Source organism: Heptranchias perlo, chromosome 14 (genome assembly GCF_035084215.1).
Source record: "Heptranchias perlo isolate sHepPer1 chromosome 14, sHepPer1.hap1, whole genome shotgun sequence".
Taxonomy (NCBI): domain Eukaryota; kingdom Metazoa; phylum Chordata; class Chondrichthyes; order Hexanchiformes; family Hexanchidae; genus Heptranchias; species Heptranchias perlo.
In genome coordinates, this window is record NC_090338.1 from 64,236,501 (window position 1) to 64,308,589 (window position 72,089).

The 72,089-nt window shown below is 46.1% G+C and overlaps 1 protein-coding gene across 3 annotated transcripts; it reads right to left on the reverse strand.

The window, feature by feature from the left end:
- Nucleotides 1–5,549: 5,549 nt before the first annotated feature.
- Nucleotides 5,550–59,610, reverse strand: LOC137332585 (sialic acid-binding Ig-like lectin 14). Of its 3 annotated transcripts, none has more exons than XM_067996516.1 (10): nt 59,515–59,610; nt 56,867–56,985; nt 45,793–46,149; nt 45,363–45,656; nt 29,945–30,226; nt 20,792–21,031; nt 18,642–18,743; nt 11,632–11,693; nt 9,765–9,965; nt 5,550–5,832 (listed from the first exon to the last, which is right to left on the reverse strand). In XM_067996516.1, exons 2-10 carry the CDS (start codon nt 56,916–56,918, stop codon nt 5,623–5,625), a joined length of 1,800 nt encoding a protein of 599 aa, XP_067852617.1. In that variant the 5' UTR covers nt 56,919–56,985; nt 59,515–59,610; the 3' UTR covers nt 5,550–5,622. The 3 variants fall into 3 exon arrangements, with proteins under 3 accessions (XP_067852617.1, XP_067852618.1, XP_067852619.1); XM_067996517.1 differs by having other exon boundaries at nt 56,867–56,959; nt 59,515–59,605; XM_067996518.1 differs by lacking the exon at nt 45,793–46,149.
- Nucleotides 59,611–72,089: the final 12,479 nt, after the last annotated feature.

Genomic DNA, 72,089 nt, shown 5'->3' on the forward strand with positions numbered 1-72,089 from the left:
CTGCATGTTCCCCTCCAAGTCACACACCATCCTGATTTGGAAATATATCGCCGTTCCTTCATCGTCACTGGGTCAAAATCCTGGAACTCCCTTCCTAACAGCGCTGTGGGAGAACCTTCACCACAAGGATTGCAGCGGTTCAAGATCGCGGCTCACCACCACCTTCTCAAGGGCAATTGGGGATGGGCAATAAATGCCGGCCTCGCCAGCGATGCCCACGTCCCATGAATGAATAAAAAAAAACAGGGATTGAGTGTTCTGGCTCAGTTCCATGCATTTAATGGGACTGGGTTGGGTTGCCAACTCTAGCTGGATGTATTCCTGGAGGTTTGATCACATGATCTCCTCCCTCCAACTGCCCCATGCTCCACACTCCCCCCATTGGTCATCCAACACGTCCATCGTCGCGGTGCGCCGCCTTCCTGTGCCAATTGGAAAGCAAGCAGACCCTTCATTACCCAATCGGATCATTCTTGACCATCAGTCAAACATCCTTTTTGTTTCCCAACTCCAATATTTCCATAACTAGTAAATAGAAGTGTTGAAAGGATTTTTAAAAAAAATGTCCCTGTGATTTTTCTCCTGGTTTGATCTCAGCAGTGTCCCGGAAATTAATCTTCAATTCCTGGAGACTCCAGGACAATCCTGGAGGGTTGGCAATCCTAAGGCTGGGAGGGTATCTTTATTCAGTTGTAGGCCAAATTTAGAGGAGAACCATCCTTATATGGAAACATTATAATACATGTGCCAGAATTCTAGTTAGATTGCTGACATCTAGGAGTGATTTAAAGGGTACCTAACATTCCTGGGATAGCGCCAGCTAAAAGTTCAAAGAGGATGAGTTATTGGGATTCGGAGAATTTCAGGAATTCCTCCACTTGTACGAAACAATGCCGTTAGCCATTTAAATCAACACTGCCCTTTCACATTCATGGAAGGAGCGTCAGTAATGGGAAACCACTGGGAAAATCACCTCCATTGGTACCCAGGAGGCAGTCCTGACAAAACACCCAAGATGTTAATTCATCTGCTCTCTCCACAGACGCTGAGTGATTCCTAACATTTTCCAGTTTCTGCTTCAGATTTCCAGCAGTTTTTTAGATTTTAGTTTAAGGCATCAGAACTCCTCTGCCCTATTACCAAAACACATTCAAGGATGTACCGACTGAGAGCGGCCCAGCTTTTTGCCTTCGTAGCTCATAGGTGTGTACCGTGGAGTCTTTACAGAGAATAACATAGAATTTTACAGCATAGAAAAAGGCCATTCAGCCCAACTGGTCGATGCCGGTGTTCATGCTCCACACAAGCCTCCTCCCAACTTACTTTATCTAACTCTATCAACATATCCTTCTATTCCTTTCTCCCTCATGTGCTTATCTAGCTTCCCCTTAAATGCATCCATACTATTTGCCTCACCCATTCCATGTAGTAGCGAGTTCCACATTCTAACCATTCTCTGGGTAAAGAAATTTCTCCTGGATTCCTTATTGGATTTATTAGTGACGATCTTGCATTTATGGCCCCTAATTTTGGTCTCCCCCACAAGTGGAAACATTTTCTCTACATCTACCCTACCGAACCCCTTCATAATCTTAAAGATCTCGATCAGGTCACCTCTCAGTCTTGCCTGTTCAGTCTTTCCTGCTAGCCCACGTGTGAAGTTTAAAGCTCTGATTCTAACTCGGGTGGGCAGCGCCTGCGTTAGGTCCGTTTCGGAGGTTGGACTCCCACCCGAACCCGATGGGAATTGCTACCAGGCCGGTGGGCAAGAGCAGAATTTCAGGCGGCAGGATGGCACCGAAAGTTGACATAAGGAAACTAAGGTAAGTGGTCGGGAGGGGGAGGGGGACTGGGGGGTTGGTAGTGAGGGGTAGTCTGGACATGATCGCGGTTGGTGGGGGAAGGGAAGCTTAGGGAATGGGAGGTCCAAGATTTACATGTGGGGTTCGGAGGAGTTCCTCCCAGCCCACAAGGAAACATTCAAGTAATTAAATGTTTAAACTTAACTTCGGCCCCCTTCGGTTCCGATCCTGCCTGCTGGCAGATTTCATTAGATGCTCCAGCTCTCTGCACGACCCTAAGTCAAAATTGTATTGGGGTCCGAATGACGTCATCTGACACTGACTTTTAAATATTAACGAGACCCCTGCCCACTGGCAACACTGCCGAGAACCCGGAGGTTAAAATGGTGGATGGCCCCCAAGTAACGATGAACGAGCAGCGATATATATATATATATATAAATATATCCAATTCAGGATTGATGTGGGACTTGGAGGAGAACTTGGAGGTGATGCTGTTCCCATGACATTGCTGCGTTTGCGTAGCAGGCTGGTGCTGTCTTTCTGAGATGCTGCAGTGCATCCTGTAGACAGTGGGTACGGCAGAAAATGCTTTGCTTGTGATGGAGGGGATGGCAGGGGTGTAAATCGGGCAAACTACTCTTTCTTGGATGGGAGTGTTGATTGTGCAATTAATTGCATAACTAATCCTCGCTCAGGAGTTCAGAGATAATTTTTGTTTCTTGATTTTAACTCCCCCCTGCCTGGCAGAAACTAGGCAGGGGCGAGTGGAGGGGTGGGGTTGGGGGTCAGTTAAAATGGAGCGGGGGGACTTACCCATCCCCTTTCCTGCCCTGATCTGAACGACTGCAATTTTAAATTGCCCATCCACTTACTCTAGTGGTGGGGACTGTCCCCTCCAGTCGGCGGCTGCCTTCAACCGACACGTTTTTGATTGCCCGGCAGCTGCTTCCCGCCAGAGTCAAGCTAATGAGGCCCGGGGGTTAAAATCGGGCCGAGCCTGCCTGCTGCCTCGCCCGGACGTTAGGGCCGTCAACCTGCCAGGGTTGTCCAGGAGTCTCCATAAATTAAAGATTAATCTCCAGGACACTGCGTCCAGCAACCCCGGGGGGAAAATCATTGGTGCATTAAAATATTATTTTTGTTTTTCATTTTCTTTGAACACTTTCATTTATTAGTTATAAAAAAACAGAGTGAATATTGACATCGCCGCCAGGCCAATGACATGGCTCAGGCCTGGCCCGAGTGTTAGTGCTGCGTTAGAGTTGTGCTGTGTTGAAGCGTTATATATTGTTCAGTTCTGCACTTAGCCATGTAGACAGCTTCAATGCAGTCTTGTCAGTCTACAGCCTGACTGCATCAAATGACACTTTATACTTCTTAATTAATTGTACTGGCGATGTAACCAAATGTAGCCTTTATTTTATTCTCACCATCTCTCCTGAAGAACGAAAGAACTTATATTTATATAACGCCTTTCATGACCTCAGGACGTCCTAAAGCGCTTTACAGCTAATGAAGTACATTTTGAAGTGTAGTCACAGTTGTAATGTAGGAAAGTTGGAAGCCAATCTGCACACAGCAAGGTCCCACAGACAGCAATGTGATAATGACCAGATCATCTGTTTTAGTGATGTTGGTTGAGGGATAAATATTGGCCAGGACACCAGGGAGAACCCCCTTGCTCTTCTTCGAATAGTGCCATGGGATCTTTTACGTCCACCTGAGAGGGCAGACGGGGCCTCGGTTTAACGTCTCATCCGAAAGACGGCACCTCTAACAGTGGAGCACTCCCTCAGTACTGCACTGAAAGTATCAATCTAGATTATGTGCTCAAATGTCTGGAGTGGAATTTGAATCCACGACCTTCTGACTGATAGGTGAGAGTCCTATCAACTGAGCCATGGCTGACACCTGCAGGGAGTTGTAAGTACCAGGGTTACAATTAATATCCCACAAGATTGTAATGGAAGAGCCCCAGATTTGGGCCCCTTGTACAGTCCCATTCAACAGTGCTGACTGCATCAAATTACACATTCCAGGCAAAGTGTTGGGGGATTACTGTCTTCCCACTTTGTGGCGGTGTCACTAAACGTAGCCATAAAAATACTGGAGATGGGGGCCAATTGTTTGACTGTCAAGAAGCATCCACTCGGGTAACGATTTCTGCAGGGTTCCTTTCCCAATCGGCTCGGAAAGGCGGTGCCCCACCAGGATGGGCGTATTGGGCGGCCATTGGCGGGAGTGTGGGGGCAGGGCGGTTGGAGGTGAGAGGGTCATGTGATGATTCCTTCAGGAATATGTCCAACCAGAGTTGGTGACATTACTGGACGGGCATGCCGCTTGCTTCGCTGCGTTCCCACCCCGGGGGAGTTAAAAGCGAGGCCTACACGTGTCTCTTGACACTGGCCTTCAACGAGGCCTGCACTGTTGTTAACAAGCCCTTCACAAGCAGGGATTTCTTTTTGCAATTCTCATTACCCACATTTCAGGCAGTCAGCAAAATGGATAAGAGAAGCAAAATCCAAACGCACGTGCATTGACCGGTTTAGTGACAGCTTTTGTTTCATTTCAATACGACTCAGGGCAAAGTCATTCAGTCCTTGAAATAAACAAATGACGTGGCTGTGATTTATTATTTTTTCAAATTCTACCCAATCTTTAACAGGAATCTCAAACATTTTTCCCTTGCCATCATTCTTGTTGCTGTGCTGGAATATTTCAGTGATGAAATGAATGGTGGCCTGTTGTCCTTAGAGTGGGTGAGTGGTTGGACTTGGCAGGGGCATCGTGACCTTCAAAGTGGCCTGATTATATATGGCAATTAGGCCCAGACTGCCGCCACCCACTGTCATGTGACCTTATCCCAGGAGCCTGAGATGTGTTTTCTGTGTGTACTAAGGAGGGACAGCTCCAAGAATACCTTCCTCCCCATCTTTCTTTCTCTGACTCTTTCTTTTTCCCTCTGTCTCTCCCTGTCGCTCTCTCTTCTGTCTCTCTCTCCCCACCTCCGCTTGCCTCTCTGTGTGTGCCTGCCTCTCTGCGTCTCTCACTGTCTCTCTTTGTCTGTTACTATCTCTCTCCCTTCCTGTCTCTCTCTCTCTCTCGGTCTGTGTCTCACTCTCTCTCTTACAGGAACCTGAGATGTGTTTTCTGTGCGTGTGAAGGGACAGCTCCAAGAACACCTTTCTCCCCACCTTGTTCAATTTTTCTCCCCAAGTTTCCTGAAGGCACTGACCATTGCAGGTTGCCAACCACTTCAATACCTCCTCCAGCTACCCATTCCTTCGCACGGATGCCCAGACAGTGAGTGCCAGCAGGCTGGTTGCCAGCGGAGCCGAGGCCCTAGCCTCCACTCACCTGACATTTACTTTCCAGCAGGGGTCGCTGGAGAGCCTTCGGGAGCAAGAACCCTGGCTGACTTCTTGCCCTTGTAACACTCAGCTGAATTGTAGTACCCTTGCAGCTGTCATTTTATGAGCAGTAATGTCACCTCCAAGGCCCCTCCAGGGGACACAACATCCTGACGTGGACATACATCGTTGTTCCTTCACCATCGCTGGGCCAGTATCCTGGGACTCCCTACTAAGCACCAATCTTGGGAGTGCCATCACCGCAAGGACTGCAGAGGTTCAAGGAGAAGGCCTACCTTGGGGAACTGGGGATGGGCAATAAAAGCAACCTGGCCAGCGATGCCCATATCCCGAGTTGGAATTTTAAAAAAGAGAATGTACAGAACACCTGAGAAATATTTTAGAGAGTATAATGTGGATGAAAATCCAATTATTCTAAACAAAATAAATCTGTTTTGTTTCTTAACCTATTTTCCCCGTATGACGCCATAAACAGTTTGTTGTGCTTTGTGCTTTGCCGGTTTTGGATCCTTCTGATTGTCCGTAAACTTTGTGTTGGCATATAGTATGGTCTCTTCCGAATCCTTTTTGGTAGGCCCTGCTTCCTTACTGATGTTCTTATACTTCTCCAAGTTCTCATACTCAGCACTGTCGGTGAGTGTAGTCGCTTGATTGCCCTGCCAACAGGATGATAAAATTCTTTAGGTCTGTGGAATTAAAAGGGCTACTCAATAAAATGAAAGCTCACCCCCTCCAGCCGGGCCTTTGTCAAAGAGCAGGCAACTTAAAAGGAGAAGAACTCGTTCTACCTCCTGGGCCTGGGGTTTGGATTGTGGAATTAAGGAAGGGTTACGATAGCGTAGTGGTTATAAGAACATAAGAAATAGGAGCAGGAGTAGGCCATTCAGCCCCGAGAGCCTGCTCCACCATTCAATAAGATCATGGCTGATCTTTGACCTCAACTCCACTTTCCCGCCCGATCCCCATATCTCTTGATTCCCTTAGTGTCCAAATATCCATCGAACTCAGTCTTGAATATACTCAACGACTGAGCATCCACAGCCCTCTGGGGTAGAGAATTCCAAATATTCACAAACCTCTGAGTGAAGAATTTTTTCCTCACCTTGGTCCTAAATGGCCGACCTCTTATCTTCAGACTATGACCCCTAGTTCTAAACTCTCCAGCCAGAGGAAACAGCCTCTCAGCATCTAACCTGTCAAGCCCTCTAAGAATTTTACACGTTTCAATTCTTCTAAACTCCAGAGAGTATAGGCCCATTCTACTCAATCTCTCCTCATAGGACAACCCTTTCATCCCAGTAATCAATCTAGTGAACCATTGTTGCATCCCCTCTAAGATAAGTATATCCTTTCTTAGGTAAGGAGACCAAAACTGTACACAGTACTCCAGGTGTGGCCTCACCAGAACCCTATATAACTGAAGCAAGATTTCCTTGCTCTTACATTCCAACCCCCTTGCAATAAAGGTTAACATATCATTTGCCTTCCTAATTGCATGTTAACTTTCTGTGATTCGTGTACAAGGACATCCAAATCCCTCTGAATATCATCACTTACTAGTCTCTCACCTTTTAAATATATTGTGCTTTTCTATTCTTCCTACCTAAGTGGATAATTTCACATTTCCCACATTATACTCCATCTGCCACCTTCTTGCCCATTCACTTAACCTGTCTATATCCTCTTGCAGCCTCTTTGCATCCTCCTTACAGCTTACTTTCCCAACTAGCTTGGTATCGTCAGCAAACTTGGATACATTACACTCGGCCCCTTCATCTAGGTCATTGCTATATATTGTAAACAGCTGAGGCCCAAGCACTGATCCTTGCGGCACCCCACTAGTTACAGCCTGCCAACCCAAAAATGACCCGCTTATTCCTACTTTCTGTTTTCTGTCCGTTAACCAATCCTCAATCCATGCTAATATATTACCCCCAATTACGTTACTGGACTAGTAATCCAGAGACTTGGACTAATAATCCAGTAGAAGGTGAGTTCAAATCCCAGTTTGAGAATTTAAATTCAGTTTAAAAATGTTTGGAAATGGTATCAGTAAAAGTGACTGTGAAGCTGTCGGATTGTCGTAAAAACCAAACTGGTTCACTCATCTCCTTTAGGGAAGGAAACCTGCCAGCCTTACCCAGTCTGGCCTATATGTGACCCAAGTCCCACACCAATGTGGTTGACCTTTAATTGCTCTCTGAAGTGGCCTAGCAAGGAGGCCTACCACCTCAGGTCAACTAGGGACAGGCAATAAATATTGGCCTTGCCAGTGATGACCACATCCCGAAAATGAATTTAAAAAAAAGAAATTCCTGAAAATGGGGCCAACCATTTACACAGGGCTCCTGATAACTTCCCAGCAATGACGGGCCCCATTTAGCAGCCAACTGCTTTGAAGCCAACTTTAAGGTGAGCCCTTTGCCCAGTGGGATGACTTAATGTGGAAACCTTTTTGTGAGCGGGGGAATTGGGAGCAGATCCCTCAATTGGAAAACCCATCACTTAAGCACTGGAAACACACAAGCCCACCTGTAAAATTGGCTCCACGGGCATCGACTGCCCTCCGGTTTTTCGCCCAGTGTAACCTTAGAGAGTGTCTGCTGGTAGGTTGTTCAAATATCAAAGCCGAGCCTCAACCTGTTCCTACTCTTTGCCCACACAGATACACGTTCCAAAGGAGGTCACTGGGACAGCAATCAGGAGGCTAAAGAGGTGCTGATTTTTTTCCCCTCTGCCTTGCTCAGTGGAACTTTGGCAACAAGGGCTGGTTGGCTGAGGTCAACAATCTCATCACAGACTGGGAATTGAATCTGAAACCTTCTGGCTTGTACGACTGTTACACGCACGCACGGACACACACACACACACACACACGCACACACGCACACATTCAGAGGCTGTAGACACACATAGACAATAAAGGAGAGGATGATGAGAGGGAATACAAAGAGGTTAGGAAAGAAGTAAAAAAACAATTAGACAGACAAATTAAACTATCAAAGAATATAAAAAGAAATAGTAAAATATTTTAGACTCATAAATGACAAAAGAAAAATCAGGATAGGGATAGGTCCACTAAGGGATAGGCACGTTAAACTCACAGGTAATGACAGCAAAATGGCAGAAATATTGAATAGTTACTTTGCCTCACTATTTACCAGGGAGACCAACAAGGTGGGCATGACATTGGAAGAAGAGATCAAAAAAGATATCAAGATATTTAAGATAGAAAGGGGGAGATAATTGATGAACTAATCAAACATAGAGAGGATAAAACCCCTGGTACTGATGGATTGCATCCACGCATATTAAAAAAAAAGCTAAGGAAGAGATCTCAAAGGCACTATTACATATATATATATAAATCCAAAGAGAAGGGAATAGTGCCAGAGGATTGGCGGACAGCTAATGTTATTCCTATATTTATAAAAGGAGATAGAACAAATCCAGGGAACTATAGACCAATTGGCTTAACGTCGGTGGTAGGAAAGTATTGAAATCTTTACTCAAAGGTGTAATAAAAAACATCTGGAAACCAAAAATGTAATGAAGAATATTCAGCACAGATATCAAAAGAGAAGTTCATGCCTGACCAAACTTGTTTAATTCTTTGAAGAAGTAACAGAAAGAGTAGACAAGGGTAATGCAGTGGATGTGATATACATGGACTTTCAAAAGACCTTCGATAAGGTACCATATAATAGACTCATGAATAAGGTCAGATTATGTGGAGTTGGGGGCCAAGTAGCAGAATGGATATCAAACTGGTTACAAAACAGAAAAGAGAGAGTAGAGGTTAAAAGTAGTTACTCAGACCGGCAGAAGGTGGGAAGTGGTGTTCCACGGGGATTGGTTCTGGTGCCACTGTTGTTCACCATTTATATAAATGATTTAGACTCGGGAATCGGCCGGAAGTTACATATCAAAATTTGCGGATGACACCAAGTTGGGGGGTATAGTTAATATTGAGGAAGAGTGTGTCAAAATACAAGAAGATGTTAATAAATTTGCAGAATGGGTGTGTAAATGGCAAATAAATTTCAATATAGATAAGTGTGAGGTGGTGCATTTTGGTAGGAGGAATAAGGAGGTCATCTTCTCCTTGGAAAATAAGAGTCTAAATGGAGTGAGGAGCAAAGGGATCTAGGGGTACACATTCACAAATCACTAAAAGTAGCGACACAGGTTAACAAAACCATAAAAAATGCAAACAAAGCACTGGTGTTCATTTCTAGAGGAATGGAATTCAAAAGCAGAGAAGTTATGTTGAACTTATATAGAACCTTGGTTAGACCACCCGCAGTTTTGGTCTCCATACTACAAAAAGGATATCCAAGCACTGGAGAAAGTCCAAAAGAAGATTTACAAGGATGATACCAGAACTGAGAGGTTATATCTATCAGGAAAGAATGAACAGGCTGGGACTCTTTTCTCTAGAAAAGAGAAGACTGAGGGGTGACTGAATAGAGGTCTTTACAATTATGAAGGTGTTCGATGGGTTGAGGCTTATGTGGAGCATAAACACTGGCATAGACCTATTAGGCTGAAAAGCCTGATTCTGTGCTGTAAAATTCTATATAATTACCTGTGTGTTGTTATATATGGTTTGTTCTGAGTTGTATCTTGCTGGTTTCAGGTCCTTAGGTTTGTTGTCAAACTGTATGGAAGCATACACTATGGCACCTTCAGAATCCTTTCTGGGAGCATCCAATTTCTCACCAGGGCTCATGTGCATGCACACATTATCATATGTGTTGTCAGCGATGGAAGTGCTTGTCCGGTTGTCCTGCCAATGAGACCACGGTTACAACTCTTGTCCGTGCCAGATTTTTTAAAAAGATCTTTTTAAAGCACTCGCTCAGTTGGAAAGATAATCGTTCGATTAGCCTGACTGTAGATTTTTCCAATCGGGTTCAGACAATTTAAGGGGTGTACAGCAGATAAACCCAATCGGAAAATTGGGTGAGAGTCTCTGACTCTGGACCTCTGCCCACTTTACACCATGTGTACATTTCTAGGCGCAGAAAAATGGGGGCTGGTAGCTGATTATAATATGGAAATTTATCAGGGGGGTGTGGAGATTATATAATTTCATCCTGCACACTATTTCCCAGCATTTGAGCATGCGGGACCCTGAGCACCTGTTGCACTCACGTGTAACATTCAGCTAGGATTGATGGAGATCACTGTATATGCAAATCCATTTATAGGGCGTGGTCTTAATTTTGGGGTTTTTACGCCAGATATTTGCATGCTTTTTGAGAAAACTGTCATTTCTGTGAGTAGACCTTGCGTCCCCTATAATCCGGAGTACACCTTTCTCTGCCCATTATCGAGTTAAATGATAATACAACCCAAGTTGTCTTAACAGAGAACACTCATTCTATATAAGGTGTACGGGTATTGGAATCCTCCTCTCTAGGGAAGGTGGACTGGATACACACTCTACCAACTGGAACATAAAACAGTACACAGTTTTCACAGTGACAACATATATTTCCCTACAGTCCTCAGTTTATGAAAACAATCAAGATACAACTTGTTTTCTCTCTGAAGATGGGCCCTAAGACAGAAGGCCACTAACAATTAATATTTTAAAGAAAATATTGACGTAAAGATCCTAACATCCGTGCAGTACAGATGAACTATTAAACCGAGGCCCCTTCTGCCCTCTCAGGTAGATGTAAAAGATCCCATGGCACTGTTTGAAGAGGAGCAGCGGAGTTCTCTCTGGTGTCCTGGCCAATATTTATCTCTCAACCACCATCACCATAAACAGATTATCTGGTCATTTATCTCATTGCTGTTTACGGGATCTTGCTGTGTGCAATTTGGCTGTTGCATTTCCCTACATTACAACAGTGACTACATTAATTAGTTGGCTGTAAAGCGATTCTGGAAATCCCGAGGACATGAAAGGCGCTATATAAATGCAAGTCTGTGGTGATTAAATGCCATTTATATAAAACATAAATGGCCCAATCTTTCATAACCAGGAGATGTGTAAATTGAATATAGCGCTGGATATGAGTGAGCCCAAAGCTGACAGTTGTTAATTTTGGCTCAAACTGCTGCGGGGCCAAATAAAAGTCAATGGGTTGCAAACATGATGAGGGAATGGTCACATGGTGTAAATTGAGCGCAAGAGGAATGGATACACTTGGAGTACAGTGATAACTTTCTATTCATGGGTCGTTGGACAGCAACAGGAGGATAGGAAGCAGTACTAAAAAGCCAGCTCTGGTAACACCATGAGGCAGGGTGGAAGCCAAGACACAGATGAATTAGTAGGACTGCTGAGGTCCACAGTGGAGCAGGAGTGAGCTACACGTAACTGCTTCCATACCAAGCGTACAGCTGATATACAGTTTATCCTCTCGCCAAGTTGACTCCAAGAAGCAAACTAAGTTATCGGGGGAGCATGCACCCAGTTTAAAGGCATCTTCACAAACCTCTTGTGGGTCCTGCACCTCATTGTGGAAGACTGGTTGGGAATCACTTTCAGAATTTTTTCCTGAAAAAAAAAACAGGATGAATCAGTTGGTAGTGCTCTTATCTCCGTCAGAAGGTTGTGGGTTCAAGTCCCACTCCAGGGACTTGAACACATAATCTATGCTGACTCTTCAGTGCAATACTGAGGGAGGTGTTGCACTGTCAGAGGTGCCGTCTTTCAGATGAGAAGTTAAACCAAGGCCCCATCTGCTCTCTCAGGTGAGTGTAAAAGATTCCATGGCAGGGGAGTTCTCCCTGGAGTCCTGACCAATATTTATCCATCAACCAACATCACTAAAACAGATTACCTGGTCATTATCACGTTGCTGTTTGTGGGACCTTACTGTGTGCAAATTGGCTGCTGCGTTTCCTACATTACAACAGTGGCAACATTTTAAAAGTACTTAATTGACGAAAAAGACCCAAAACAGACTAAAAAGTAATTATCTATAAATAAATAGATAATTTAGTCGAGAGAAGTGGTGCTGAGCACCGGGGGAGGAGCCCCAGGTATCAGTACAAGAGCGGGAATGGAGTGGAGTCGAGGGAAGTGGTGCTGAGCACCAGGGGAGGAGCCCCAGGTATCAGTACAAGAGTGGGAATGGAGTGGAGTCGAGGGAAGTGGTGCTGAGCAACAGGGGAGGAGTCCCAGGTATCAGTACAAGAGCGGGAATGGAGTGGAGTCGAGGGAAGTGGTGCTGAGCACCAGGGGAGGAGTCCCAGGTATCAGTACAAGAGCGGGAATGGAGTGGAGTTGAGGGAAGTGGTGCTGAGCACCGGGGGAGGAGTCCCAGGTATCAGTACAAGAGTGGGAATGGAGCGGAGTCGAGGGAAGTGGTGCTGAGCACCGGGGGAGGAGTCCCAGGTATCAGTACAAGAGCGGGAATGGAGTGGAGTTGAGGGAAGTGGTGCTGAGCACTGGGGGAGGAGCCCCAGGTATCAGTACAAGAGCGGGAATGGAGCGGAGTCGAGGGAAGTGGTGCTGAGCACCGGGGGAGGAGTCCCAGGTATCAGTACAAGAGCGGGAGTGGAGCGGAGTCGAGGGAAGTGGTGCTGAGCACCGGGGGGAGGCGCCCCAGGTATCAGTACAAGAGCGGGAGTGGAGTGGAGTCGAGGGAAGTGGTGCTGAGCACCGGGGGAGGAGTCCCAGGTATCAGTACAAGAGCGGGAATGGAGCGGAGTCGAGGGAAGTGGTGCTGAGCACCGGGGGAGGAGTCCCAGGTATCAGTACAAGAGCGGGAATGGAGCGGAGTCGAGGGAAGTGGTGCTGAGCACCGGGGGAGGAGTCCCAGGTATCAGTACAAGAGCGGGAATGGAGCGGAGTCGAGGGAAGTGGTGCTGAGCACTGGGGGGAGGAGCCCATTCCCCATTCACTAAAAACAAAGAGAGTGGCATCACAGTGAACAGAGAGGAGGAGCTCTGAGAGTCCTGGAATAAAAGGGGAGGTTAATCGGGGTAAGTAAATTAATAATAATCGAGTATGTAAAGGAGTTTAGAAAAAAAAGGTTTCTAAATATAATGGACGGGCAGCTGAGACCCATTGCCCACAACTCCTGCGTCATGTGGGAACTTCAGGACGCTTCATGTGTCCTGAAGGGCCACATGTGCAGGAAGTGCCTCCAGTTGCTCGAGCCCAGGCTGAGGGTCTCTGAGCTTAAGGGGCGGCTGGAGTCACTGCAGAGCGTAAGGGAGGCTGAAGGTTTCCTGGCTCGTACGTTCCAGGAGGTGGTCACCCCGCAGTCACAGAGGGTTCAGGATAGCAAGTGGGTGGCCATCTGAAAGGGTAGGAAGAGGCAGGCAGTGCAGGGATCTTCTGGGTGTGTGGCACTCTCAAACCAGTATTCAGCATTGAACACCAGTGAGGATGACGACACCTCGAAGGAGTGCAGTCCTGAGCATGGCACCATGGGGCAAAGGACTGTACAGTGAAGTGTAGAAATGCAGTTGTCATAGAGGATTCGATAGTCAGGGGGAAAGGTGGGCGATTCTATGACCGCCGATGTGAGTCCCACATGGTGTGTTGCCTCCCTGGTGCCAGGGTAAAGGCCATCACGGAGAGGGTGCAGAACATTCTGTGGGGGGAAGGGGAACAGCCAGAAGTCGTGGTCCATGTGGGTACCAATGACATAGGAAAGAAAAGGGAAGAGTTCCTGTGGACAGAGTTTCAGGAGCTAGGGAGGAAGTTAAAAAGCAGGACCTCAAAGGTAGTAATCTCTGGGTTACTCCCAGTGCCAGGCGCTAGTGAGTACAGAAATAGGCAGATAAGGCAGGTTAATGCGTGGCTAGAGACATGGTGCAAGAGGGAGGACTTCAGATTCTTGGGGCATTGAGTCCAGCTCTGGGGCAGGAGGGACCTGTTCAAGACGGCCGGGTTGCACCTCAACAGAGCTGGGACCAGTGACCTCACGGGGAGGTTCACTAGTGCTGTGGGGGAGGGTTTAAACTAATGTGGCAGGGGATGGGCACCGGGATGTAGCATTAGAGAGGAGAAACAAGGTGCACAAAGGATTGGGAGAGACAGATAGCGCTGGAGTAAGAAATAGTAGAGCATTAGGTGGGGTCAGACTAAGGGAGAATAGGAGAAAGTCTCAGATAGATTTAGAGTGCGTGTGTGTAAACGCACAAAGTGTGGTAAATAAGGTCGGTGAGCTGCAGGCGCAAATAGCCACATGGGAATACGATGTTGTGTCAATAATGGAGACCTGGCTCAAAAAAGGGCAGGATTGGGTACTAAATATTCCTGGATACAAGATGTTCAGGAAAGATGGGGAAGGGAGAAAAGGAGAGGGGGGTGACAGTATGGATTAAGGAGAATATTGCAGTGCTGGAGAGGGAGGATGTCCTGGAGGGGTCAAAGACAGAATCTATTTGATTAGATTAAGAAATAATAGAGGCCCCATTACACCACTGAGGGTGTATTCTATAGGCCACCAACTAGTGGGAAGGATATAGAGGAGCAAATGTGCAAGGAAATTACAAAGAGGAGCAAGAACTATAGAGTAGTGATAATGAGGGACTTCAACTATCCTAATATAGACTGGGATAGTAATAGTGCAAAGGACAAAGAGGGGGAGGAATTTCTGAAGTGTGTTCAGGAGAACTTTCTTGCTCAGTATGTTTCCGGCCCAATGAGGAAGGAGGAATTGCTGGATCTAGTCCTGGGGAATGAAGTGGGTCAAGTGGAGCAAGTGTCAGTGGGGGAACATTTAGGGAGCAGTGATCATAGTATCATAAGGTTTAGATTAGTTATGGAAAAGGACAAGGAGCAATCTAGAGTAAAAAATACTCAATCGGAGGAGGGCCAATTTCAATGGGTTGAGAACGGATCTGGCCCGGGTAAATTGGAATCAAAGATTGGCAGGAAAAACTGTAATCGAACAATGGGTGGCCTTTAAAGAGGAGATGGTTCGGGTACAGTCTAGGCACATTCCCACGAGGGGGAAAGGTAGGGCAACTAAAGCCAGAGCTCCCTGGATGATGAAAGAGATAGAGAGTAAGATGAAATAGAAAAAAAATGACATATGACAGATGTCAGGTTGATAATACAAGTGAAAACCAGGCTGAATATAAAAAGTTCAAAGGAGAAGTGAAAAAGGAAATAAGAGGGGCAAAGAGAGATTATGAGAATAGACTGGCGGTGAACATAAAAAGACATTCAAAAGTCTTCTATAGGCATATAAATAGTAAACGGGTAGTAAGAGGAGGGTGGGGCTGATAGGGACCAAAAAAGAGATCTATGCATGGAGGCAGAGGGCATGGCTGAGGTACTAAATAAGTACTCTGCATCTGTCTCAACCAAGGAGAAGATGCTGCCAAAGTTACAGTAAAAGAGGAGGTAGTTGAGATACTGGGTGGGCTAAAAATTAATAAAGAGGAGGTACTAGAAAGGCTGGCTGTACTTAAAGTAGATAAGTCACCTGGTCCAGTTGGGATGCATCCTAGATTGCTGAGGGAAGTAAGGGTGGAAATTGCAGAGATGCTGGCCATAATCTTCCAATCCTCCTTAGATATGGGGGTGGTGCCAGAGGACTGGAGAATTGCAAATGTTACACCCTTGTTCAAAAAAGGGTGAAAGGATAAACCCAGCAACTACAGGACAGTCAGTTTAACCTCAGTGATGGGGGTGCTTTTAGAAACGATAATCCGGGACAAAATTAATAGTCAGTTGGACAAGTGTGGATTAATAAAGGAAAGCCAGCACGGATTTGTTAAAAGCAAATTGTGTTTAACTAATTTGATTGAGTTTTTTGATGATGTAACAGAGAGGGTTGATGAGGGCAATGCGGTTGATGTTATGTATATGGACTTTCAAAAGGTGTTTGATAAAGTGCCACATAATAGGCTTGTCAGCAAAATTGAAGCCCATGGAATAAAAGGGGCAGTGACAGCATGGATACGAAATTGGCTAAGTGGCAGGAAACAGAGTAGTGATGAATGGTTGTTTTTCGGACTGGAGGAAGGTGTACAGTGGTGTTCCCCAGGGATCGGTACTAGGACCACTGCTTTTTTTGATATATATTAATGACTTGGACTTGGGTGTACATGGCACAATTTCAAAATTTGCAGGTGACACAAAACTTGGAAGTGTAGTAAACAGTGAGGAGGATAGTGATCAACTTCAAGAGGACATAGACAAGCTGGTGGAATGGGCGGACACATGGCAGATGAAATTTAACACAGAGAAGTGCAAAGTGATACATTTTGGCAGGAAGAATGAGGAGAGGCATTATAAACTAAATGGTACAATTCTAAAGGGTGTGCAGGAACAGAGAGACTTGGCGGTATATGTGCACAAATCTTTGAAGGTGGCAGGACAGGTTGAGAAAGTGGTTCAAAAAGCATACGGGATCCTGGGCTTTATAAATAGAGGCATAGAGTACAAAAGCAAGAAAGTTATGTTGAACCTTTATAAAACACTGGTTCACCACCACTGGAGTATTGTGTCCAATTTTGGCACCGCACTTTAGGAAGGATGTGAAGGCCTTAGAGAGGGTGCAGAAAAGATTTACTAGAATGGTTCAAGGGATGAGGGACTTTAGTTACGTGGATAGACTGAAGAAGCTGGGGTTGTTCTCCTTAGAGCAGTTAACGTTAAGAGGAGATTTGATAGATGTGTTCAAAATCATGAAAGTTTTAGATAAAGTAAATAAAGAGAAATTGTTCCCATTGGTGGAAGGTTTGAGAACGAGAGGACACAGATTTAAGGTGATTGGCAAAAGAACTAAAGGCGACATGAGGAAAAACATTTTTACACAGCGAGTAGTTATGATCTGAAATGCTATTGTCTGAAAGGGTGGTGGAAGCAGATTCAGTTGTGGCTTTGAAAAAGGAATTGGTCAAATACTTGAAGGGAAAAAATTTGCAGGGCTACGGGGAAAGAGCTGGGGAATGGGGCTAACTGGATTGCCCTCACGAAAAGCCAGCATGGGCTTGATGGGCTGAATGGGCTCCTTCTGTGCTGTAACCATTCTAGGATTCTATAAAGTGTTTTGGGATGCCCTGAGGTCATGAAAGGTGTTATATAAATGTACGTCTTTCTTTCTTAATAACTTGTGTGTAATTCGCTGAGAAAGCCATTGGCCATTGGTATTTGGACACTGGACTTTAGGCCTCTAATGTAAATGATTACCTGTGAAGTGAAATCCAGCAGATATACCATGGTGGGCCAAGAAAGTGGTACAAAGGCACTTTGGAAACCAACCTCAAGGTGTGTAATGTTCCTACTCAGGACTGAGAAGATATGACACTGGATAGGTTTGATGGTGCACTGCTCTATGTGCTTGTGACTGTCACTTTAGAAGCTAACTTCTGTTGAGATGAGCCAAAAGCTTTTTTTTTAATCATTCTGTGGGATGTGGGTGTCGCTCGCAGTTATTGCCCATTCCTACTTGCCCTTGAGAAGGTGGTAGTGAGCCTTATTCTTGAACCACTGCAGTCCATGCGGTGAAGGTGCTCCAGGATTTTGTCTCAGCGACAATGAAGTAATGGTGATATATGTTCAAGTCAGGACGGTGTGAGACTTGGAGGGGAACTTGGAGGTGATGGTAGTCCCATGCATCTGCTGTCTTTGTCCTTCTAGGTGGTAGAGGTCGCAGGTTTGGGGAGGTGCTGTCGAAGAAGCCTTGGCGGGTTGCTGCAGTGCATCCTGTAGATAGCATACGCTGTAGCCATGGTACACCGTTGGTGGTGGGAGTGATGTTTAAGGTGGTGGAGGGGCTGCCGATCAAGCGGACTGCTTTGTCCTCTATGATATATGTCCAAGTCGGGATAGTGTGTGATTTGGAAGGGAATGTGCAGGTGGTGTTGTTCCCACGCACCCGCTGCCCTTGTCCTTCTGGGTGGTGGAGGTTGCGGGTTTGGGAGGTGCTATCGAAGAAATGATGCAGCAACTGACTGACTCCAGCTTACTCTGACACCAGTAGAAGACCTGTGATTAGCAGCAGACCCATCAGTTGCCAGAGGATGCACTGGTGGATCTGATAAAATTCTGTAGATCCATCCATATGAGGTATAATATATATATATATAATATATATATAGACAGAGAGAGAGAGAGAGAGAGAGAAGCTGCTACAGAGGAGGATAAATAGTAAGGGAGGATGGAATGAACTAGCCGGCAGAAAAGATCAGCCAAACAAGAATTAAATGAGGAAGTACACCAAAGGACTGAGGAGAGAGAAGAACTGGAGGGTGAATGGACCGTTGTAACAGCAAAGTTGTCCTTCAAGAAATCCATCCAAATGGTGCCAGGGGTGACACTTTCAAAAGCAGTGGTCAATGTTAGGATAGAGGCACAGTGCTTAAGTGCACAGGGGAGTGAGACTAATTGGACAGCCCTTTCAAAGAGCTGACACAGGCACGGTGGGCTGAATGGCCTCGATCCGTGCTGTATGATTCTATGATTGAGCAATAATCATAGCTGGGCTCCTCTGCGTCACTGAGAAGAAGCAGCTGGCAGCAGAGACCTTACCTCTGAACAAGTGTTTCCTTCGCATCCAAAGCACAATCGCGATGAGAAGTACTGCACCAACAATAGATCCTGTAATTGCTTGTAGCAGAACGGATGCTGAAACTGCCAATAAAGCACATTTCATTATTTGCAGTCGTAATGGTTAAATGAAATTTGCCGTTATATTTCTCTTTCAATTTTCCCTGCTCTCGTTTGGAAGGTAATTGATTCACATTGGGCTACGTTTACATAGAATTACATAGTTATAACATGGGAACAGGTTGTTAGGACCAACCTGCACATGTTGCTGTTTATTCTCCACACAAGTAGTGGTCCTAATCCCATGTGCTCCACCTTTTCCCATATCCCTTTATTCCCCCTTTCCTTCAACCAACTATCTAACCTATTCTTAAATATTGACATGGTTCCTGCTTCATTCACTATCCCTGGTAATGCAATCCACAGCCTCGCAACCCTGTGTTAAAAAAGTTTTGCCTGCTCTCTGACCTAAATCTTTTACATTTAATCTTATATCTATGAAGAATCTAGGAGATTAAGGGGTGATCTAATGGAGGTGTTAAAGATGATTAAAGGATTTGATAGGGTAAATAGAGAGAAACTATTTCCTCTGGCGGGAGAGTCCAAAATAAGGGGGCATAACCTTAAGATTAGAGTTAGGCCGTTCAGGGGTGATGTCAGGAGGCACTTCTTCACACAAAGGGTAGTGGAAATCTGGAACTCTCTCCCCCAAAAAACTATTGAGGCTGGGGGTCAATTGAAAATTTCAAAACTGAGACTGATGGATTTTTGTTAGGTAAGGGTATTAAGGGTTACGGAACCAAGGTGTGGAGAAGAAGTTAAGATACAGATCAGCCCTGATCTAATTGAATGCTGAACAGGCTAGAGGGGCTAAATAGCCTACTCCTGTTCCTATGTCCCCTTGTTCTAGATCCCTCAGCCACTGGAAACAGTATGGAGTAAATTTTAACCTGGAGCCGGGAAGAGGGCTGTGGGGGGGGGCGGATATTCCTGACGGGTTTCCCGGACGTCCTTATGATTTTGACATAAGGACGTCTTCTACTTATTTTTTGTTGGTTTCCCCCCCCCGACAGGCCGGCCTGATTGAGCAGGTAAGTCTTAGATGGAAGGGGAGGGTCGGTCATGGGAGGGATGGGGTTCGGGGTCATTGGGGGAGGTCGGAAGTCATCGGGGGTAAGGTGTCATCGGAGAGTCGGGAGTGATCGGGAGTCATTGGGGTCGATCATCGGGGGGTTGGAAGTCATCGGGGTCGGTCATCGGGGGGGTCGGGAGTCATCGGAGATCGGGGGTCATCAGGGGACGGGAGTCATCGGGGGTTTTGGGGGTCGGTCATCGGTCGGAGATCGTGGGGTTGGAGTTCTTGGTGGGGGTTCGAAGACCGTTGGGGATGGTCGCTGCAGGTAGGGCCTGGGGAAAGCACTCCTGCTCGTCCGGGCCCACAAGCAGTGCGATAAAGGCACTTACTTGCTGTTTCGGGTCTTCTCGCCTCCTCTCACATGGCATGAAGGAGAAGGCTTGGGAATCCTGCCCCCCACCAAGGAATTAAAAATAAAAAAAGCTACAAAAATGGAGGCTCACGGCCTCCTTGAAAGCTTTCACTGACAGATCTGCCTCCTAAGAGCGGGTTGCTCACCCGCCCCTCGACCCCCCTCCATTAAAGTTGGGGTTGGGTTTCAGTTTTTTTTTACAATTTTTACCTTCCCGCCCGCCCCCAACCCACCCATTCTTGGGGTTAAAATTTAGGCCTATGTTTCGATCTACGCTATCCCATCCCTTCACAATTTTAAACACCTCATGACTTTTGGTGACACTTTTGCATTAACATTCACCATTATAAATTGCTATGTCAACATTCCACATTCAATTTTGCTATGTCAACATGTAAAAATATAATTGCAGGTTCTGGCCACTAGGGGATCTGTGGAGTAAGTTTCTGTCTCCCTACTCTGTCACCACTTAGTGTATGAAAATAAACAAACACATTCATCAACTGACTGTGGGGAACACCACTAGCAGTAAATAAAATATGTGATATGATGTGACAAAAATTATTCGAGATCTTTTGTCTGGTTGATAGATTTTCCCTCCTTTAATTTTGCTTGCTAATAAATAATTCTGTTGCAGCTACTTACTTTGTGTCGTCCTGAAACACTGTTTCACCGAACGTATAGACCCGTGTTCATTCTGAGCTTGACATGAAACACAAACGCTTGACGTCGTTTGCAGTGTCAGTGTGCTGATGGTCCAAATGCCATTGATCACTGTCTTGACATTGCCCGTGTAATTCCATGTAATCTGTGCCAGAGGACTGGCTTCAGCGATACAAGTAAAGCTCATCCCAGCTTGGCTGATGTTTACCTCCACAGGTTTGTCTGCGGGAAGAAATTGAACCGCGGTAAATCACAGCTTGTCGCTTTTCTCTCCTTTACTTCCTTTCCCTCTGTTCAAGGTTGGGCCCCAGTTCCATGGGCATTGGCAGTCCTCCAATACCTTCATAGAATCATAGAATGATACAGCACAGAAGGAGGCCATTTGGCCCATCGTCCCTGTGCCAGCTGTTTGAAAGAGCTATCCAATTAGTCCCACCCCCATGCTCTTTCCCCATAGCCCTGCAACATTTTCCCTTTCAAGTATTTATCCAGTTCCCTTTGGAAAGTTACTATTGAATCTGCTTCCACCACCTTTTCAGGCAGGGCATTCCAGATCATAACAACTCGCTGCATAAACATTTTTTTCCTCGTGTCGCCTCTGATTCTGTTGCTAATTACCTGAAATCTGTGGCCTCTGGTTACCTGGAAACAGTTTCTCCTTATTTACTCTGTCAAAACCCTTCATGAATTTGAACGCCTCTATTAAATCTCCCCTAACCTTCTCTGCTCTAAAGAGAACAATCCCAGCTTGTCTGGATTCTCCACATACCCGAAGTCTTTCGTTCCTGTCACCATTCTAGTAAATCCTGCTGGCTTTCATTTATTAACCCAGACTTTTCCAAGCACCAATTAATTTTATCTCAGATTATTGTCTCTAAAAGTTTCCCCACCACCAACGTTAGGCTGTCTGGCCTGTAGATGCTGGGTTTATCGCTCTCCCCTGCTTTGAACAGGGGTGGAACATTTGCCATCCTCTGGCACCACTCCCATGTCTAAGTCGATTGGAAGATTGTGGCCAGAGCCTTTGTAATTTCCACCCTTACTTCCCTCAGCAACCTAAGATGCATCTCACCTGGACCGGGTGACTTTCTACTTTGAGCACTGCCAACCTTTCAATTATCTCCTCTTTATCTATTTTTATCCTATCCAATTTCTCCTGCTTTACTGTAACATTGGCAGCATCCTCTTCTTTAGTGAAGACAGATGCAAAGTACTCATTTAGCATCTCAGCCATGCCCTCTGCCTCCACAAGAAGATCTCCTTCTTGGTCCATAATCGACCCCACCCTTCCTTTGACTACCCTTTTACAATTCATATGTTTATAAAAGACTTTTGGTTCCCTTATCCAATTGTCATCTGCAAGTCTAGACAGTGAATGTCATCAGACTGTTTGGTCATTGGGTGGGGGTGGGGGCTACAGGGAAAGGGGTATCACAGCGAAGCCCAACTGTTATTACTTGCTGTCCGCACAGATTCTTCTTCCAGTAGGATCACTCACTTGATAGTAATCAATATTTGTGCTGCTAGTTCTTTCTTCTCCCCTTACCTAGCCCAAGAGCAATGTGGCCAATTGGAGCACCCAACGGTTGCGCTGCCTATTTAATGCAGACAGAGGGGACCTTAGCACGCAGATTGTCCACTGAGGTTTCAAAGCAATATAAATGCAAATTCTTAGTTACTTAAAGGATGGACCAGAGATTTTTCAAAAGAATCAGGAACGAGATAGTTATGAGGAGACACTTATGAGAAATTTAACACCTGGGCGGGAAGCTGTGGGAACATGCAGCCCGCCTGCCTAGGAAACTGCAGTGTGAGGCCTGGTCCATTTCAATGGTTTGGCCTCATAAGCCTCCCGCCTGCCTATTGGCTGGAATTGCTATCCTTGTTTGCCTATTGGCTGGGATTGTTATCCTTGTTTACCTATTGGCTGGGATTGTTATCCTTGATGCCTATTGGCTGGGATTGTTATCCTTGTTTGTCTATTGGCTGGGGTTGTTATCCTTGTTTGCCTATTGGCTGGGGTTGTTATCCTTGTTTGCCTATTGGCTGGGGTTGGTATCCTTGTTTGCCTGTTGGCTGGGGTTGCTATCCTTGTTTGCCTATTGGCTGGGGTTGCTATCCTTGTTTGCCTATTGGCTGGGGTTGTTATCCTTGTTTGCCTATTGGCTGGGGTTGTTATCCTTGTTTGCCTATTGGCTGGGGTTGTTATCCTTGTTTACCTATTGGCTGGGATTGTTATCCTTGATGGTCTATTGGCTGGGATTGTTATCCTTCTTTGCCTATTGGCTGGGATTGTTATCCTTGTTTACCTATTGGCTGGGATTGTTATCCTTGATGGTCTATTGGCTAGGATTGTTATCCTTCTTTGCCTATTGGCTGGGGTTGTGATCCTTGTTTGTCTATTGGCTGGGGTTGTGATCCTTGTTTGTCTATTGGCTGGGGTTGTGATCCTTGTTTGTCTATTGGCTGGGGTTGTGATCCTTGTTTGTCTATTGGCTGGGGTTGCCGTCCTCACCTGCCTATTGGCTGGAGTTGATACTCTTCTCTACCTATGGGTTGTTCAATGTTGCTGCACACCTTTCCTGGTTTGGATGTGCGGGTGGGGGAGAGGGTGATTTGTACAGAGTAAACCCCAGGAACCCAACTCTTATTTTGCTCTTTGTTGTCGAAATACTGATAAAATAACAAAAGTAAAAAAAAACGTTTTAAACAGTGTTGATTACACTCACGTTATTATCGCCATTTCTTCTGCCCTTGCCTCTCCCTACCTCTGTAGCCTCCTCTAGCCCTACAATGTCCACTCCCCCACTCCCACCACCACCCTGAGCTCTTCGTTCCTCTGACTACAGCCTCTTATGCATCCTTCCTCCCTTTCCTGCAACATTCCCAGCCATGCCTTCAGCCTCCTGGGTGCACTCTGAGGTGAAATTCCATTATTAAACCCCTCCGCCTTTCTACCTCCTTCTCCTTCTCCTTTAAAAATGCTTCTCATGAAATTGGCATGCCAAGGCAAAGCTGACTTGGCTTCCCATTGGATAAAAAGAAAGACTTTCATTTATATAGTGCCTTTCATGACCGCAGGATGTATCAAAGCAATTGTACAACCAATTAAGTACTTTTGAAGCATAGTCAATGTTGTAATGTAGGAAACGCAGCAGCTAATTTGCGCACAGCAAGGTCCCACAAACAGCAATGTGATAATGACCAGATAATCTGTTTTTCAATGATGTTGGTTGAGAGATAAATATTGACTAGTACACCGAGGAAAACCCCTTGCTTTTCTATGAAATAGTGCCATGGGATCCTTTCCGTACAGCTGAGAGGGAAGATGGAGCCTCATTTAACATCTCATCCGAAAGACAGCACATCCGACAGTGCAGCACTCCCTCAGTACTGCACTGGAGTATCAGCTTGGATTTTGTGCTCAAGTCTCTGGAGTGTGACTGTACCCACAACCTTATGACTCAGAGGTGAGAGTGCTACCACTGAGCTACCATTGCTGTCATTAGTAATGTTACCTGTAGAACTGATTATTTTTGCTGATGTCAGCGCCAAAATTACCAGATTTATTGAATTCAAATCCACAACTTGTGATTTGAACTCACAGCCTTCTGGGTTGCTGGACCAGCATCACTACTACTGTATTACCATATGTGGATACCAGCAAGAATATGGGGGAAGAGCTAAAACAGACTGTGGGGAAAATTGTCTATTGACTTTTCAGTAGAGTACTTCTTGGAAAACTGAGAGACATGCAGAGGAAATCTGGACCTGAATTTAGTATGTGCAAGTTCACAAAGTGGCCGTGAAATGGATTGACATGACAATCCAAGGTGAAATAAGAAAAAACATGTTGCAGAAGGATGGGGGGAATCAATGGCAGGACTACAGAAACTTCAGAAGTACATCAAAAGGATGATCAGATGATCAAATTGGAAATAAATACAGTTGCAGACAGTAAGCACAACAGCAAGAAGATCATCCAGTACCACAAAAGCAAGAGCCCAGTCAAGGAAGAGGTGGAGAGTTGGAGAAGGTTAAAGTAACTGAGGATGAGCAGAGACTAGGTAATACATTCAATGATGGCTTCCTTGAAGAAGACTACAGTGACGTGCCCTCCATCGGTAGAAATAATCTACAAACTTCAACATCAACAAGATGTTGGTTCTAGATGGGCTTTAGAGGATTCAATGCAGACATAGCCCCATGGGATGGATGGTGTATGTTCCAGGGACTGACAAAGATGCAAAGAAACTTGTGAAGTGCTGACAATTATCATGAGAGTGTCAATGAATGCTGTGCAGACATGCCAACATATTACCCATATACAAGCATGGGGACAAATCTAAACTGGGCAACTACACACCCATCAGTTGGGCATCAATTTCTGCTAGAATAATGGGATTAATTATTAGGAGCAAATGTCAACTCAAAAGTTGGCGGGGGTGGGGGTGAGTTGTCAGGTGAGGGGAAAATTAGAAATCTAAAGAGAAAAGTCAAGGCAATAGAGCATCATAACGATTTGGGGAAAGATAAGCAGAGTATGACAGGAAGTAACAGAGAGTTTAATGGTAATAGTGCATCAGCGAATAAGGTCAAAGCAAGGAAAAATGGTAAAAAGGTCAAATTAGAGACTCTTTATCTGAATGCACGAAGCATTCGTAACAAGATAGGCGAATTAGTGGCACAAATAGAGATAAATGGGTTTGAGATAACAGCTATTACAGGGATGTGGTTGCAAGTTGACCAAGGTTGGGAACTAAATATTCCACGGTAGTTGATGTTTCGAAAAGACAGGCAGAATGGAGAAGGGTGGGGGGTAGCCTTGATAATAAAGGATGACGTAAGGACAGTAGTGAGAAAGGATCTTGGCTCACAAGGTCAGGAAGTAGAATCAGTATCATAATATTTTGTATCTGTCTTCACAGTAGAAAACACAAAAAACATACCAGAAATAGTGGGAAACTAAGTAGCTAATGAGAGTGAGGAGGTAGACGGGAAAGTAGGGTTGAGGTCACTATCAGATCAGCCATGATCTTATCAAATGGCAGGGCAGGCTCGAGGAGCCGAATGGCCTACTCCTGCTCTTAATTCGTATGTTTGTATGTAACTTAAAGTAATTAATATCAGGAGAAAAAGCACTAGAGAAAATAATGGGGCTAGGTGGCAAATGTAACACCGCTATTCAAGAAAGGAGGGAGAGAGAAAACGGAACTACAGGCCAATTGGCCTGACATCGGTCATCGGAAAAATGATGGAATCTATTATTAGGGAAGTGTTAACAGGGCACTTAGAAAATTATAATGTGATTAGGCAGAGTCAACATGGTTATATGAAAGTTAAATCGTGGTTGACAAATTAGAATTTTTTGAGGGTGTAACCAGCAGGATAGATAAAGGGGAACCAGTGGATGTAGTATATTTGGATTTTCAAAAGGCATTCGATAAGGTGCCACATAAACGGCACTTTACACAAGGTAAGAGCTTATAGGATTGGGGTAATATATTAACATGGATAGAGGATTGGTTAATGGACAGAAAACAGAGAGTAGGGATAAACGGGACACTTTCAGCTTGGCAGGCTGTAACTAGTGGGGTGCTGCAAGGATCGGAGCTTGGGCCTCAGCTAGTTATAATCTATATCAACGACTTAATTGAAGGGACCATGTGTAATGTATCTAAGTTTGCTGACGATACAAAGCTAGGTGGGAAAGTAAGCTGTGAGGAAGACACAAAGGGCGCTAAATTGGGCCGTGTGGCGCCCGTTGTTTCGGCGCTACACGGTCTCCCTGACATCCAAGATAGCGTCTTGGATGCGCACGCACGCACGTTTCCAGCGGGACGTGTGCCAGATGCCATCTTGTTATAGGAGTTAGCGCAGGCGCAGATAACGAATGCTGGAATCATGTAAAGTAGGGAGAAAATCAGTGTGTAACGCTGATTTAAAGTGACTGATACCATTTTGGGACATAACGCTCAACTCAACGCACAGCCTTAACCCCAACCATCTGAATGTGTCTTAGAGTGCCTGGAGGACCCTCCACCAGCTTTATTTGAAGGAACCATGCAGGATTTACAAGTTAGTGGCTGGATTACTGCTTCTGGCAGCCAAGACATTTGTAACTGTTTTTGGAGGTCTCCTAGACTTGAATACTAGGACGCGGGGACATAGTCTAACACTTAGAGCCAGGAGGTGCAGGAGTGAAGTTAGGAAATGCTTCTACATGCACAGGGTGGGAGACGTTTGGAACGCTCTTCTGCAGACGGCAGTTGACGCTAGTTCACTTGTGAATGTTAAATCTGAGATTGAAAGATTTCTGTGAACCAAGGGTATTAAGGGATATGGGGCTAAGACGTGTATATGGAGTTAAGTCACAGGTCCACCATGGTCTCAATGAATGGCGGAACAGGCTTGAGGGGCTCAATGCCACTGCCACTTGCTGCCTCCTGATATGCGCCACCTTCTCCTGCAAGAAAGCGTGTCTGGGTGATGTGCCTGTTATGGTTGAATAGCTGTCAGTGTGTGTGGCCTGTGAGTTGTGGGTGGGTGGCTTGAAACAGTGGTAGTGTGTAAGGGTGAGAGGAAGCATCTGATTGGAAGAGTTGAGTACTGATGGAAAGAGTTTGTTGGTATGTGGGTGATGGGGGATGTAGTGCGTGGAGCAGTTGGTAGGAGACTCCACTTGACAGTTGACCTCACTCACCTTGACCACTCATGTCAAAGCATTGAACTTCTTCCTGCACTGCATCCATGGTCATGATGCTGTGCGCCTGGCATTGACTTCGTCCCCCGCTGCCTCCCACTGCCTTTCGAGTATATGCCTGGAGGGCCTCTTTCCCCCCCACCCCCCTGCGGATATAGGATGCTCTCCTTCTGTCCACCTCTTGCACCAAGGTCTCTAGTGCATCAGCAGATAGCCTTGGTGCACGCACTCTCGCAGGCCTGGTACAAACTGAGATTGGCAGATTGGTGAGGTCTGGTGTGCAGATTGGAGAATGTGGGATTTAGTAGTGCACAACCTTTATTCAATTTTTTAACATAACTCATCAGTGTGTAAACATAGGGATGGAACCTGCATCTGTGTTTTACGTTTGTGATGTCTAATCTCCATTCAGACTCCGCGCAGACAGTAGACTATTACTTTCAGCAAATAACAGCTACCGGCTACCTCTAAGAGAGTTAAAAGAAACATCCTCCCTTTAAGAGATTGAGCTCCCTTTGGTGGTGGAAAGTACAAACTGCATTGATTCCATGTGCAAGGTCTGGAAAGGATTGCTGATTGCAGGTAAGTGCTCCGGTGGGCCCAAACTTGCGTCTTGCCTGCGCAGGGACCATTGGGCGCGGGGTAATAGCATATCATGCTACCTGTGTCCAAAAACGGCCCCTATTGAATTTTTCCCCCAACAGAGTCTGCAAAGGATATCAACAAGTTAAGTGAGTGGGCAAGAAGGTTGCAGATGGAGTATAATGTGGGGAAATGTGAGGTTATTCACTTTGGTAGGAAGAATAGAAAAGCAGAATATATTTTAAATGGTGAGAAACTATTAAATATTGGTGTTCAGAGGGATTTGGGTGTCCTAGTACATGGAACACAGAAAGTTAACATGCAGGTACAGCAGGCAATTAGGAAAGCAAATGGTATGTTGGCCTTTATTGCATGAGTGTTGGAGTACAAGAGTAAGGACGTCTTGCTGCAATTGAATAGGGCCTCAGTGAGACCACACCTGGAGTACTGTGTACAGTTTTGTTCTCCTTATCTAAGGAAGGATATACTTGCCTCAGAGGCAGCGCAATGAAGGTTCACTAGATCGATTCCTGGGATGAGAGATTGAGTACAATGGCCTATGCTTTCTAGAGTTTAGAAGAATGAGAGGTGATCTCACTGAATAAAAGATTCTGAGAGGGCTTGACAGGATAGATGCTGAAAGGCTGTTTCTTCTGGCTGGAGAGTCTAGAACTAGGGGGCATATTCTTAGGATAAGGGGTCGGCCATTTAAAACTGAGTTGAGGAGGAATTTCTTCACTGAGAGGGTTGTGAATTTTTGGAATTCTCTACCCCAGAGGGCTGTGGATGCTCAGTCATTGAGTATATTCAAGGCTGGGGTTGATACATTTGATAGATTTTTGGAATCTAAGATAATCACAGGATGTGGGGATCAGGCGGGAAAGTGGAGTTGAGGTCAAAGATCAGCCATTGAATGACAGAGCAAGCTCGAGGGACCGTATGGCCTACACCTGCTCCTATTTCTTACATTCTTATGAACAGTACCTGTAAGAGAATAATCAGATAAATGCAGGCCAACATGGTTTTAGATTATATTGCAAAGTTGGTTTTATATAAGTTGCAAGATTGTCATGCTGGATGTGGAAGAGGCAATTTGTTGAATCTCTGCCCTGACACCCATAGGACTCACACTGAACCAGGTTCACCATTGTACCCTGCTTTCTCCCTTCACTCCTCATTGTTCTGGAAGATAGAAACACCAACGCTACATAACTTGAGTTAGTTTAAGGCCCCAAACTGAATTACTAAGTTTGATTGAAATATTTTTTAACAAGTAAAAGCACCTACTAAACAAATTCCAAGAGGTATCTCCCGATCTCCCAGCCCTTTGTTAGTTCACCCTGCTCCCTTATCATGTATAAGGGCTGATTATTCCCTATTGGTGAGGAGCCTTGGCTATTGCCCATGAAATCAGGAAAATGTGGATGCAGTGCCTGTGATTGTGTCGCTACAATTGGGGTCAGTCCCAATACATACAGCCAACGGGCTGACACAGCAGGGCTACAGTAGATAGAGTAGATAAGAATAGAGTAGAGTAGGATAGATGGATAGATAGATAGTTAGTTAGATAGATAGATAAATAGATAGATAGATAGATATAAGGGAGCAGGTTTCACTATCAAAGGGCTGGGAGATTGGGAGCTACTTATTGGAATCGTACTGTTCTGTAGGTACTTTTGTTTGTTAAAGAAATATTTCAATCAAACTGAATAATTCAGTTTGCAGTCTGAAATTAACTTGAGACGGACAGACAGACAGTTTTATTCCCATCTAAACTCATTCAGTGACAATACCACTGAGCTTATCACAGGTGTATTTTTTAAAAACCCTAAACAGGTATGATTGCTCACATTGAACACGGATCTCCAAAGCCTCTGAGGTCTCACTTCCCAGGTAATTTGTTGCTGTGCAGTTGTAGAATCCAGAATCTCTTCTTGAAATATTTTGGAAGAGCAGAGTGCCTCTCATGGTATTAATAGATTTTGTTTGACTTGTGTTTCCCTTCCTCTTGTACCAGGTATAGGTAGCTTCAGGGTGACTGTTACTGGCGCACATCAATGAGACCTTGTCACCCTCTTTGATCTCCAATTGTGATCCATCATCTACTTGAACGGTTATGTTTTTGGGGGCATCTGAAAGTAAAAAATGGATTGTGGGTTAATGATATATAATATGGAGGGTAGCGCACAAGTAGTGGTGTAGCACTGGGGGTTATTATACGAGGTAGTCTCCCTCCATCATTCGTCGTCCCCATACGCAGTAGGTAAAACTTCACTTCTTTATCTTGGAATTAATGGAGGAGATTAGCTCCTACCTCGTAAATATGTCTCGTAATATGGAAGGAGTTTCGGATAAGTAAGTAGGGGGTGATGGAGATCATGCCTTCACCATGATAATTTTTAAACCAAATTATTACCATACAGAAAACGAGAATCTGGGTGTTAAATCACTTTTAAAAAATTGTTCTTGGGATGTGGGTGATACTGGCAAGGCAGTATTTATTGTCCATCCCTAGTTGTCCTGAGGTGTGGGACTGGAGTCACGTGTAGACTAGGTTGGATAGGGGTGACGAGTTCCTTTTCCTGCAGGACATCGTGAACCAGTTGGGTTTTTACAACATATTAAGCAACCTTTCACAATCATTTCTGCTGATGTCAGCCCCAAAATTACCAGATTTATTGAATTCAAATCCACAACTTGTGATTTGAACTCACAGCCTTCTGGGTTGCTGGTCTAGCATCGCCAGTACTGTATTACCGTATTTGGATACCAGCAAGAATATGGGGGAAGAGCTAAGAAAGACTAACTTGGGGAAAATTGTCTATTGACTTCTCAGTAGAGTATTTCTTGGAATACTGAGCAACATGCAGAGGAAATCTGGACCTGAATTTAGCATGTGCAGACTCACAAAGTGGCAGTGAAATGGATTGACATGACAATCCAAGGTGAAATAAGAAAAAACATGTTGCAGAAGGATGAGGGGAACCAATGGCAGGACTACAGAAACTTCAGAAGTACATCAAAAGGATGATCAGATGATCAAACTGGAAATAAATACAGTTGCAGACAGTAAGCACAACAGCAAGAAAATCATCCAGTACCATAAAAGCAAGTGGCCAGTCAAGGAAGAGGTGGAGAGTTGGAGAAGGTTAAAGTAACTGAGGATGAGCAGAGAATAGGTAATACATTCAATGAAGGCTTCCTTGAAGAACTCTACTGTGACGTGCCCTCCATCGGTAGAAATAATCTACAAACTTCAACATCAACAAGATGTCGTTTCTAGATGGGCTTTAGAGGGTTCAATGCAGACATAGCCCCATGTTCCAGGGACTGAGAAAGTTGCAAAGAAACTGAAGTGCTGAGAATTATCATGAGGGTGTCAATGAATGCTGTGGAGACAAGCCAACATATTACCCATATACAAGCATGGGGACAAATCTAAACTGGGCAACTACACACCCATCAGTTGCACATCAATTTCTGCTAGAATAACGGGATTAATTATTAGCAGTAAACTCGAACAGTACCTATATGAGAATAATCTGATAAATACAAGCTAATATGATTTTAGATTATAATGCACAGTTGGTCTTATTTAAGTTGCAAGACGCCATGCTAAAGCTGTACAGTTTCTTGTTTACATCACACCCCGAGGACTGTTTTCAGCTTTGATCAGAAGACTTTGACCTTTTTGAGGAAGTGACACCCCAAGTGATCAGTGAAGAACTATATCATATCTAGCATCTACTTCTCCAAATAAAAGCTTCTGATAAAGTGTTATCTCAAAATGCAAAGGGAGGTGAGAAGTGTCTGAAAATTCCTGGTAAAGAGATCTTCCAGGAGGTTCCATGGTTGTGGGGCAGATAGGAAGTGATTAGTCATGATGCTCCAGCCAATCTGCAGGAGGCTTGATGGACCAGCTGGTCTTTTCCGGCCTGTCATTCTCGTATGTGTTGTGTAAACCTGTACAGGTACAATGGACACTAATGTCTAAAACTGTGAAGCTGCCTATTCCCTGTGAGTTGTCGCTGTACAGATTCCAGAACCCTGTTCTACTATTCTCTAGAAGAGCAGGGTGCTGCTCGTGGTATTAAAAGGTTGTGTTTGGCCTGTGTCTCCCTCCCACTTGTACCAGGTGTAGGTAGCTTCAGGGCAACTGTTGGTGTTGCACATTAATGAAACCCCTTTCATCTCTAACTCGTTATCTCCTTGAATGGTTATATTTTTAGGGGTATCTGAAAGTAGGAAATGGATTGTGGATTAACGACGTACAATACAGAGAGTCATTAATGTTTTGTCAAGGGTTACCATCCCAAAATCTCTCTCTCATTCTCTGCTTCAGTAATGACCTAGACCATTGGAAGGTGTGGGGCAGGACGGGGAGGGGAGAATTGGGGGAGGGTGGGGAGAGGAGATTTGGGGGAGGGTGGGGAGAGGAGATTTGGGGGAGGGCAGGGAGAGGAGATTTGGGGGAGGGTGGGGAGAGGAGATTTGGGAGAGGGTGGGGAGAGGAGATTTGGGGGAGGGCGGGGAGAAGAGATTTGGGAGAGGGCGGGGAGAGGAGATTTGGGGGAGGGTGGGGAGAGGAGATTTGGGAGAGGGTGGGGAGAGGAGATTTGGGGGAGGGCGGGGAGAGGAGATTTGGGGGAGGGTGGGGAGAGAAGATTTGAGGGAGGGCGGGGAGAGGAGATTGAGGGATGATGGGGTGAGGAGTTTTGGGGCCGAAGGGATGAGCAGATTTGGGAGAGAAGGGGTGCAGAGATTTGGGGAGGTTGGGGAGAGGAGATTTGGGGGAGAGTGGGGAGAGGAGATTTGGAGTAGAGCGGGGAGAGGAGGTTTGAAGGAAGGTGGGGAGATCAGATTGGGGTGGGAAGGGAGGTGAGATTGGGGAGGGTGGGGAGAGGAGATTGGGGGGAGGGTGGGGAGAGGAGATTGGGGGGAGGGCGGGGAGTGGAGATTGGGGGGAGGGCGGGGAGAGGAGATTGGGGGGATGGCGGGGAGAGGAGATTGGGGGGAGGGCGGGGAGAGGAGATTGGGGGGATGGCGGGGAGAGGAGATTGGGGGGAGGGCGGGGAGAGGAGTTTTAGAGGAGGGTGGTGCAAGAATGGACAGGTCAAGGAAGATTCAAGCAAGAGCCCATGAATATATGGTGTTCATATAATTTTAATTACACTGGCTGGCAATGAAACAGCTCAAACTAAAATGATGAAATAACTTGTGCTTAGCGTAGCTATTGTAGTCCCCCGTAATGTCTTTAAAAGAATTTAGTATGAATGCTTTGTTGAGACAAGCTGCTCATGGTCGACCAGCCTTATCTTAATCACTGTAACTCTGGAAAATACCTGTCTCAAAGAAATTAGCCTGTTGAGATAAGCCGCTCATGGCTGATCAGCCTCGTCTTCTTCCAGTCTAAACTCATCAAGCTGACAATAACCAATCAATCTGATCTTCCTTGACATCGTTATGTTGGGAAAACATCGTCACATTTCAAGGCTCCAGGTTCAAGGCTCAGGCTTGTACCGATGACAAGACCACTATCAGTAAGGTCAGTAGTAGAGGTAAAGCTACAGAGGAGGCAGTTACAGCTCCACTCAAGAACGGAACGGGATAATATCATTCTGTTCTTGTAACTATCTCTCAAGCATTGTAATTGTTTTAATTTGTGCTTGGCTTGATCACCTCAATAAAGAATCTCGTCACCACCCAAAAGGGGTCAGGGTCGGATTTATTACAGTGGGGAGGGGAGATTTGGGGAAGAGCGGAGAGAGGAGATTTGGAGGATGGTGGGGACAGGAGATTTGGAGGAGGCCAGGGAGAGGAGAGTGGGGAGGGTGGGAAGAGGAAATTTGGGGGGGGTGGGGGAGAATATTTGGAGGAGGGTGGGGAGAGGAGATTTGGGGAGGGTGGGGAAAGGAAATTTGGGGAAGGGTGGAGAGAAGAGATTTGAGGGAGGGTGGGGAGAAGAGATTTGAGGGAGGGTGGGAAGAAGAGATTTGGAGGAGGCACAGGAGAGGAGATTTGTGAAAGGGTGGGGAGAGAAGATTTGGAGGAGGGTGGGGGGAGGAAATTTGGGGGAGGGTGGGAGGAGGAGATTTGGAGGAGGGTGGGGTCCAGACATTTGGAGGAGGCTGGGAAGAGGAGATTTGGGGGGAGGGTGGGAGAAAAGATTTGGGGGAGGGCGGGGAGATGAGATTTGGGGGAGGGCGGGGAGATGAGATTTGGGGGAGGGCGGGGAGAGGAGATTTGGGGGAGGGCGGGGAGATGAGATTTGGGGGAGGGCGGGGAGAGGAGATTTGGGGGAGGGCGGGGAGAGGAGATTTGGGGGAGGGCGGGGAGAGGAGATTTGGGGGAGGGCGGGAAGAGGAGATTTGGGGGAGGGCGGGGAGAGGAGATTTGGGGGAGGGCGGGAAGAGGAGATTTGGGGGAGGGCGGGGAGAGGAGGTTTGGGGGAGGGCGGGGAGAGGAGATTTGTGGGAGGGCGGGGAGAGGAGATTTGGGGGAGGACGGGGAGAGGAGATTTGGGGGAGGACAGGGAGAGGAGATTTGGGGGAGGACGGGGAGAGGAGATTTGGGGGAGGGCGGGGAGAGGAGATTTGGGGGAGGGTGGGGTTAGGAGATTTGGAGGAGGGTGGGATCAGGAGATTTGGAGATGGTCGGTCGAGGAAATTTGGAGGGCGGGGAGGGGAGATTTGGAGGTGGGTGGGGAGAGGAGTTTGGTGGAGGGCGGGGAGAGGAGATTTAGGTGAGGGCGGAGAGAGGAGATTTGGGTGAGGGCGGGGAGAGGAGATTGGGGAAGGGAGTGGAGATTTAGAGCAGGGCGGGGAGAGGAGATTTGGGGGAAGGAGTGCAGATTTGGGGGAGGGCGGGGAGAGGAGATTGTGGGAGGGCGGGGAGAGGAGTTTGGGGGAGGGCGGGGAGAGGAGTTTGGGGGAGGGCGGGGAGAGGAGATTTGGGTGAGGGTGGGGAGAGGAGATTGGGGTGAGGGTGGGGAGAGGAGATTTGGGTGAGGGCGGGGAGAGGAGATTTTGGTGAGGGCGGGGAGAGGAGTTTGGGTGAGGGTGGGGAGAGGAGACTGGGGGAGGGAGTGGAGATTTGGGGGAGGGCGGGGAGAGGAGACTGGGGGAGGGAGTGGAGATTTGGGTGAGGGCGGGGAGAGGAGATTTTGGTGAGGGTGGGGAGAGGAGATTGGGGGAGGGAGAGGAGTTTGGGTGAGGGTGGGGAGAGGAGACTGGGGGAGGGAGTGGAGATTTGGGGGAGGGCGGGGAGTGATGGTATGGTGTGTTTGGAAGCCGAGAGACACAGGAAACAGCACATCTGCTGCGCGATGTTGAAGAGGGGTTCTTGGGGCAGAAGTGATGGCCTGCGTTGTATTATAAGCATTGTTACAAGGCTTTTTGTAAAGGCAAAGGTTTCTCACTGGGCTTATTGAATGAATGTTCTGAACCTGTAATTCACAAGTCCCACAAGCAGCAGGCAATATTTGACTGATTCTATATATTGTAATAAATGGAATGGATTAATAATTGCATTAAATGTGTCAGGATGTGAAAGAGTGTAAAGCTAAAACTGGCATTATCACGTGATGAAGGAGTAGCAAGCTAGGCTTCAAACAATAGCTCTTAGTGGCTCTCCTTACATTGTCCTACTAACACTAGCATGGTGATGAAGCTTTAGGGCTTTTATTGTTGTGGACAGGTACAACCCAGGTTCGCAACAAGGCAAGGGGGGGCCAGTGGGATTGGTTTTGGAATGCTCTATCAATGAGCTAGCACAAACACAATGGACCAAATGGCCTCCTTCTGTGCTGTAAACTTCTTTTATTCCTCTTCCCTCCCTCATTTCACTCTCTTGTTGGAAAGTACTTTATTTGGGTCACACTTCGAAAAGTTTCTCTCTTCTTCCCTTTTTCACATTACACGTCCCATCAAGTGCTGTGGAAACAATGTCATGTTGTAACGAGGGCTGTCTGTTCTTTGCAGAGAACACTACAACTTGTCATTTGCTGCTCAGACACATCCTGCTATTGTACACAATGGGTCCTTATATTGACAAAGATAAAAAGGTCTAATAATGGAGAAGGAAGCTGATGATTCTGAATGAAGCACCCTGTTCAACACGTTTTGCAAATAATTCCTTCCTCCATAACTGTAAGGAATCTTACAACACCAGGTTATAGTCCAACTGTTTTATTTGAAAATCACAAGCTTTCGGAGGCTTTCTCCTTCGTCAGGTGAGTGTGGGATTCGGATTCCATGGAAGGTTGCCGCATTTATAGTCAGAGAACAATACCTGGTGATTACAGATAATCTTTCCAACTGCCCGTTGTCAAGGCAATCAAAGTGTTCAGACAGAGAGATGTTACCTACAGGACCACCGAATACACAAACGGCCAGAACAAAAGACAGACAGAGAGAGAGAGAAACCCCAGTCCATCACTGGCACCTCCACATCATTCCTCCATAACAACCACAGCAACAGGCTCTGCTTCCCTGAAACAGCAAAGAGTGTGTGGGAGCAGTGTTCAGAACACCCTTGTTGGCTCCCTTATTGAGTTTTATAGTCTCTACCCAGTTCCCAGTAGCAGGAGCCTACACCACAAAATCCTCATGTTGCATCATTTAAGGGAAAAGCGGATAAATATTTTCAAGCCTGGATTATGTGCTGAGGATATAGATAACTCTTGGTCCACGTGATATCCTGGACTAGTTTTGATCACTTGAGGGGGTCGAAGAGGAATTTTCCAGAGTACTTTTTTCCCTTAGTGGCCCTGGATTTTTTTCCCCTCCAGGGTTGGGGAGGGGGGCGGGGGGAGAGGGAAGAAGTGTTTAGTCATGATGCTCCAGTCATCATGGTGTGGGGCAGGCTTGATGGACCAGCTGGTCTTTTCCTGCCCGTCAATATCAAATGTTTCTGGAGTGGGACTTGAACTCACAACCGCCATGACCCAGGGGCGAGAGTGCTACCACTGAGCAACAGCTAACACTAAGCTGTATAGTCACTGATAGGCCAGCCCAGGTAAGGATGGCAGGTTGCCTTCCCTGAAGGACATCTGGCAGCTTTCTGCCCATTCCATTAATGCCATTGCACAAATACTGACAGAAGTTCATCAGAGTAGTGCATCTTAATGCTGGTGGAATAATAATCCAGAGAACGTGAGTTCAAATTCCACCATTGCAGTTTGAGAATTTGAATCCAATTAACAAAAAAATCTGGAATTAAAAAGCTGCGATCAGTAAAAGTGACCATGAAGCTGTCGGATTGTTGTAAGAACACATAGTGGTTCACTAATGTCCTTTAGAGAAGGAAACCTGCCATCCTTACCCGGTTTGGCCTATATGTGACTCCAGTCCCACACCAACATGGTTGACTCTTAACTGCCCTCTGAAGTGGCCTAGCAAACCACTCAATTGTATCAGAACTGCTATTTGAAGAGGAAGACCCACCACCACCTTCTCAGGGAAGCCAGGGTTGGGAAATAAATGCCGGCCTTGCCAGAGACACCTGCAACCTGAATGGTTTATTGACAGAAGCACACACAACCCCTCAGGTAAGCTAGTTAGTGAACACATACATTGGCATAATGTTAGTCTTAGTGAAATGTGTTGGTGGATAGCTTTAGGCCCTGGCACCCTTTGGTTCCTTGCTCAAATGCCACTCTTAATGTCTGTGTCAAGTCAGTGAATAACAGTAGATTACCTGCCTCAGGAGCCATCAGCGTCAAGCCTCATCCTGTCTTTACCTGATGTACATGGAGGAGTCAATTTATAGCCTTCAGGGGCTGGAACCTTGCTGATTTTTTTTCTTTCCTTGTGTAGAGAACCTTCCACCGACTATAGTTTGCCCTACCATCACCCTGGCAGAGAAGAACTAACTGCGCAGACCAAGGATTGAACCTAGGACCTTCCAGGAACCTGGTCTGTATGCCTGAGGCTCATGTCATGCAGTACATTTGCCCACTGAACTACAACGGCAGTTTTCACTGGATAACTGGTTCCTTTCCTTGAACCCACAACTATCTGACTCAGAGGTAAAAGTGTTACCAACTAAGCCACAGCTGACACTTAATGGCAAATGTTAAGCAAAACCTCATCTAATGAAAACTCAAAAACTGTTGAAGAAAACAGTGGGGGTAGTACTATTGGCCTCAGGGTCCTGGGCTAGGGAGGGGAATAATCAGCTATACTGCTATCCGCTGACCCCCTACCAGATAGATCATGTGTGAATGAGAGATGAGGACAAAATTGGGCTTGGGTTTGTTAGTTCCTACTGTCAAATAGCCTGACTGTACGTACTCTTGCACCTGGTATAGTAAGTGAGCACGGGTTAGATGCAGAGGTAAACTCCTGCATTGTCCCCTCCAACACTCCCATGACAGGAAAAGCTCCTTCTACACAGTCACTTCCAGTTCAGGTGTAGCACTAGTGAGAAGCCTAGTTATGCTCCCTCTAGCCTGCTCCATCAATATGCCTCAACCCCAACCTCAGAAGGGCATGCTTTATGTATAAGTGTAAGCTTTTCATCTCTTCCAAAGCCACTCTTGCGTCCTCTCAGAGAGATTGCCAGTTTAGTGTCAGTTTTAGGCAATTCTGTGTCATGGATGCATTCTGATATTGGACTGTACTGCAACTGTCCAAGCACATTCCGTTAGGGCTCTTATAGATGGCAAAGGTTAATGACTGTCAGCCTGGACTGGATTCAAACCCCAATTCCAAGTTGTTAATCTACAATGCCAGCTGGTCTTCAAGGGGAGGAACTGCTATTACATCAAGTTACATCGAAACTACAGCACAAAAACAGGGCCAACTGGTCCATGCCGGTGTTTATGTTCCTCACAAGTCTCCTCCCTCCCTATTTCATCTAACCCTATCAGGATACCTTTCTATTCTTTTCTCCCTCATGTGCTTATCTAGCTTGCCCTTAAATGCATCTATGCTAATCGCCTCACCTACTCCTTGTGGTAGCAAGTTCCACATTCTTACCGTTCTTTGGGTAAAGAAGTTTCTCTTGAATTCCCTATTGGATTTATTAGTGATTATCTTATATTTATGACCTCTTGTTTTGGACCCCCCCATAAGTGGAAACATTTTCTCTATGTCTACCCTATCAAACCCTTTCATTATCTTAAAGACCTCTATCAGGTCACCCCTCAGCCTTCTCTTTTTTTTAAGAAAAAAGAGCCCCAGCCTGTTCAGCCTTTCCTGATAAATATATGCTCTCTGTATTGGTTGTACCTATCACTTTTAATCAAGTGTCAGGCTGGCACTAATCCAATTGTACTGCGGCAAGCCTGAGGATCGGGAGCAGTTCAGAATTCAGCAAAGGAGGACAAAGAGATTGATTAAGAGGGGAAAAATAGAGTATGAGAGTAAACCGGCAGGAAACATAAAAACTGACTGTAAAAGCTTCTATAAATATGTCAAGAGAAAAAGATTAGTGAAAACAAATGTAGGTCCCTTACAGTCAGAAATGGGGAAATTATAATGGGGAACAAAGAAATGGCAGAACAATTAAACACATACTTTGGTTCTGTCTTCACAAAGGAGGACACAAATAACCTGCCAGAAATGTTAGGGAACCAAGGGTCCAGTGAGAGGGAGGAACTGAAGGAAACCAGTATTAGTAAAAAAATAGTGCTAGGGAAATTAATGGGGCTAAAGGCTGACAAATCCCCAGGGCCTGATAATCTACATCCCAGAGTATTAAAGAAAGTGGCCCTGGAAATAGTGGATGCATTGGTGATCATCTTCCAAAATTCTATAGACTCTGGAACAGTTCCTACAGATTGGAGGGTGGCAAATGTAACCCCACTATTTAAAAAAGGAGGGAGAGAAAAAACAGGGAATTACAGGCCAGTTAGCCTAACATCAGTAGTGGGGAAAATGCTAGAGTCTATTATAAAAGATGTGATAACAGAACACTTGGAAGGCATTAACGGGATTGGACAAAGTCAGCATGGGTTTATGAAAGGGAAATCATGCTCAACAAATCTACTGGAGTTTTTTGAGGATGTAACTAGTAGAATAGATAGGGGAGAACCAGTGGATGTGGTGTATTTGGATTTTCAGAAGGCTTTTGATAAGGTCCCACACAAGAGGCTAGTGTGCAAAATTAAAGCACATGGGATTGGGGGGAATATACTGGCATGGATTGAGAATTGGTTGACCGACAGGAAACAGAGAGTAGGAATAAACGGGTCTTTTTCCTGGTGGCAGGCAGTGACTAGTGGGATACTGCAGGGATCAGTGCTTGGGCCCCAGCTATTCACAATATATATCAATGATTTGGATGAGGGAACTAGATGTAACATTTCCAAGTTTGCAGATGACACAAAGCTGGGGTGGAATGTGAGCTGTGAGGAGGATGCAAAGAGGCTCCAATGTGATTTAGACAAGTTGGGTGAGTGGGCAAGAACATGGCAGATGCAGTACAATGTGGATAAATGTGAGGTTATCCACTTTGGTTGTAAAAACAGAAAGGCAGATTATTATCTGAATGGTGATAGATTGGGAAAAGGGGAGGTGCAATGAGACCTGGGTGTCCTTGTACACCAGTCGCTGAAAGCGAGCATTCAGATGCAGCAAGCAGTTAGGAAGGCGAATGGTATGTTGGCCTTCATTGCAAGAGGATTTGAGTACAGGAGCAGGGATGTCTTACTGCAGTTGTACAGGGCCTTGGTGAGACCACATCTGGAGTATTGTGTGCAGTTTTGGTCTCCTTATCTGAGGAAGGATGTCCTTGCCATGGAGGGAGTGCAACGAAGGTTTACCAGACTGATTCCTAGGATGGCAGGACTGACGTATGAGGAGAGATTGGGTCGACTAGGCCTATATTCACTAGAGTTTAGAAGAATGAGAGGTGATCTCATCGAAACATATAAAATTCTAACAGGACTAGACAGACTAGATGCAGGGAGGATGTTCCCGATGGCTGGGGAGTCCAGAACCAGGGGGGTCACAGTCTCAGGATACGGGGAATGCCCTTTAGAACTGAGATGAGGAGAAATTTCTTCACTCAGAGGGTGGTGAACCTATGGAATTCTCTACCAAAGAAGGCAGTGGAGGCCAAGTCATTAGATGTATTCAAGAAGGAGATAGATATATTTCTTATTGCTAAAGGGATCAAGGGATATGGGGAAAAAGCGGGAACAGGGTACTGAGTTAGACGATCAGCATAATCATTTAGAATGGCAGAGCAGGCCCGAAGGGCCGAACAGCCTACTCTTGCTCCTATTTTCTATGTTTCTATGTTTCTATGTGCAAGGTACACTGATGATTACAAAGATCATTCACAACTCATGTGGCAGATTCAATGATCCTATGTTCATTTATAACCATTGTCTGTCGACTGAGGAGCCCTAACATTTCTGGCCAGTTAGGATGTGTCCTACTGATACTGGCCACATGGTCCATCAACAAGTCTATTAGTCACTTGTTTGTGAAAATCAATTAATAGTTCTGGAGTTGACATCTCCATTTAATGTGATTATACGTTTCATCAAAGAAGAAAACAGCTGCAAAGATTATACACAATGTGACATCACTTGAACTCTCTATTCCTCTGACCGAGGCCTCTTGTGCATCTTATAGAATAGAATCATAGAATCATAGAAGTTTACAACATGGAAACAGGCCCTTCGGCCCAACATGTCCATGTCGCCCAGTTTATACTACTAAGCTAGTCCCAATTACCTGCACTTGGCCCATATCCCTCCATACCCATCTTACCCATGTAACTGTCCAAATGCTTTTTAAAAGACAAAATTGTACCCGCCTCTACTGCTGCCTCTGGCAGCTCGTTCCAGACACTCACCACCCTTTGAGTGAAAAATTTGCCCCTCTGGACCCTTTTGTATCTCTCCCCTCTCACCTTAAATCTATGCCCCCTCGTTATAGACTCCCCTACCTTTGGGAAAAGATTTTGACTATCTACCTTATCTATGCCCCTCATTATTTTATAGACTTCTATAAGATCACCCCTAAACCTCCTACTCTCCAGGGAAAAAAATCTCAGTCTATCCAACCTCTCCCTATAAGTCAAACCATCAAGTCCCAGTAGCATCCTAGTAAATCTTTTCTGCACTCTTTCTAGTTTAATAATATCCTTTCTATAATAGGGTGACCAGAACTGTACACAGTATTCCAAGTGTGGCCTTACTAATGTCTTGTACAACTTCAACAAGACATCCCAACTCCTGTATTCAATGTTCTGACCAATGAAACCAAGCATGCTGAATGCCTTCTTCACCACCCTATCCACCTGTGACTCCACTTTCAAGGAGCTATGAACCTGTACTCCTAGATCTCTTTGTTCTATAACTCTCCCCAACGCTCTACCATTAACGGAGTAGGTCCTGGCCCAATTCGATCTACCAAAATGCATCACCTCACATTTATCTAAATTAAACTCCATCTGCCATTCATCGGCCCACTGGCCCAATTTATCAAGATCCCGTTGCAATCCTAGATAACCTTCTTCACTGTCCACAATGCCACCAATCTTGGTGTCATCTGCAAACTTACTAACCATGCCTCCTAAATTCTCATCCAAATCATTAATATAAATAACAAATAACAGCGGACCCAGCACCGATCCCTGAAGCACACCGCTGGACACAGGCCTTCAGTTTGAAAAACAACCCTCTACAACCACCCTCTGTCTTCTGTCGTCAATCCAATTTTGTATCCAATTGGCTACCTCACCTTGGATCCCGTGAGATTTAACCTTATATAACAACCTACCATGCGGTACCTTGTCAAAGGCTTTGCTAAAGTCCATGTAGACCACATCTACTGCACAGCCCTCATCTATCTTCTTGGTTACCCCTTCAAAAAACTCAATCAAATTCGTGAGACATGATTTTCCTCTCACAAAACCATGCTGACTGTTCCTAATCAGTCCCTGCCTCTCCAAATGCCTGTAGATCCTGTCTCTCAGAATACCCTCTAACAACTTACCCACTACAGATGTCAGGCTCACTGGTCTGTGGTTCCCAGGCTTTTCCCTGCCGCCCTTCTTAAACAAAGGCACAACATTTGCTACCCTCCAATCTTCAGGCACCTCACCTGTAGCGGTGGTTGATTCAAATATCTCTGCAAGGGGACCCGTAATTTCCTCCCTAACTTCCCATATCGTCCTGGGATACATTTCATCAGGTCCCGGAGATTTATCTACCTTGATGCGTGTTAAGACTTCCAGCACCTCCCTCTCTGTAATATGTACACTCCTCAAGACATCACTATTTATTTCACAAAGTACCCTAACATCCATGCCTTTCTCAACCGTAAATACCGATGTGAAATATTCATTCAGGATCTCACCCATCTCTTGTGGTTCCGCACAGAGATGACCTTGTTGATCCTTAAGAGGCCCTACTCTCTCCCTAGTTACTCTTTTGCCCTTTATGTATTTGTAGAAGCTCTTTGGATTCACCTTTGCCTTATCTGCCAAAGCAATCTCATGTCCCCTTTTTGCCGTCCTGATTTCTCTCTTAACTCTACTCCGGCAATCTCTATACTCTTCAAGGGATCCACTTGATCCCAACTGCCTATGCATGTCATATGCCTCCTTCTTCCGAGTCATCCAAGGTTCCCTACTTCTACCAGCCTTGCCCTTCACTTTATAAGGAATGTGCTTACCCTGAACCCTGCTTAACACACTTTTGAAAGCCTCCCACTTACCAGACGTCCCTTTGCCTGCCAACAGACTCTCCCAATCAACTTCTGAAAGTTCCTGTCTAATACCATCAAAATTGGCCTTTCCCCAATTTAGAATTTTAACTTTTGGGCCAGACCTATCATTCTCCATAGCTATCTTAAAACTAATGGAATTATGATCACTGGTCCCAAAGTGATCCCTCACTAACACTTCTGTCACCTGCCCTTCCTTATTTCCCAAGAGGAGGTCAAGTTTTGCCCCCTCTCTAGTTGGGCCATCCACATACTGAATGAGAAATTCCTCCTGAATACACTCAACAAATTTCTCTCCATCCAAGCCCCGAATGCTATGGCTGTCCCAGTCAATGTTGGGAAAGTTAAAGTCCCCTACTATTACCACCCTATTTTTCTTGCAGCTGTCTGTAATCTCCTTACATATTTGCTCCTCAATTTCCCGTTGACTATTTGGGGGTCTGTAGTACAATCCTATCAAAGTGATCTCTCCCTTCCTATTTTTCAGTTCTACCCATATAGACTCAGTGGGCGAACCCTCGGATATATCCCCTCTCACTACTGCCGTGATGTTCTCCCTAATCAAGAATGCAACTCCCCCTCCTCTCTTACCTCCTGCTCTATCTTTCCTATAGCATCTGTACCCTGGAACATTGAGCTGCCAGTCCTGCCCCTCCCTTAGCCATGTTTCAGTAATAGCTATAACATCCCAGTCCCATGTACCCATCCATGCCCTGAGTTCATCTGCCTTGCCCATCAGACTTCTTGCATTGAAATAAATGCAGTTTAATCTAGACTTCCCTTGGTCTTTGCCCTGCTTTCTCAGACCATCTGTCCGGTCATGTTCTGTACACTCTCCCTTACTGCCTTTTGTTTCTGTCACCACTTTACTTCCCACTGACTTCCTGCATCGGATCCCATCCCCCTGCCACATTAGTTTAAACCCTCCCCAACAGCACTAGCAAACACTCCCCCTAGGACATTGGTTCCATTCCCTTCGCCCCACTATTGGTGGCCGTGCCTTCAATTGCCTAGACCCCACTTTCTGGAATGTACTCCTTTAAAGCCCTCCTCCTCCTTTTCTTCCTTTAAGTTAAACCGAGGCCTCATCTACCCTCTCAAATGGATGTAAAAGATTCTATGACACTATTCGAAGAAGAGTAGGGAAGTTCTCCTCGGTGTCCTGACCAACATTTATCCCTCAACCTACACCTAATGCAGATTATTTGGTCATTATCACATTGCTGTTTGTGGGACCTTGCTGTATGCAAATTATCTGCCACGTTTCCTACATTACAACGGTGGATACACTTCAAAAGTGCTTTATTGGTTGTGAAGTGCTTTTGGGCGTCCTGAGGTCGTGAAAGGCGCTGTATAAAAAATGCAAATCTTTCTTTCTTGAAGACCCTCCCTAAAACCCAACTTTTTGACCAATCTTTTGGTCACACCTTCGCCTAATATCTCCTTCTTTGGCTCGGCATCCATTTTTCCTCATGCCTCCTGGAAGCGCCTTGGGATATTTTTCTATGTTAAAGGCTCTGTAAAAATGCAAGATGTTGCTTATTGTTTTTGCTGTTGAAAGTAGTTTTGGCCGGTGACTTACATTTTACTTGCAGAGTTATGTTGGCTTCATCTGAGTACGAGTAGCTACTGTAGTTGACTGAACATTTGACGATCTTGTTGTGGTCCTGGTACGATGGGATGAACTCAAAGTTGCTGTTGAGCGTTGCTGTTGAGCCATCAGCTTTGGGTTGTTGTGCTGCCAGGTCAGCGATGCCGTACCAATTGAGGCTGGCTTTGACTCTTGGGTCAACGTTGGACGAGGAACACATCAAACTGGTCCTGACTCCTTCAACCAATCCTGTGGAGAACGAGAGAGTTGGCTTGGTTGGACGATCTGCAACAGAAAGGAAAGGGAAGTGACTGAAAGTCAAGTCATTTAATGCGTTCAGTTTATGAATTAAGTTGTAAATATAGGCAGCTGGATTCTGAAATTTGTACAAGGCAAAATAAATATCGGGAACAATAATTACCATAAACAGTGAGATTCAAGCAAGGTTTTCCTGTCCACCTACTTCCATATCTTAATTCAAATCTGAAGCAGTAACAATCGCTGTGTTTTTTTTCAATATCACTTATCTGAAGAGAGCAGTTTTTTTGATCCAGGTTTCCTATGAAACGCACTTCAGGTCTGTTGTTTGTGATCTCATTGCTGTATAGTTCCACAGAGTGTGGTTCGCACGGGTATTTTAACCACCTGGCAGTTATGTGGGTCGGATGTATGTATGAGTAAGGGTATTTGAAAGAACAATTAAAGATTACAGATGACCCCTGTAATGCAAAAACAGAACGCGGAACCAAAACATCATGATCATTTGTAGCCATAGAACCTGTAGGGGGAAAAAAAAGCAGAAAATACTGTGATATCACTCACCCCAAATTCATTGTTACTCCTACAATCTACCAGGACAATCTCTGGCTTTGTGTCATTCACATAATTTTTCCATGATTTCATGCTACATTTATGTAGAGGATTTATAAATAGGAAATTGAAACTCAGTGGTAGTACTCCCACCTCTGAGTCAGAAGGTTGTGGGCTCAATTCCCACTCCAGAGACTTGAGCACATAATATATGCTGACACTCCCAGCTGAGGGGGTGCTGCACTGTCGGAGGTGCCGTCTTTTGGATGAGACATTAAACCGATGCCCCGTCTGCCCGTAAAAGATCCCATGGCATTATTTGAAGAAGAGCAGGGCAGTTCTTCCCGGTGTCCCGGCCAATAGTTATCACTCACTAAAACAGATTATCTGGCCATTATCTCATTGCTGGGAAATGGGACAGGAACTCAGGCCCCTCCCTGCCCACCGCCACGTGCATGTTGCAGGTGGGGAAGGAGCAGCTAGTGTCGGTCCCACTAGGGGCGGGGGAGGAGGAAAATTCAGGTCAGGGCATTGAGGTGGTGCTAGGCCTTGCTGCTTAATTTTGACCCTTTTTTCGCTACAATTGATTTTGGGCAGGATCGAGCGGAAGAAATGTAACCCTGGAAAGTCTTAATTGCAAAGTAATATTCCTTGCCTTTATCAGTAAATAAAAACCACACAAAACAATCATCAGTTAAGCTGTATGGTCATACTAAAATTATTTAACATACAAACATACAAAATTGACAGGCAGGAAAAGACTAGCTGGTCCATCAAGCCTGCCCTACACTCACGATTGCCAGAGCATCTTGACTAGATACTTCCTACCACCCCTCACCCCCAACCCCCTGCAGCCATGTAAACTCCTGGGAAATGCAAAGAAACAGAGAAAAACTCAGGGCCAATAAGGGAAAGAAAACGCTCGGGAAAATTCCTCTCAGGTGACCGAAACCAGTTCAGGAGATCACATGGGCTAAGGAGCTCCTCCTCCTAAAAGATGTCCTATGACTTTACTCACCCTTCATTGGATAATGTGTCTTTTTTTAACATAACGATAGGAGTTTTAAACAACGGAACGCCCAATGTATTATTGCTGCTAAGCTGAACCCGTGTGCCTTTAAGACTCTCAAATCTAATTGCCGTTAAATATACACAGGGAGAGGTCAATCGGAGTGTAATTGCTCTTTGGTGAGGGAAGTTGTAAACCGGAAGGTTATTGCAAATTTCAGGCTGCAGGTCAGAACGCAGTATGAAACATCTGGCTTTCTTTTTCTTTTTTTAAAGTTTGATTGCTATGATGAATTAATGGCAACAGACATTCTGACTCCTGTCTCTGTAGGTACCTTCTGTTGCTGGAGGAGTTTGTCTATAGATAGAAACTGATTGGTTTTCTTTCTTTTTTTTAATACTATTTTCTGAACCTTGATACAGTAAGTGCGGGAGTTTACGGAATTTGTTGTCATCAAGATTGAAACCATCCGTTCAGCTGTGTCCTTCTCTTCTTTTTGCCTTCTTCCCCTTGCCCTCTAAGCCAAACATCCCCTTAGTCCTGCCCCCACTCCAGGCCTGAACCTCCATCTCTTTCTAGTCTCTCCTCCATTCTCCCAACCTGCTCTCTGCAAGCTCTCCTTATCCTTGAGACCCACCTCCTGCTTCTTCAACTCCCACTAAACTCCTGACCACCTAACTTCTCCTGTTGCCCCCCATGCTAACTGATATTGTAAACTGTTCCCTCTCCTGTCCACCTCCCTTTCAAATCTGCCATCCTTAACCCTCCCACCCGCAAAAAACCCACACTCAACTCTACATGCTTGCTAACTATGGCCTCATCTCCAACCAATCTTTCTTCTCCAAGATCCTTCAATGTGTTATCCCTTCCCAGATCTATGCCCACCTCTCTCGCAACTCCCTCCAGTCAGTTTTCTGCCCCTCCCACAACACTGAAATGGCCCTCACCAAAGTCACAAACAATGTGACTGTGGTCCATTGTCACTTCTTGTCCTCCTCAACCTCTCTGCCCCTTCAACATGGCCATCCACACCGTCCTCCTCAACCTCTCTGCCCCTTCAACATGGCCATCCACACCGTCCTCCTCAACCTCTCTGCCCCTTCAACATGGCCATCCACACCGTCCTCCTCAACCTCTCTGCCCCTTCAACATGGCCATCCACACCGTCCTCCTCCAACCTCTCTGCCCATTCAACATGGCCATCCACACCGTCCTCCTCCAACCTCTCTGCCCATTCAACATGGCCATCCACACCGTCCTCCTCCAACCTCTCTCCTCCGTTCTCTATTTCAGTGGGACTGCCCTTGCTAGGTTCCACTTTTACTTATCTAATCATCGTCACAGCATTTCCAGCAATGGCTTCTCATCCCAACCCTGCAGTGTCACCTCTGGAATCCCCCAAGTATCTATCAGCCCACTCCTCTTCCTCATCTACTTACTGCCCCTTGGTGACATCATTCATGGGTTCAGATTCCACATGTACATTGAAGACACCCAGCACTACCTCTCCATCATCTCTCTCAACTTTTCCACCTCCTCTGTGCTGTGAGACTGCTTGTCCGACATCCAGTCCTGGATGAGTTGTAACTTCCTCCAACCAAACACTGGGATGGCCGAAGCCTCTGGCCCTCACCACGCACTCCATGCCATTGCTACTGAGTCCATCACACTGCCTGTCCACTGTCTCAGGCTGAACCAGACTGTTTGCAACATCGGCGTCCTATTCGACCCCGAGTTGAGCTTTTTATCCCCTATCCTCTCAATCACAAAGACCGCCTACTTCCATCTCTGTAACATCACCGGCCATCTCCCTACCTCATCCCATCTACCTCTGAAACCCTCATCCATGCTTTTGTCAATTCCAGACCTTGATTATTCCATTGCTTTCTTGGCCAGCCTCCCACCTCCACTTATTTCAACTTCAACTTATTTAAAACTCTACTGCCCATATCCTACCCTGCACCGAGCTCTGTTCATCCACCATCCCTGTCCTCCCTGATTTACATTGGTTTCCGATCCCTCAGTGCCTCAAAATTTAAAATTCTCATGCTTGTGTTTAAATCCCTGTATGGCCTTGCCCTTCCCTTGCTCTGTAACCTCCTCCAGCCATATAACTCCCCACCCTCGAACTCTCCATTCCTTGATTCCTGCCTCTTGTGTTTCTCTTTCACCCCACTATTGGCAGCCGTGCCTTCAGCCGCCTAGGCTCATGCTCTGTAATTTGTCTCAATAGGCCCCTCTGCCTCTTCACCTCCCTCCTTAGAACCCATCTCTTTGACCAAGATTTTGTTCATCCTTCCTAATCTCTCCTTCCTAGTTTGGTGACTGTTTTTGGCTTATGCCTCTGTGAAGCACTTACATTAAAGGTTCCATAGAAGTGCAATTTGTTGTTGACGAAAATCGTCCAGGTTCTACCATATTTGGAGGGATGGGGAGGGGTTTCCGCTCCTCCCAGACGGTAGAGTTAGAAATAACGTTCGCGATGTCTTGAGTCAGTCGGCGGCAAGAAATTTCCGCACGAGAGGAGATTTGCCCAGGATGTGGGTGATGGAACATGTGAGGCGGAGGGTGTAATTTGCCGGGCAGCGTGTAGGCAGTAGGACAGATCGTTGTTAATATATTGTCACCAGTGAATGTCCCCGTGGCTCAAAATATGTCTGATCTGCGATAGCATGCTGCTTAACACAAGGTGATTACACCTTTGGCAGGCCTCAGTTAGAATACTGTGTCCAATTTTGGTCTCCTCACATGGTAAGTGATGTTAAGGCTTTGGAAAGGGTGCAGAGATGCAGAGGAGGGCCATACAATTAATTCCCAGTTTGAAGCATCTTAGTTATCAACATAGGCTCAAAGAGCTGGGACTCTACACTTTAGAGAAGCGCAGTCTTCGGGGTGATTAGATTGAGGTTTATAAGAGGATGAAAGGAATAGATTGTGTTTGTGTAGATAGTTTGTTCCAATTAAATAGATTAGGGAGGACCAGAGGTTACAATTTTAAGCGATATAAGGCCAGGTCTAGGTTAGATGTCAGGAGGTGGTTCTTCTTTTCCCAGAGAGTAGTGGACCTCTGGAACAGGCTGCCGGCTCGTGTGGTGGATGCTGATTCACTGAATTCCTTCAAGCGAGAGCTGGACCTGTTTCTGGCTGGGGCGGAGATCACCTTGTACAAGATACTGTATGGCGTTAATCAGGGTCAGAGTGATCTCCTGGACTAGTTTCGATCTCCTAAGGGGGTGGGGGGGGGGTCAGAGAGGAATTTTCCAGATTTTTTTTTGTCCCTTATTGGCCTGGGATTTTAATTTGGCTTTTTCACCTCTTCCAGGAGGTCACATGGCTTTCGGGTGGGGCGGAGAGTGTATATATTGTGATGCATAATGCATTGCAGTTCCGTGGGACAGGTTGGATGGACCAAAGGGTCTTTTCCTGTTCCTATGTTCCTATGTACAGGATCGGGCACACTGGTTGATTTATTCCCCTTCCTAACCCAATGGCACTGTCGAAACCCCAACTGCTGTACCAGCTGACCTCACCACCAACTGGGGACGGAGCCTGAGACCACGATCAATGTCCGTCATTCTCCGTATTATTGTATCATTGGTGGAAAACACAATCAACTACAGTGTCAGCATCAAGATCACTGTGTCACATGAAAATATAATGGAAATCCTCACAGATAAATAACTGAGCATGTTCAATGTAGAATATACAAAATATTTAAATATTTAAACATGAATATGGATACGGATGAATGCTAATGCATGTTATACAAAATAAAATACATACAAATAAAATGGCATTTCATACAGTGTAATGAAGTATTATTATTCAGCAAGAGGCTGCTCCTCCTGCCTCCACGGTCAGGTAATTTACTCACCTTCTTGGTTGGCATGCGATCCTTAGAGCTGGTTTCCCCGAGTGAAGCCCGCGATGGCATTGGTTGCCTCGGGGCAAATGAATGTTGGAGAAGGGACGTCAAGCTGGTGTTAGGCCCCTTACCTGCATTTGCAAAGGGCCTAACGTCTGATTCAGGCGTGGGTAAAGGAAGCCTTTTGTTTATCCTCACCCAATATGGCGGGTGGTGCACTTCCAGCTGGAAGTACGCATGCGCTTCCTGCCCGCCATTTTGGGGCCTTAGTAGGCCACGTAACGCCAGAAAAATGTGAGCCATGCAGCCCAATTTCTAGACCATAGTCTGAAATATCTACTTACAACTGTAAAAATACATTATAGAATATGCACAACCCTTTCCAGTGTACTCTTGATAGTTCAGAATAGTTTTTTTTGCACTAAAAAGAATTTAATTATCCATTATAATTCTTATAAGTGGAGTTGAGGCCAAAGATCAGCCATGGTCTTATTGAATGGCGGAGCAGGCTCGTGGGGCCCTATGGCCTACTCCCGCTCCTATTTCTTATGTTCAATAATCTGAGTTATGCCACATAAATAACATGACAAAAGTGGGAATTTATTGCTTAAAATTTTGGAGGGAACGAGGCACAACGGAGAGTGGGAGGGAGGGTCTACCAAGCAGCCAGTAGCCGGCCTCACAAAAAATCCCCCCAAAATGTTCCAGCCCATTTTTGGTGCAGCCGCCAGTAGTGGCCTTTTAAGGACCGTTGGTTATGCCGCTCACCGCCTGGTACAAATGGGCAGAGTGTACACAGTGCAAGCTCCGCCTACTTGTACCTGTAAATGGCAATGTTGGGGGGGGGGGTCCTACAACCGGTGCCGGAGCCCATTTTGTGCATCTTTCTGGGTGGGATTGCTGGCACCTGTTTACAGGCCCGCCTGAAAGTCGCATTGAATGAGCATCGGGCATCCAAAGGGGAAGCCGCTGTGTCCCACCATTTTTGACTGCCTTCAAACGCCTCATAAATGCAGTCTTCAGGTGAACTGGTATTGAAGTACCGCCGATAATTGGACTAGGACGTGCAGATGTAATTCAATCCCCATTTTAAAGCCATTTTAAAGTTTTTTACATAGCAGTTTGATTTTGATGTTATTATTTATAATTAAATCGCAAAGCTTACGGCAATATGGGAAGCGGAGAGGTAGATTTCAGTGGAGCTTCTCTGCAGTACAGGTCGAGGAGCTGGGAGATGCAAAACTGAGGTGCTGCAGTGCCACCAGTGGTTGGAAGGTGTAATTGGAGCGTGACGGTTTACATAGTCAGTTTCCATTGTAAATGTGGTCATAAGAATTAATAATGGAAAAAGTTGACAGGAAGTGTGTGGAGATGTAAGGTTTTTAATATATATAAAGATATATATATCTTTATATATGGGCACCACACTTTAGGAAGGATGTCAAGGCCTTAGAGAGGGTGTAGGGGAGATCTCCCAGAATGATACCAGGGTTGAGGGACTTCAGTTATGTGCAGAGACTAGACCTACCTCTTTGAACAAACGTTTGGTCACCTGTCCTAATATCTCCTTATGTGGCTTGGTGTCAAATTTTATCTGATTACGCTGCTGTGAAGCACCTTGGGACATTTTACTACGTTAAAGAAGCTATATAAATGCAAGTTGTTGTTGTTGTTTAGGGCTTTCCAATTTTTGGAGGACTTTATTTGGGACACCGATGGATTTACCGTCCATTGTGTAAAGCAGGCAAATCGCTTTCGCACGAAGACGGCCGTTGTATGGTGGGGTCTGTGTATATATGATTCATTTCTACTATATATATATATATAACATATAGAACATTTGGAAAATATACAGAATATACACATCAGCAGTTTGTCGGGGGAGATTGAAATTCAGGTTTTGATTGCTCGGGCACAGTCCACGGGAGTCTGACATTCGGTAAGGAGATATGGAGAGAAATAAAAAGAACAGCACAGCGCTTGAAAAGGCAGAAGAGTGTAGGCTGAGCCCTAATAACCTCAGGAAATAAATCTGAGGGTTAAAGAGAATTGGAGCCAACAGCTGCTAACAGCTGCTTGCAAAAAAAAAGGAAGTTCTAAACAGTGCACCAAAAAGGGGAAAAAATAAATATGAAAAGAGCCAAAATTAAAATTACACTCTGTATAGTTACCGTCTGCGTAGTCAACGCCAAAGATAGAATAGAATCATACAGCACAGAAGGAGGCCTTTTGGCCCATCGTGCCTCTGCCAGCTCCAATTAGTCCCACTCCCCTGCTCTTTACCCATAGCCCTGCAAATTTTTCCTTTTCAAGTATTTATCCAATTCCCTTTTGAAATTTACTATTGAATCTGCTTCCACCACCCTTTCAGGCAGTGCATTCCAGATCATAACAACTCGATGCGTAAAAAAAAAATTCTCATCCTCTCCCCGAAAATGTAAAGGAGATAATCAGACTTGAAAGGCCCGGAGAATATAAAAAGCATAAGACGCAGGTAAAAAATAGAGCACCAGGCTTCTAAAAGGCCTCAGGATAAAGTGTGAAAGAAGACATAAAAAATGAATTCTGGTGAAGCTTTATTTATGTAAATATATTTCATGTTTAATTGTTTTAATATGTTATAAAGCCTAATTTGTTTATAACTGGGTTATGAGCTCAATCAGGAACAATATGGCTCCAGGAAAGATTTTCAAAAAATGTTTTGAGCGAATTATTGTTCTGGCAGTAACCATTTACACCTCTGCTTGACCCATCTTTTGTTTCTATAAGTCCCCTTTTCACCTCCTCTTGCCTTGAACCATCATCCCTTTTCCTGTTTAATCACTCCTTCCCTCCACCCGATCACAGAGCTTCCCTTTGTTCTTAATCTGCCCCCTTTCCCTGGCTCTGTATTTGCTTAAAAGCTGTTCATCTCTAACATCTTCCAGTTCTGATGAAGGGTCCTTGACTTGAAAGATTAACTCTGTTTCTCTCGCCACAGATGCTGCCTGACCTGCTGAGTGTTCCCAGCACTTTTTGTTTTGATTTTGAGAGAATTTATTCCGGCACAGGCTCGATGGGCCAAATGGCCTCCTTCTGTGCTGTAATGATTCTATGATTGGTTCAACTGCTTGAAACTTGCTGATTGGTACTTAGCCTAACAGGTCAGTTGTGTTTTGTTATTTTATGAATACGAGATTTCAAAGCTGGTGAAGTGCAAATGTGACGCAGAAAATTTGAATGAGTTGTGATGTGACACCAGAATGTGACAAAACAAAAGTGACAGAAAGGAAGAAATGCGTGCAGCTGTTCCATTTTAATTATGTTATTGATAGCCATCCTATTGAATTGCTTACACTAAGTCAGCCGATACGCTGTTTTATAAAGACATACCAGGTAATGCAGTATGTATTATTCTGCTGCTAAGGTGAGCTATGTCACTTTAAGGCCACAAATCTTTATTGTTGGTGTGTCACTTTAAGGCCTGGTGAGGTCAGAGTTTACATGCTCAAGTTGCAGCTCAGAATTTTGGCTTTCTTTTTCTTCTTTTTAAGTGTGATTGGTAAGGTCAGCCAAGGGGGTGATACAGATATTGTGGATCTTGTGTCAGTCCAGTCATGATCTTATTGAATGGCGGAGCAGGTTCGAGGGGCCGGATGGCCTACTCCTGCTCCTATTTCTTATGTTCTTATGTTCTAGTTCAGGAGGTCTCTTTGGGTGACTCTGTATGTTCCAAATGGCCACTTTTATTTCTTTATACATCTTAAAAAAAAATGTGGCTCAGAGATTTACAGCATGATCCCCGAAGCATGACAGAGGGAAACGTATGCTTGATGTAAGGCTTAGATAGAAAGATATAGGAAAAAATAAATTACTGAATGTAATTTCCCATCAAGCTGATTGAGTAATAATTGCAGCCTTGGGGGATGGAGAAGGGAAATGTTTTCTAATTGTTACGTATCTACTTCAATAAGTGCAAAGTGAAATCCAAAGTCAAAAATCTGTGCTCAATTCTCGGCAGAGCTGTAATCGAACACTATCGGGTGCTTTCCCTTTACTTATTGCCACATGTGCGGCAGTTCCCAACATGCTAAGGGGAGGACAAAGATTGTGCTCCCTTGTTCTGGATTCCTGCACCAGAGCAAATAGTTTCTCTGTATCTACCCTATCGAATCCCTTTATCGTTTTAAACTCCTCGATCAGATGACCCCTCAACCTTCTGAACTCAAGGGAATACAAACCAAGTTTATGCAACCTGTCGTCATAATTTAACCCTCTAACCTCCCGCTATTATTCTGGTGAATCTGCGTTGCAACCCCTTCAAGGCCAATATATCCTTCCTGAGGTGCGGTGCCCAGAACTGGCCACAGTACTCCAGATGCGGTCTGACTGAGGCTCTGTACAACTGAAGCATCACTTCCTCACTTTTATATTCCAACCCCTTTGAGATAAAGGCCAGCATTCCATTTGCCTTTTTGTTCACTTTTTGTACCTGTGCACTACCTTTTAGATTTGTGTCTAAATCCTTTTGCTCCTCCACAGCTCCTTGTTTCTCACCATTAAGAAAATATTCCGATTTGTTCTTCTCAGATCCAAAGTGAATGACCTCACACTTCCCCACATTGAACTCCATCTGGTATAATTTTGACCACTCACTTAGTCTGACTATGTCCCTGCTCCCTTCTACACAACATATTGGCCCAAATCTTGTTGGAGCAGGGCATCTGTTAGTTAGTTAAAACTTTTTCCTTCACCCTTCAACATAAAAATGTTTTGCCCGGTACGTTGCTGGAAGTGCGGACGGGTAACGGCACATCTGGAACCTCAGTGAACGACGGGACCAACAGTCTATCTCCTTAACCAATGAGGTTTAAGGAATGAGAAACAAACAGGAACGACAGAGGAGGAGGGTGAATTAGAATTAAATCAGGTACAGAAAGAGAACTAAAGAGAAAGAAAGATCGGGTTAAGAGAGAGAGAAAAAAGAGGCAGAAAGGAAAAATAAGAAAAAAATGTAAAAGTTATTTTTTTTTAAATCTCAAGGAAGAATGTACTACCTGAAGGAATGAGACTCAACAGTTTAAATAGTTCCCTTTCTGGCTGGAGAGGTTGATTGGCATTGCATTAACAATTATCACATTGTTAACAGGGTACTTACGCTGTTAATACGAGCCCTAACTTTCTGCAGTGAGTTTAATGTGCAAATCCAGCAAGTTTTAAAAAATAACGGGGAGGCTAAGGGTGAGCTGCCGTTTGTGTGAGGCAAACAATGGAGCAGCGTTAATCGAACAGCAAGTTATGGCTATTTGCTACTCATGGTGTATCTCTTCTTCGCCTGAACTTGCTGGCCGATTTGCGCATTAATAAAGGCGTGCGTTGTGAAGTCGCCGTTATTTTTCCAGCAAGATTTGGGCCATCGTGTTTCCTAACTTTGTGTCATCTGCAAACTTGGATATACAACTCTTTGTTCCTTCACCCAAGCCATTGATCTAAATGGTGAAAAGCTGAGGCCCAAGAACAGATCCCTGGGGAACAGTACCCTCTCCTCCCCACCTGCCCTACGATCCCAGCATGCGGCCCCTGATAACGCACAAGCCGTGCAAATGGCCCGGGGGAAGAATTTTGGATGGATCCCTCCCCTCACAGGCGCCTGACCTGGACTTCCATGTGGAGATTGGCTACATGGATGAGATACCAGAGGATGACCATCGTCCATGGGGCTGTAGCCCAGTAACGGTCAGCACCATCAGGAGAGGAGGGATGAAAAAACTGGTAACTAGGGGAAAAAAAATTAAAGCTTAGACATGGTGATTGGTGTAATTGGACACTTACCCTTGATGAGACACACGGCTATAAGTGCCAGGGTGCAGTGTGATGTTCTCATTGTGTAGATCTCAGCCTCAATAGGACATGTACACACAGCAGCTGAGGACAATCAGACATATTGATACCTGCACAATAGACAATGGACCACAGTCAACAAAGAGATGATTTAAATCTTATTTAGCAATGGATGTTACGCGAACTCCCACATCTGTCAGACCAAGCACTGAACTCTCATTGTACTCTCGGCCTCTCACTCCTCTCCTCCACCCCTTTTAAAGGATGTTGCAGTAACACTTCTGGAAAGAGGTAATTTGATGTTGGGGAGGGGTAGCAAAGACTCATGCCTCATACACCCAGTGTACTAATGAAGACAAAATTCCTCATGACTAATGTAAGGCATGGACAAACTACGACAGACGGGGAGCCGAGTGGTGCAGTAGATTAGACACGTTGGGGTTAAATTGGATAACCCCAAAAAACGGGCGCGGGAAGTGCGATCCGCTATTAACCTGCGCCCGGTGCTTTCTGCGAGGCAGGACGAGACTTTCGTTCGGCCTGAGGAGTTACCTTCAAGCAGCGTTGGAAATCAGCATTGAGGCCAGGATTCAATGCAATTTGCACTTTCCACCAGCAGGGGGAGCCCTAATCTCTCCTTTGAGTGAAAGAAGCGTTTCCTAACTTCCCTCCTGCACGTCCTGGCTCTAAATGTTAGGCTTTGTCCCCGCGTCCTAGTATTCAAGTATAGGAGACCTCCAAAAGCAGTTACAAATGTATCGGCAGCCAGAAGCAATAATTCAGCAACTAACCTGCAAAACCTACATGGTCCCTTTAAATAGTGCTGGTGGGGGGTTCTCCGGGCACTCTAAGACATGTTCACATGGTCGTGGTTAAGACTGTGCGTTGAGTTGAGCATTAAGTTCCAAAATGGTGTCTATCACTTTAAATCAGCGTTGCACACTGATTGTATCCATTTCTCCCTACTTTACATGCTTCTGGCGTTCGCTCTCCGCACCTGCGCTAACTCCTATACCAAGATGATGTCCGGCGTATGTCACGCTGGAAATGTGCGTGCGCAGCCAAGACGCCATCTTGGCACTTCGGGAGGCCACAGAGCGCCGAAACAATAGGCGCTACATGGCCCAATTTCTAGCCCAGTGACCTGCCATTTCTGATATTTTGGTTCCACTTCAGCCCAATGTGGTGAGATGAAAGCCTCCTCTCTCTCTGCCCACATTAAGGTTACATAGTAACAGAAGTAGGATTCAGCCCCTCAGATGAAATCAGATCGTGGCTGATCTATACCTCGACTCCATTATCCCGCCTTTGCTCCATATCCCTTGATCCCCTTAATTAACAAAAATCTATCGATCTCAGTCTTGAAAATTTCAATTGACCCCCAGCATTCACAGCCTATTAGGGGGGAGAATTACAGATTTCCACTACCCTTTGTGTGAAAAAGTGCTTCCTGATTTCACTCCTGAATGGCTTAGCTCTAATATTAAGATTATGTCCCCTCGTTCTTGATTCCCCCACCAGAGGAAATAGTTTCTCCGTATCTACCCTATCAAATCCTTTTGACATTTAAACACCTCGATCAGATCACCCCTCAATCTTCTACAATCAAGGAAATATAAGCCGAGTTTATGCAACCTGCCCTCATAATTTAACCCTCTAAGCCCTGGTATCATTCTGGTGAATCTGCACAGTTGCCCACATTGAACTCCATCTGCCGCAGTTTTGGCCACTCACTTAATCATTCTAAGGGTTCTAAGAGAGATGAGTTGGGACAGTTTTGTCCCTGTTCACAGTTGACATGAGTTCATGGCACATAGGTACCCCGAATTCAATGCAAATTGGCACTATATTGACACGCTCATTCCAAACCGATGAGGGTATGATAGAAATGACCACATTGGTGAAGATATGGGTTTTTCTCGATGGGGTTGCAGCTCATTGTTGGGGAAGATCACTCCGCAGCTGGCAGAATGGAAAAGTGTTTCATTCACCCGTCCTGGCATCCTTCACCTTGACAAGGACTAAAGTCTCCCTACCTCCCCGTCTCACCAAAAGGAATTTCTATCTGAAAACCCAAACCTGTTGTATGTCAAATATCATAGAATCATACAGCACAGAAGGAGGCCATTTGGTCCATCATGCCTGTGCTGGCTCTTTGGAAGAGCTATCCAATTAGTCCCTCTCTCTCACTCTTTCCCCATAGCCCAGCAAATTTTTCCTTTTCAAGTATCCAATTCCCTTTTGAAAGTCACTATTGAATCTGCTTCCACCACCCTTTCAGGCAGTGCATTCCAGATCATAACAACTCACTGCGTAAAAAAATCTCATCATCTCCCCCTCTGGATCTTTTGCCAATTATCTTAAGTCTGTGTCCACAGGTTACTGACCCATCAAATTATTTTTAAACACACAATATAATTCTTCAGCATTTTGTAAAGCGTTTAAAAAATATTTTCCAGCTCCGAATCATATCAATGCTAGCTAAAGGTAAGAGTTTAGTTATTCAAAATTTACACATGACAAAAAATTGATTACATCGTATTCATAATTAAATATTCACTCATAGAATCACTAATGTTCATTTTACTCAAACAACATTTACTGACTACATCTTAATGTAAAGAAGAAAATCTCCTTACTGCTCTTCTTTAACTCCTTTGGTGGTACAATGTTCCCTTCAGGAAGACCATTCCTTTGCACTGACTTGTGCAGTCAAGCTACGTTACAGTTAGATGCACCTTTTATTGGAGTGCTGCAGGAAACGGAAATATCAGCATCTGTTGTAAAACAGGACAGCAACAAGACAAACCCACAGAGATAAGGCACACCGACACACGCTTCTCACTAATCTGCACTTTACAGTTTACAGTTTACAGCATAAAAAACAAGGAAGTAGACTATGCAATGAAGCCTATTTCAAAAAATAACAATAACTCGAAAACAACCCTTAACATGGATCTTATAGCACACAACGACCAGGAGTTTGAAAGTCTAATGGGCTTTGGGCTTGTCATAACTGCGCTGCAGGAATAGCCACGACCCTGTTACTTCCTTTGCAATTTATTGCAGTGGTGGATTTAGATTTTCTTTTATTCATTCTCTGGATGTGGGTGTCACTGGCAAGGCCGGCATTTATTGCCCATTCCCTACTTACCCTAAGAAGCTGGTGGTTAGCCTAAAACAGATTATTTGGTCATTTATCTCATTGCTGTTTGTGGGACCTTGCTGTGCACAAATTGGCTGCCACGTTTCCTAAATTACAACTGTGACTACACTTCAAAAGTACTTAGAACCATAGAACCATAGAAAAGATACAGCACGGAAGGGGGCCATTCGGCCCATCGTGCCCGCGCCGACTCGAAGAAAAACTAGGTGCCCATTCTAATCCCACCTTCCAGCACCCGGTCCATAGCCCTGCAGCTTACAGCACTTTGGGTACAGGTCCAGGTACTTTTTAAAAGAGTTGAGGGTCCCTACCTCTACCACCAATCCGGGCAGCGAATTCCATAGACCCACCACCCTCTGGGTAAAAAAGTTTTCCCTCATGTCCCCGCTAATCCTTCGCCAATCAGCTTAAATCTATGTCCTCTAGTTCTTGAACTCTTCACTAAGGGAAACAGGTACTTCCTGTCTACTCTACCTGGGCCTCTCATAATTTTGTACACCTCAATCAAGTCTCCCCTCAGCCTCCTCTGCTCCAAGGAAAACAACCCCAGCCTATCCAATCTCTCCTCATAGCTGCAATTTTCAAGCCCTGGCAACATTCTTGTAAATCCTCTTTGCACTCTCTCCACAGCAATTACACCCTTCCTGTAATGTGGTGACCAGAACTGCACACAATACTCCAGCTGTGGCCTTACCAGCATTTTATACAGTTCCATCATTACATCCCTGCTTTTGTATTCTATACCTCAGCTAATAACGGAGAGCATTCCGTATGCCTTCTTCACAAACTTATCTACCTGTACTGCCACCTTCAGGGACCTGTGCACATGCACTCCAAGGTCTCTCACTTCCTCTACCCCTCTCAATATATTCCCGTTTACTGCATATTCCCTTTTACTGCTTGTCCTTCCTAAATGTATTACCTCACACTTCTCCGGGTTGAACTCCATTTGCCACTTTTCCGCCCACTCCACCAACACATTGATATCTTTTTGGAGTCTGCAGCTATCCTCTGCACTCAGCCGTTTCTTGATATCACGTGGAGTGAATCGAATTGGCTGAAGACTGGCTTCTGTGATGGTGGGGATATCGGGAGGAGGCCGAGATGGATCATCCACTTGGCACTTCTGGCTGAAGCATTCTTTAACCAATAATGCTACCCCCCCCCCCCTCCTTTTTTATCACCCACTCTATCCTGCCTGAAAACTCTATATCCAGGGATATTGAGCTGCCAATTATCCCCCTCTTTAAGCCAGGTTTGTTTGTAATACTCCTTGCATTGAAGTATATACCCTTTAACCCCGTCAAATTCCTGTGCTGAACACTATTTAACCTTTGCTTCTTTTGCCTTTCTGAGTCACTAACTACGTCACTAATTGCTTTTCTACTTCCCATTTCCTGGTCTGAATTTGTCCTATCTGTACCTGCCCTTTGGTTCCCATCCCCCTGCCATACTAGTTTAAACCCTCCCCAACAGAACTAGCAAATGCCCCCGCGAGGATGTTGGTCCCGTTTCTGCTCGGGTGCAACCAGTCCAGCTTGTACAGGTCCCGCCTTTCCCAGAATCGGTCCCAATGCCTCAGGAATTTAAACCCCTCCCTCCTACACCATCTCTCAAGCCACGCATTCATCTGGTCTATTCTCCTATTTCTGCTCTCGTGGCACTGGGAGTAATCCTGAGATTACTACCTTAGAGGTCCTGCTTTTTAATTTATTTCCTAACTCCCTATATTCTGCTTGCAGGATCTCATCCCTTTTTTTACCGATGTCGTTGGTACCGATATGGACCACGACCTCTGGCTGTTTACCCTCCCCCTTTCAGAATGTTCTGCAGCCGCTCCGTGACATCCTTGACCCTAGCACCAGGGAGGCAACATACCATCCTGGAGTCACGTCTGCAGCCGCAGAAACGCCTATCTGTTCCCCTTACGATGGAATCCCCAATCACTATTACTCTCCCATTCTTTTTCCTCCCCTCCTGTGCAGCTGAGTCACTCATGGTGCCACGGTCTTGGCTCTTGCTGCTTTCCCCTGATAAGCCATCTCCCCCAACAATATCCAAAGCGGAATATCTGTTTGAGAGGGAGATGGCCCCAGAGGACTCCTGTTCTACCTGCCTAGTCCTTTTACTCTGCTTGGCGGTCACCCATTTCCTTTCTCCTGCGTAATCTTTACCTGCGGTGTGATCACCTCACTGAACGTGTTATCCACGATAATCTCAGCATCGCGGATGCTCCACTGTGAATCCACCCGCAGCTCCAGCTCCGAAATGCGGTTAGCCAGTAGCTGCAGCTGGACAGACTTCCTGCACACATGGTCGCCAGGGACACTGGTAGTGTCCATGACTTCCCACATAGTGCAGGAGGAGCATATCACGGGTGCGAGCTCTGCTGCCATGACTTGCCTTAGATTAAGCTCGATAGTTACTCCCTTTAAGGAGTTTACTTCAGTGACTGTAAAGCACTTTGGGATGGCCTGAGGTCATGAAAAGCTCTATATAAATGCAAGTCTTTCTTTCATTCTTTTCTTCCTGGACCTCTGCAGTTTAATACAACTTAATGGCTTCAGAGAGTCAACCATGTTGATGTGGGGCTGGAAACACATATTGGCCAGACTGGGTAAGGATGGTAGGTTTCCTTCCCTGAAGGAGTGTAGTGAACCAGTTGGGTTTTTACGACAATCGACAGCTTCATGGTCACTTTCACTGATACCAGCTTTTTATTTCCAGATTTTTGTTTTAAACTGCATTCAAAGGGGCCGATTTTCAGACGGCTGAGTTGGGGGTGGGGCTCCTAAAATGGCGGAATCCCGAAGCGGGTTCGGAGCCTGGCTCCAACCCGCTGACTTCCGGGTTCCCCAGTGACACGTTCGGGTGCGCGCGCAGCTCCCGCATACAGGACTCCCATTGGAAATTAAAGCCGGCGGGCTGCTACTTTATATAGTTATTTAGATAGTTGAGGTACTTGACAGACCTCATTGAGTGGAGATTTTGGCAGGGGTGAAATTTTGAAGGATCCTCACCGTGTTTCCCGTGCTGTGGGAAACACTCCCTGTTGGAGCAGACGTGTTTCAACCAGCAGCCGGTGGGAGATGCAAAGGATTATTTGACAGGTGGGGAGAAAACCTCATTTATTGCAGCAGGGCACTCTGTCACTTCAGACAAAGTTTTGGCTGCAACACCTTTGTCTTTCCACTCAAAATGATTAATTTATACCCTAAACTCTGCTGTGCAAACACATTTACCTACTTTGTGGACCCCCTCAAACTCACACCGTCAGGATGGGGGGCACCATAGCTGCATTCATCACTTCATCCGAGGACGAGCAACATCACCAGCCTCGCCAGGCACGGCGTCCACCTCCGCCACGTGGAGCTCCACAACACAGTGCTGCGCCACAGGCACCTGCACAACATCAGGGAGGGCAACAACAGAGAGAGCAGCACTACCCTCGCCACAGGGTCTACAGACCGAGGCTCAGCTTCCTGGACCTCTCTGAGGAGCAGTGCATACCGAGGCTCAGAGTCAGTCGCCAGGTAGTCGCAGACATCTGCAGCCTCCTTCATGCCGAGCTGCTCCCGGCTGGCCTGAGCAGCATCTCCTTACCTGTCGCTGTCAAAGTCACCACTGCCCTCAACTTCTTCGCCTCCGGATCGTTCCAGGGTGCCACCGGGGACATCGCCGGGGTCTCTCAGTTGTCTGCACACAAGTGCATAAGGCAGGTCACCGACGGCTTGTTTCGCAGGGCCTCGCACTACATCAACTTCCCCATGGATGACCTCAGCCAGACGGAGAGGGCAGTGGGATTCCACACTGTGGCTGGCTTCCCACTGGTGCAGGGTGTAATCGATTTCACCCATATAGCAATAGGAGCACCTCCACACGAGCCAGGACTGTTCATCAACAGGAAGGGCCATCACTCCATCAACATTCAGCTCATCTGTGACCACCGCAAGAGATTCCTTCACGTGTGTGCACCAGATACCCTGGCAGCTGCCACGATTCCTTCATTCTCCGGGAGTCCAACATCCTGCCCCTCTTCCACGCACCGAACACCCGCAAGGGCTGGTTCCTCGGGGACAAGGGATACCCCCTGCATATGGCTCAGCGTCGATATAATGACAGCCACATTGCTACCAGGTCTATGATTGTGCATGCTATAGGGCTTCTCAAGATGCGCTTCAGGTGCCTTGATCGTTCTGGGGGAGCGCTTCAATACGCACCAGACAGAGTGGGATGCATTCTTGTCGTCTGTTGTGCCCTGCACAACATGGCACAAGAGAGAGGGGTGCCACTTGAGGAGGCCCCATCCATATCTGCCACCCATATTGAGGAGGAGGAGGACGAGGAGGAGGAGGCAGAGGAGGAGGAGCAACCCGTGGGCAGAACAGCGGCTCACTTGGCTGCTCGTGAGGCCAATAAGTCACTGATATGTGAACGGCTCTCCTAACATCAGACAGTGTGAAGAGTCCAGTCCTCACCACCTGGACAGAGGAGCGGCCACACCCGCCCCTCCCCCGCCCCGCCCCCTGCACAAAATAGTCGTGAAAATACACATACACCCACTATAGAGTGACCCAATGGGTGGCATCAAGTGTGGATGTTCATGGTGAACCTCATGAAAGGGAATTATTACACAAGCCAGTCAAGAATGGCCAAGACGTGGCAGTAGTGGTGACAATAATAATATTTAATGTGCCATTAACAAAAATTAAATATAAATAAAAAACATGACAAACTGTCAAACACCCTTGGAGCTCACAAAACCTTTGCCTTACGCTTACGAGTACTCCTACATAGAAACATAGAAAATAGGAGCAAGAGAAGGCCTTTCGGCCCTTCGGGCCTGCTCCACCATTCAAAATTATCATGGCTACATGGTACTTCCCCTTTGGCTGCAGCAGAGGTAGTGGCAGGTTGCTCTTGTTCATGCCCTGACCAATTAGATGCTTTGGGCCTACGTCCTCTGGGCTTCGGTGCCCGTGAGGGCCCCTCCAAAGACTGCTCCACCTGCACCTGTGCAGGGGCAGACTCGGCCACGTGGAGAGGAGGCAGCATTGCAAGTACTGGTTGAGAGGGCAGCAACGGGTGAGACGTGGGAGCGCTTTGAGTGGCGTCCCCACTTCCATGTCCCCTTTCGCCATCATCCTTCTCCTGGGCCAGGCCCACATCTCTCCTACCACCTTGCTGGATGACAGTTTGGAGGACATGTGTGAAGCCTTGTAAGGCCAGTGCTAGTGTATCTGCCTGCCTGTTTAGGTCGACAGAAGTTGCTCACCCTGAGTCCGAATGGTCGTTGTCAGGGCCTCAATGGACTCATTGGTGAGCCGTGCTTGAAGCTCGATGGAGGCTAGCCTTCCCTCCATCGCAGACATTCCCGCACTTACTCACGACACTATCTCAGAGATGCCCTCACGTCCCTGTGACAGTATCTCAGAGATCCCCTCCTGTACCTGTGCCACCATTCCACTCATGCAGGAGTTGGACTCCTCCATCCTTTGCGCGATCGTGGAGAGTGCATGTGGCATCTGTTCCAGCACCTCGCAAATGCACTGCTGCACCTCGATCATTCTCCTTTTAAAGGATGGCCCCCAGCGTTCAGCATCTGTACAGCTGAGCAGAGCCTGGAGAGGAGTGCTCCCACCGACACAGACTCTCCACAGATGCCCCTGCCACCAGTGTCTGCTCGTGCTCACATGTGTGTGGTGACTCACCATGTGTGACCCCAACTAACTGAGGACGGGGACCCACCGAGGTGTGAATATCTGCGCTGGTGGATGGCTCGCTCAGATGTGACGGTGCACCCTTAGAGGCCGGCAGGTCCTCTGAAGAATCGTCCTCCTCCGTCACGGCGGTCGCTGAAGGACCTGTAAGAGAACAGAAGGCAATATTAAGCATGATGACAGATGTTGAGGTGCTGAAGATGGCAAGGCATGTTAACATCATTTGCTATTGTGACTGCTGAATGTTAAAGTTCTGTCACCAGCCGTTTGTCGGGTGGCAGTCTCGGCGTCCCTGACGGACAGGCACTCGAGGGTGCGGCTCACTTTAAGAGCCTCCTGCTCTGCATCCATGAGGACGACCTGATGTTGCGGCCCCCCTCCAGTCTTCGCCCTCTCCCGTGCATTCTGGGCTCTCTTCTCCTATAAGGGGAGAAAGTAGAGAGACGTGAGTGAGGGATGGTGACGTGGCCAACCGCTGAATGCATTGGTTTGGGTGAGGCTGACTGTGAAAGAGATGCATCAGAGGGTGAGTATGAGACAGCGCCATGACATTGTATGAGGATTGGGTTGAGTGGTAGTGGTGGGGTGAGTACTGGGGAGGTGAGTAAGTGCGGCTAAGTTGAGGATGAGGTTTGAGTGGGTGTGAGGAGTGATTTGATGGAGTAGTGTTGGCAGTGCAGAATGAGTTGGGGGGTGGGGGCGGTGATGTGGAAGACGGAGTGTAGGAGAATGAGTAAATGTACTCACTTTGACTGACCTAGTTAGATCATTGAAGCGCTTCCTGCACTGGATCCATGTGCGGGAGACGTTGCTGCTGCTGGTGACCTCCTCTGCCATCTCGAGCCAGGCCTTCTTGGTGGCAGAGGCAGGCCACTTCCTCCCGTCCGCTGGGTAGAAAATATCCCTCCTCCTCCTCGCCCCATCCAGTAGGACCTGGAGCGAGGCATCATTAAATCTGGGAGCAGCCTTTCCCCTGGTCTGCTGCATTCTGTACTTTTGGTTGTTTGCTGCAGGACCTTTAAATAGGGCTCCTCCAGCTGACAGCCTGTGATGCGGGTGCGCAGTCCGCCCGCTGCGCAGGTTGACGACGGGAAACCCGGAAGCCACGGTAAGTGCCTTCAATTTACCCGCGATCGTGTGGGGAACGGACCGATTTCACTGGGCGGGTTACCCACGCGCTCAGTCGCCACCCTCCCCCTCTGCCATCCCGGCTCCCGGGTAATATCGGGGCTAAATTCTCAAACTTCCACGGTGGGATTTGAACTCACATTTTCTGGATAACTAGTTCAGGCCTCAACAACAACAACTTACATTTATATGGTGTCTTTAACATAGTAAAACGTCCCAAGGCGCTTCACAGAATCGTTATCAAATAAAACTTGACACAGAGCCACATAAGGACATATTAGGACAGGTGACCAAAAGCTTGGTCAAAGAGGTAGGTTTTAAGGAGCATCTTAAAGGAGGAGAGAGAGGTGGAGAGGCAGAGAGGTTTAGGGGGGGATTTCCAGAGCTTAGACCCTAGGCAGCTGAAGACATGGCCGCCGATGGTAGAGTGATGAAAATCTTGGATGCGCAAGAGGCCAGGATTGGAGGAGCGCAGAGATCTCGGAGGGTTGTCGAGCTGAAGGAGGTTACAGAGATAGGGAGGGGTCACATAACCACGACACTAACGTGAGTGTTGAAGGCAGGAGATTTAGGGGTTGAATTTCCACCGGGGATTCTCCTGCTCGACGGAGAGCCGCGGAGAAAGCAATGTCAGTGGTGGGCCTTGTTTTTCCGGGGGGAGGGGGTTCAGCAGCTGTTCCCCCTTAAGTTATGGTGAACATGGGGAGGGGGGAGAGAATTCCTGCTGAATTTCAGCCCCCACTTTTATTTTCCAGCTGGGTCTCGGGGTATAACCCCCCCACCTCCCAAAATTTCAATTTTTGTCCCTTTATTTGGAGCTTTTCCCAACATTTCAGAGCCCGGACTAACTGTAGATATCTTAAATAGGGAAACAGTAGGGACTTCGGTACAACGTCACATGGTCCAACACCTCTTATTGGAGCTGAGGCCGGAGACGACATGTCATCGAATTACATACAATGCACAGCACGGAAAAAGGCCATTCGGCCCAACTGGTCTATACCGGTGTTTATGCTCCACACGAGCCTCCTTCCACCCCTCTTCATCTAACCCGATCAGCATATCCTTCAATTCCTTTCGTTCAGGGATCCCAAGAAACAGCTTTTGTGTTTTGCGTTGTAATCCCAAACGGCAGTGTATTTCATATTCACAATACAAAAGGGGCTCCCCTATTTACACCTGTCCCTGTCTCAGCCCCAGTGTGGCCCAGGACCAGCCAGGGGATTCGCGTTGATTAATACATTTTAAACAGACGACTTTTATTTTGAAGCGGCCTTTTATTTGGAGGGATAAAGATCACAGATACAAAACCACAAAAACTGAGCAAGTAACCTTCCCTTTGCTGTGCTAAATGCTGGTCTATCCGCCGTGAATTTTAAAAGCCCCAATTTTAACACATTCCGTGTTCGGTGGGGGAGGGAAACTCCCCCTCACTCCCCAGCAGAGGGTTGAGTGTGAGGCCCAGGCCATTTTAACCGCCCATCTGTCTTCTTTGCGCCAGGTGGGCTGGGTTAAAATCGGGGCAAAAGCATTTCTTTTTTTCAAACCTTCAAAACATGAGGACAGAAATGAGTGCTGATGGTAATTGTGGACACGGGCTTAACACATTCACTTGACATTCCTTTGTCCAATTAGACAGTGAGCTTCTGTTGGCTATTTGACTATAGAATGCATTAGTATAGAAGACTAAGGGGTGATCTAATCGAGGTGTTTAAGATGATTAATGGATTTGATAGGGTAGATCTGGTTATTTACCTCACTGCTGTTTATGGGACCTCGCTATGCACAAAATGGCTGCTGCGTTTCCTACATTACAACAGTGACCACACTTAAAAGGTACTTAATTGGCTGTAAAGCACTTTGGGACGTCCTGAGGTTGTGAAAGGCGCTATATAAATGCAAGTTCTTTCTTTTAGAGACAGCGCAGAGGAAAGGATGAGGCAGGTTGTTGTCAGAAGTAAGCTCAAAGAAATGCTTTCAGATTCGCTTAAGTAACAGGACAAAAGGGCAAAGGTTTGGGATTGTGAAGGGCTGGATTAGAACTGGTGTCAGAAAGTGTTCCTTTATACAGTGGGTGGACATAGGAACAGGAGTAGGCTACTCAGCCCCTGTTCTGCCACTCAATTTGGTTGATCTGTATCTTAACTCCATTGACCTGCCTTGGTTCCATAGCCCTTAATACCCTTACCAAACACAAATCAGCAGCTGCAGATCAGCTACCAGGATGTGTGGGTGGGGACAGCAAATGACTCATTTAAGAAACGACTAGATGCGGTCAGGGATACCGATCTGAAACAAGACCGAATGGGGCACGAGATATTTTCAGCTGATCCAAATTTGAGATCAAAGTTATCGAAATAACAAGGGGTAGGGATAGGAACAAAAAAAAAGACTTGCATTTCTATAGTGCCTTGCTCGACCTCAGGACGTCCCAAAGCACTTTACAGCCAATGAAGTACTTTTGAAGTGTAGTCACTGTTGTAATGTAGGGAAATGCAACAGCCAATTTGCACACAGCAAGATCCCACAAACAGCAATGAGACAAATGACCAGATAATCTGTTTTAGTGATGTTGGTTGAGGGATGAATATTGGACAGGACAATGGGGAGAGATCCCCTGCTCTTCTTCAAAATAGTGTCAAGGGATCTTTTACATCCATGTAAGAGGGCAGATGGAGCCTTGGTTTAACGTCTCACCTGAAAGACGGCACCTCCGACAGTACAGCACTCCCTCAGTACAACACTGAAGTGTCAGCCTGGATTATGAACTCAAGTCTCTAGACTGGGACTTGAATCTGCAATCTTCTGACTCAGAGGCGAGAGTGCTACCACAGAGCCCACGCTGACACCAGGATGTGAATCAGATTAAACCTAAGATCCTGAAGCCTTGATGTTATTTAGTTAGCTGTGTTCATGTCATTATGTTATTTAGTCGTACATTTCTTCTGCCTTTGGCCCAAGGGACTCTGAACTGGCTTCTTACTCGCAGTCTAAACAGCCGTGCGTTATTTCTGGTCAGCCAGCTGTGGTTCTCATATCCCTTTAAGAACTTATGACTGAAAGTTTTCATGATATCATCACCGAGGCGAGAAATCAACTCACATTGATCGTGGTCTCAGGCTCCGTCCCCAGTTGGTGGTGAGGTCAGCTGGTACAGCAGTTGGGGTTTCGACAGTGCCATTGGGCTAGGAAGGGGAATAAATCAACCAGTGTGCCCGATCCTGTACATAGGAAATATAGGAACAGGAGTAGGCCATTCAGCCCCTCGTGCCTGCTCTGCCATTTGATAAAATCGTGGCTGATCTGTGATCTAACTCCATATACCTGCCTTTGGCCCATTTCCCTTAATACCTTTGGTTGCCAAAAAGCTATCTATCTCAGATTTAAATTTAGCAATTGAGCAAGTATCAATTGCCGTTTGCGGAAGAGAGTTCCAAACTTCTACAACCCTTTGTGTGTAGAAATGTTTTCTAATCTCGCTCCTGAAAGGTCTGGCTCTAATTTTTAGACTGTGCCCCCGACTCCTAGAATCCCCAACCAGCGGAAATAGTTTCTCTCTATCCACCCTATCCGTTCCCCTTAATATCTTATATCATACCAACATACGGACAGGAAAAGACCCTCTGGTCCATCCAACCTGTCCCACAGAACCGTGATGCCTTGTGCATCACAATATATACACTCCCCACCCCACCCAAAAGCCATGTGATCTCCTGGGAGAGATGAAAAAACAGATAAAAACCCAGGCCAATTTTTCTTCTTTTTTTTTGTGTGTTTTGGGCCCCCCTTTTATAAGAAGGGGGGGTTTAGGGTGTGTTTATGTGTAGAAAACCCAAAAAAACCCAAAATAAGTGTCAAATTAAAATTTTATTATGTCGGTCCAGGATGCACTCCAGTCCCTGCGGTGCCCACCGGTCGCGGAAAGCCTCAAGTGTACCGGCAGACACCGCGTGCTCCCTCTCCGGGGCCGCCCGTGCGCGGAGAATTCTGCGGAAGAGAGGCAGACAGTCGGAGCGACCGCCTCCACGGGCCGCGTCTAACCTGGACCTGTGGATAGCCACCTTGGACAGGCCCAGGAGCAGGCCCACGAGGACGTCCACCGTCCTGCCCGCCTCCCTCCTCACCGGGCGGCCAAAGATCAGGAGCGTGGGACTGAAGTGCTGCCAGAACTTGAGGAGCAGCCCCCTTAAATAGTGGAACAGGGGCTGCAGCCTCCCACACCCTGTGAATAAATGAAACACGGACTCGTCCAGGCCGCAGAAATTGCAGGCGGCCTGGGAGTCCGTGAAATGGCGAAACCGCCTGTTGGTCACGACTGCTCCGTGCAACACTCTCCACCCCAGATTCCCAGTGGCACACGGGAGGATCCCCGAGTAGAGAGCCCTCCACTGGGGACCCCCGCCTCCGCCGAACAGCAGGATGGTACGCCAGGGCGTGTCCAGGCGAGAGACGATGGCGAGGAAATGGAGTGTGTGCAGGAGCAGCCAGTACAGGAAATCCCTCCGCGCAGAGTGAAATGGCACGGAGGGAATTTCCGAGAGACGGCTCAAGTTGTGAGGCACAGCCCCCCGAGGGAGGTTTCGGGGCCTGACGCCGATGAGGAATTCCGTCCGAACGGGGGTCTAATCCCTTCATTATTTTATAAACCTCGATCAAATCACCTCTGAGTCTACGCTTTTCTAAAAGGTACAGACCCGGCTCTTAGAGTCTATCTGGGTGGCTAACGTGTTTTAAACTGGGAATTAATCGTGTGGCTTTCCTCTGCAACCTTTCTGAAGCTTCAATATCCCCCACCAAGTGAGGAAACCAAAACTGAACACAATATTCGAACTGAGGCCCAACCAAGGTCTTGTACAAGGAGAAAATGGTATGTTTTGTTTTATAGTGAATTGTCCTGTGAATATAATCTACAACCTTGTTTGCTTTAGTTATAGCTTCAGGGCATTGGCTATGAACCTTTCGAGAATGATGTACTAAAACACCCAGATCTCTTTTGTTCTTGACTGGCTTTAATTTTGATCCCTGTAGGGTGTAAGTATATTCAGCATCTGATCTGCCCACATTCATAACACTACACTTCTCTAAGTTCATCATCATTTGTCAAACACAGGCCCAATCCTCCAACACATCAAGATCTGCGTGTAGTAGTTGAAAAACCTCTACAGTCCTAACTTTTGCACATATCTTGGTATCATCCGCA

What these genes read in the sequence shown, in the direction of transcription:
- LOC137332585 (XM_067996516.1), bottom strand. Translation starts at nt 56,918, where the DNA reads ATGAGAACATCACACTGCACCCTGGCACTTATAGCCGTGTGTCTCATC. An exon ending in GTGTTTCAGGACGACACAAA is followed by an intron (nt 18,744 to 20,791) that starts GTAAGTAGCTGC and finishes CTTTATTGGCAG; the next exon opens with TTTCAGCATCCGTTCTGCTA. An exon ending in AGGTGCAGGACCCACAAGAG is followed by an intron (nt 9,966 to 11,631) that starts GTTTGTGAAGAT and finishes TCTCATTGGCAG; the next exon opens with GACAACCGGACAAGCACTTC.